We start from the raw sequence: 72,089 nt of genomic DNA, 5'->3' as shown, positions 1-72,089 counted from the left end.
GATTGGTACCTTTGCCATCAAAGCCATACGGTGTTCTAACGATCGAAAAACTACATCATAGAAACCTCTTGGACCCACATACACATCCTCAACACAATTAGGCATTATGAATGAATTCAACCACTGCTTAATCCATGATACCAAAGGAAGTTTGCTAGTGAAATACAAAATAACACCACGATCATAGAACCTGTCAAAAGTTGCTAACATAGAGTTTATCTCCATCACCACCTCGACAACATCCTCCTCCACACAATCTTTAGCATCTCTCTCATTTTTTTTCCATAAAATCGGAAAGCAAAGCCTAAACAATATCACAACGTTTGTCAATATCATAATCATCTCCAATAACATCTTTCCCACCAAGTATAATAGCATATGATGCTTTCTCATGTTTTGTAGAATCAATACACTTTTGCCTCTTATAATTTTCACAACCATCATTATTACCACATCCATCAACAATCATCAACTCGCTTCTTATTCTTGTGTCAGCCATCCTAATAGAGATTGAGAGAACTAACATGAGACGATGTCAATTTTGCTTGTATCTTCTTGTAACGATAACGAAACTTAACGTCCAAATAATCCTTGGAAAAGTCTCTGAACAAGCTTCACAACGAGCCAAAAATCATAAAAAAGGAGTTCTAAGTACAAAGTTACATCAGAAACATGTTTCAACACTATTCTTGGAACGCCATCGTTTTTTGTTTCCTATTCCAATTCTCTCTCTCTCTCTCTCTCTCTCTCTCTCTCTCTCTCTCTCTCTCTCTCTCTCTCTCTCTCTCTTACGTTGAACCCTCTTGGGAGGGGGGTGGAGTCATTCTAGGCACCACCCCCCACCCAGAAATTCTTATCAATCTCACCATCAACCCCACAATGCTAATCATCACACCTACCATTTCCATCTTCATCACTATCATAATGATCAACCCAAACCCTAAACCAACAAAAATTTTCCACCTTCCGCATGCACCTTTAGTACCTATTTTTGGGTGTCCATGAACTTGTTTCATTGAAGTCTCCGCCTCCTTTGGGAACTAGAATTGGGTGTATTGGCCTTTCATCGAAGCCTCCCATTTACATTTTAATGGATCACCATCTTGTATCCCTTTGTCATTTGTAACATCTCCTCAACCATCATCAAATACATAGATGCTCATTTAAGGTTTATTATCAAATACAGTAGTTTCATCCTTTCAATGGCCTTCTCAGTCACAAATTTTTTCAGACATTTGAAGTAAATACATAAAGTCCTAGGATCAGATTCCCATATCCATTCACCACTTAAGAATTTGTATATAAAATCCAAGATACCTTCAAAAAGTAATATATAGTCAACCACAATTTTTTTATTGTGTTTTCTACATGTAAAACCATTAGTGTTTTTTTTTTCAAAAAAAAAATCTCCTTCCATTAGTTATAAAATTCTACAAATGAGACGATTATGTACAAATAAAACCATTAGTGTTGGCCATAAAGATACAACATTTGCAATAAACATTCTGAGAGAGAGAGAGAGAGAGAGAGAGAGAGAGAGAGAGAAAGCAAGCAAGAAAGAAAGATATATTAACATCTTCTAAGGCCAAAGTTGGCCCATGAGACAATTGGTTTACAACAAAAATGAGTGTTTATCCAATCATCAAAACTAAAATAAAAGAAAATAGCTTAAGCTAAGAGAGTTCTAGTAGTGTACAAAACTTTGCTCTAAGCCTAATCTCATTTCCACCTAAGTCTCTCAAAAAGAAGTGGGAGGTCAAAAGTTTTTGGTGTGGGTGTGACCCATGGTCCTAGTGTATAGAGTGCCCTAACCATGGCTTCTAGGCGGTGTAGTTCACGTTCCCTTATTTTCTTTGTTGCTTCTACATCTCATCAAGTTGCTTTGAAACCCGACATCCAAGGGCGTTTGGTTCTTCTTTGATTTTCTACTTCATCAAGGAAAAGCCCGAGTGGTTCAGGTGTGTCGACATTCATTGTCTCCCCCTGTTCCTGAAAAACTTCATTTGTTACATGTTGGTAAACATTAGCAACATTATTGTTAATGTTTTGTAACTTATTCTCTCTATGTTGTTTCAATTCTAAGATGTATCTACCTAATTTCTTTATATCTAGTGTATCTAATAGTTTAGGGAGGGTGGGAGAGGAACCAAGTATGTCTTGGTATTTTGTCCTTATCTCGGCATAGGTGGGGCATTTGCATGTAAAATGGTACTCATCCTCTATCTCTATATGGCATAACCTACATATCCTTTCCTCCCTAGGGACTCCATTAGTACGTCCATTCTCAATCTCAAGTTGGTGAGATGATATTCTAAGTTGACCAATGGCAACCCTTAGTGCATGTGGTAAGAATACATCTAGATATCTTGGCTGCATAATAAAACCTAACTTAGAGAAGTGCATAAAGTGTTCCTTATAGTACGACATTTTAGATGGGAGTTGCTCTAGAGGGGTGATCCATTTATATCGAGTATAAATTTGTCATATTTCTTGGCATATTACTTTATTACGGTCCTCATGAGAGATTAAAGTGTTATCAGTCGTGTGGTCGTACTTAAGGGGGGGGGAGGTTATTAATGTCTAGACCGTTGGCAAGAAGCCAACTCACCGTCATGCCATACCATGAGCTAGTATAGTCGGACTCATACAGTGCTTGAGAAGCCTTAAAGGCTTGATGGGATATTCTATCAAGTGGTTGGTTATGTATCTTGTGGATAAAGACTACAAGTTGAAAAAGTGCTTCTACTAACATAGGGGGTAGAGTGAACTCAACCCTAATAATGTCATGTGGGACCGACGATTTGCTTTGGAGTTGGCGTGATAACATCATCAACAATGGTCTCTTAATTGCGTCCACATGAAAGATGGTAGTCCTGGAGCCCAAACCGTTGATGCATACATGAGAGAGGGAGTCACTAATGAGTCAAAGAGCCACCCTTTAGTTCGTGGCTCTTGGAAGTATGCTTGGCGGCATTGTCTCTCGAGGAGTGAGAGGGATGCATGTCCTCTTGTAAGTCTATCCTTCGCTGCTTGTGTCATCGAAAATTTACCTGAGCGGGCACTGAAAGTGACTCCGAGATAGACATATGATCCAACCACCTCAACTTGGCTATGGGAGATAGTTAGGTGACACTTAGCTCTAACTTGGGCCGACGTGTGGAAGATAAGGACTTTAGTTTTCCCTAGATTCACTACCAATCCTTGTTGTGTGCAAAAGTCATCTAAGGCATTAAGGTGCCTTTGTAGGTCGTGTTCAGATTCAAAGAGCAAAACTATGTCGTCTGCATAGAGCAAGATATGCACCTGCGTATCCCCAAGGACTACTCCATTGCCTCCCTTACGAGCAATAAAATTTGTGATCTCATCAATGTAGATCCCAAAAAGAGTCGAAGATAAGGGGCAACCTTGTTTTACACCAATAGTGCTAGTGAAACTATCGGATATGCCACCTGGGCATTGAACACACCCGAACACTTGTTCATATAGTGCGTAGATGGCCCAAATCATGTCATCTGGTATCCTCAAGCTCTTAAGCCTATCAAACAACCACTCTCTAGGGACCGTGTCAAAGGCTTTGCGGAAGTCCACAAAACAACAATATAGTTTCTTCTTGCGAGCCTTAGTCTGGTCAATTAAGCATCTAAGTGTGAAGATATGATCAATAGTGGAGAAGGCTCGTCTAAAGCCAGCCTGTTCAAGTGCACAAAGATTTAAGGTCTCCATATAATCGCTAAGCTTTGCCTCCATTACTGCACCATATAATTTAGCAAGGGTATGACCTATCATAATGGTCCTATAAGTATTTGTGTTACGGGCATGAACATTTAATATCTAGTGGTGAGAATTTACCGTAGTATTCTATACATGTGGATAAGTGTGAGGGTTAAACGAGAGTGTAAAGAAGGGGAGGATTACTTTTAATTCTCGGGATTGAGACAACCCATTAGGTCAAGTGTGAACTTGCCTGGGGGTCTTGGGTATCACTATAAATAAGAGGCCTAGCTACCCTCATTTGATCATCTTTTGACTACATCGAGACTCTGCTCTTGTGGTGGGTCAACTTAAGCTTACTTTAGTACCTAGATCTCTAATATTTGGTATCAGAGCTATGTACTAATGTTTCTTTGTTTGTCTTTTGTCTTTTGATTGATGGTGATCGATCAATGTGCGGTCAGCCTTGATCCAGACAACGATCAACAAAAAACTTTGGTAACTCTTTCCGTAATTTTTTTTTTTTCTATTCTCTCTTCTCCCATCTAATCATGTGTTTAGTTTATATGTCATTTTTTTTCATTAAGTCAATGATGTTGTAGTGGTCTTTAATTGATTACCTAAAATGTTTACATATGTGCACGAGGTCAATACCTCGTTTGACATATAAATAATATGTGATGAGTGTCGTATGCGTACGAGGTTAATACCTCAATTACGTATTACGTTCACGAACATATGTTACGTTTGCGTATGAGTTTAATACCTTGATTTGTTGTAAAGGATATGCATTTGGTCTCGTATGCGTAAGAGGTCAATACCTCAATTGCGTATTACGATGAGTACGCAGGGCTTGACCCACTTCAAGTGAGGTCGCTCCAATGACACACGTATCCAACATCCCTCCCTCGTTACATGGATACGATGCCACCATGAGCTCGTTCTTACGAGAGGCATTCGTAATGACGTGACCATGTGATGGGCCACGTGGGCCTACTACGAAACGAGGGCTCATTTGGCTTGACCATTAGGTTGCACTTTGGCGTATGCCATCGTAATTACGAGACTTGAGGTTAGGTAATGTACCAACATAGTTTTGGTAAATGAGGGCGAAATAAGGACCCTTGACATATATGTTCTTTTAAAAAAAAACATATATGATCAAATTCCTCGCATATCTCTTATACGCATCAAACATTAAACATTCGAGAAGAGCAACTTACTTGGTTGGCTCAAGTGTTTAATATATTTGTTCTCGAGGTCTCGAGTTCAAATATGACCAAGACCATACAACATCCTTGATACATATGACTATAACACATGTTTAGACTTAAGGTCTAAGTGCACCTCGGGGTCCTCGTAATAGGACTTAAAGAGCCGAAACCACATATGTGGGCAAAGAAACATAGTTTATTGTTAACATTTTTTTTGTGTATAAACTACTCATGACGCGAACATACATGGTTGAGCCTCGGGGAGCCGCCGTGAAAAAATCAATATAGAGATCAGGTAAAGACATTAAATTGTCACCCCCATGGTTTTTAAAACACCTTTGTGTTACCATCGTAACCTAATCTTGAACCTCATCACACACGTCTAGAGGGGTATTGAAGTGAGATCATGATATCGATTAATGTTTGCCCATGATATGTTTACATCACGACATGATGTTATGACTATCTCTCTGACCTTATCCTATTTCTTTTCCAGAAATAATCTTTAATGGCTCAAATTAACGACCCGATGTCATCCGCTCAAGCGGAAGGAACTCAAGGGAATCCTCTTGGACAAATGTCCACTGAGATGTATTTGGCACAAATAACCCAATACCTTAGTTTCACCGCTCAACAGATGACCGAACTTCGGCAATCTCAAAGTGCTCTCGAGGCACGTGTCATTAGTCTACAACGTGAGACTAATAGACCTGATGAACGACAGGGTGAACCATCGTTTGTCGTTAAGCCATTTACGGGAGACAAAAAGGAAAGAACCGAAGAAGCAATCTGCACATGGTTGGGACGATGGGAGTCTCATTTTGAGCTCTATCCCACGCCAGATAGTACGAAGATTGCATATGTCGGCCGAGAACTCGGGGGTAAGGCCGCCGCCTGGTGGCGTGGGCTCCATACAACGGGGAAATTGCCCGATACTTGGACATATTTTGTCACGGTTTTTAATGAACCTCTCTAGCAGGAAATTTTCCTCACTAGAAGACTATGTTCACCATGCTAGAACCCAAATCCAAAAATCGGGTCTAGAAGGGGACAATTGGTTGATAGCTGGTTTTGTCAATGGCATCCCCAATTCGGACTATCACTGGATAGTGCACGATAAGGATCCAAAATCCTTCGAAGAGGCTGTTGAAATAGTTCTTCGCTATTAACGCACTTCGAAGAAGGACCACAACAAACCCAACGAAGCGCCCGGGACTAAGCAGTCGCAATTTGTTGGGAAACGCAAGACACCCGACGAATTCACGGATCACGATTCTAAGCGACAACATCCTTTTTGCGTATTCTACAAAAAGAAGGGTCATACAAAAGATCAATGTCGAAAGCTCCAACGGAAAGAGCATGACAACAAAGCTAAAGCTGCAGACCATAAAGGTCAGATTCCTAATGTCCTTCAAGTCTATACACATCATTTAAGTAATTGTCAATGTTCTTTCCCTCACTATGTATTGGGTCCCAATGATTTACTATGTGCAAACGGATATATCAATGGATCTCCCGTACATTTTTTATTTGATTCGGGAAGATCACACAATTTTGTGAATGATCGTTTGGTTCAGATATGGGGAATCCAACCCACCGTAAGTGATCACACCTACACGGTGCACTTGGCTGATGGAAGAGTACAATACATCAATGGGGCGATTCATTCATTAGGAATTTCTATTGATACTTATATAGAGGAAGTAGACTTCCATGTAATGAATCTTTGTACCACCGATGTAATACTGGGTTATCCTTGGTTTTATAATAAAAACTCTTCTTTATTTATTTATTGGGTTCGCCATTCCATTTCTTTTGTACTGAACGATTGTACGCATTGTATTCAATGTGTAAAAAAACAATCCCTCTCGATTGTTTCCTCGTGTCCATCAATATCCGAGTTGTCTTGTTCTACGTTATTTTATTGTGTACTTGATCCGGACATTCACGTTTACAATATCGATAATGTCTCGGTTCAATTAACATATTTTGAACAACAACAACTTGATGAAATCTTAAATGATTTTCATGATGTTTTTCCAAGTGAACTACCTGATGGGTTACCTCCTAAACGTAATATAGACCATCGTATAGATATTGTACCCGGTGTTGCACCAATAAGTATACCTCCGTATTGCTTAAGTCGATCCGAAGAAGATGAGGTATCTAAGCAACTCAAGGACTATTTACGAATGGGTTATATACATTATAGTAAATCTCCATGGGGTGCACCAATTCTCTTGGTAAAAAAGAAAGAGGGCACATGGCGTATGTGTATTAATTACCGACGCTTGAATAAAGTGACGATCAAGAATTCGTACCCATTGCCCCGGGCTGACGATCTAATTGACCGTCTCCAGGGAGCTCGGTATTTTATGAAACTTGATCTCCGTACTGGCTACCATCAAATACGAATAAGTGAGGACGATGTTCCTAAAACGGCATTTCGTACGCGCTATGGCCATTACGAGTTTTTGGCTATGCCTTTTGGTTTGACCAATGCTCCGGCTACTTTTCAACAAGAAATGAATGACATTTTCCGAGAACAACTTGGAAAATTTGTCGTTATTTTCTTGGATGATATTTTAGTTTATAGCCGTACATTACAAGAACATGTTAAACATGTCCGCTTTGTTTTACAAACATTGTGTGACAAACAGTTTTATGCGAAGATCTCAAAATGTGAGTTCTTCAAGAAATCAATTACTTATCTAGGACATCTCATAACCGAACGAGGATTTGAAATTGATCCTTCTCGCATTGAGAAAATCAAGCTTTGGCCCACTCTTCGGAATATTCGAGAAGTTCGATCATTCCTTGGTTTTGTCGGGTTTTTGCGAAAGTCTCTTTGTAATTAGTCCCAATTGACGACGCCGTTTACTGATCTTTTAAAAGGTCAAACGCGTAAGTCTACAAAACCTATTGTGTGGAATGCTACACTAGACCTCGCCTTTAAGGAACTCAAGGACCTGGTTTGCAAGGCTCCTTCACTTCTTTTACCTGATCCTTCAAAATCTTTTGAGGTTCAAACCGATGCAAGCGATTATGCTATAGGTGTTGTCTTATATCAACATGGTAAACTAATAGCATTCGAGAGTAAGAAACTTGATTCTGCTCAATGTCGGTATACCGTACAAGAAAAAGAAATTATTTGCAGTTATACATGCGCTCAAAACATGGCACCATTATCTTTATGGAAATCGCTTTGTGGTAACTACGGACCACGAGTCCTTGAAATATTTTTGTGACCAACAAGACCTGAAAGGTCGTAAGGCACGATGGGCTGATCTCATCCAAGACTTTGATTTTTCCATACGATATCGTAAAGGTTCCATGAACACTGTCGCTGATGCACTAAGTCGCATCCGTGAAGTTAACATGCTTAGCTTCACTGAAATAACATTAGAGCTTATGATCACCTTCGAGGAAAGTATCCTAATGACAATTATTTTGCAAAATACTGGGCAAGAGTTGAGTCTGGAACAGACACCACCACATCCTCGAAGGAATACTTCCACATTGCTAATGGTTTGCTCTACCGTAATGGGAAGGTTTGTGTTCTAGATTTACCCGAGGTCAAAAAAATGATTCTTTTTGAATGCCATGATGCACCCTCAGCAGGGCACCCTGGAATACATCGTACACTCGTTCTCATCTCCACTCAATTTTATTGGCCTAAGATGCGTCCTGACATACATAGCTATGTGACTAAATGTCACCAGTGTCAGGTTAACAAAGTCGAGCGACTTAAAGCCGCAGGACTTTTACATCCCTTGGACATTCCCAATAATAAGTGGGAAAGTATATCCATGGATTTTACTGTTAGCCTTCCTCGCACCCAAAAAGGTCATGATGCCATTTGGGTTGTCGTTGATCGACTAACTAAAATGGCCAGATTTATTGCTACTAAAAGCACGATAACAGTTCCTGAATTGGCTTACCAATTCGTTGACGAATTATTTCGTTTTTATGGGTTACTGATGGATATCGTGAGTGATCGAGATCCAAAGGTTACTAGTGACTTCTAGACGCAAGTCTTTAAGAAGTTAGAAACTACGTTGAGCATGAGCTCCACGGATCGTCCTCAATCCGATGGGCAGACAGAACGAGTAAATCAAATTATTGAGGACATGCTTCGAGCATACGTTGGTGCAAAACCAAAAAAATGGGAAGGTTATCTCCCAATTTTGGAGTTTGCTTATAACAGCTCCAAGCATACGTTGACGGGATATAGTCCTTTTATGTTGATGTATGGTTTTCAGCCATGAGCCCCGATTGATGTTAATATACATCATGATGAGTTGCGAAGTACGCAAAACTTTCTTCGGGATATGCAAGATATGTTGCATATTGCACGAGATAATATAAAAACAACTCAAGATAGAGTGCGTTTTTATGCCGATCATTATAGGCAACCTCGTGTATTCAACCCTGGACAGAAGGCATTTTTACATGTACCTCACAATACGGGTAAGTGCGCTAAGTTAGCCCCATGGTTTTGTGGACCTTTTATAGTCCTCAAACGCATTGGGTCATCAGCCTATCGTCTCGCTCTTCCCGATGGTGTTGGAATTCATCCAGTCTTTCATGTGAGTCGTCTAAAAGAACTTCTAGGTTCTGGTGACAATACAATTACAACTGAAACTCTAGTTACTTTTGAAGAATTATCTTCTAAACCACATGTACTAGAAAGAATTCTCGATGTTAAAACAAAAAAATTACGTACTAAAGAAATCCGAGAATTTAAAATAAAATGGATGGATAAATCAATAAAAGATGCCACATGGGAACTCGAAAATACTCTCAAAACTAACTTCCCTAACTTTCCATTGCAAGAGTGCAATGTTTTAAAGAGGGGGAGTATGTTACGGGCATGACCATTTAATATCCCGTGGTGAGAATTTACCGTAGTATTCTATACACGTGGATAAGTGTGAGGGTTAAACGAGAGTGTAAAGAAGGGGAGGATTACTTTTAATCCTCGGGATTGAGAAAACCCATTAGGTCAAGTGTGAACTTGCCTGGGGGCCTTGGGTATTGCTATAAATAAGAGGCCTAGCTACCCTCATTTGATCATCTTTTGACTACATCGAGACTCTGCTCTTGTGGTGGGTCAACTCTTGTAGCGAGCGCGCCAGCACCAGTTACGACTCGACGCCACGGCGGTGGTATGGGACACCGATCAAGGCTAGAGTCCGTCTCGATCCCTTCGCTCGAGGGTGGTCGGGTGGATCGGCACCCTTCTTTCTCTTTCTCCTTTCTATCTATCATTAGTGTATCCTTATCTTAAGCTTACTTTAGTACCTAGATCTCTAATGATTTGGGTCCATGGGGTCCCCCCCTTTATGTATGGGGGCCACTGTGTTCATGGTCCATTGTGGTGGAAAACCCTCTACGAGGGCGCGATTGAAGATTAGAGTTAGCAAGGGAGCTAGGCACTCTCTCGCATATATGATGTGTTCTGCTCGCAATCCTGTGTGGTCCATGTACTTCCTATGTTGTAATTTCTTTATGACCTTCATGACCCTAGAGGTCGTGAAGAGTGTCTCCACAGTAGGTCGGGGTGTAGAAGGCATTGGAATGGGTGGTTGGTTTGGGATTTGGTAAAGTCTCTCTGTATAAGTGTGCCAAGTTTCGGGATCTTCGATGGGTGTTTGTTGTCCTGGTTCCCGTAATCTCTTCCATGCAATGGCACAATCGCTACTCATGAGCATATGGTAGAGTTCCCAATATTGGGATGCCTCCCATGCTCGTCTCTTACGACATGTCATCTTGCGCATTTCTTTACGAGCTTGTACTGAGGTAATACTACCATTGAGTTGTGATATTGTAAGTTGTCTATGTAAGCACCTACAATCCTCATCATACCATCTATTTTGTGGCATAGATCCTACTTTACCTTGATTGGAGTGTTTCGTGTAGGGGAAACTACTATCTGCAACATGTTCGCATTCACAAGTGGAAGGATCGCGCATAAATGGAAGGATAAGGGAAATTTTAGGGCTTTTTCAATGATTTTACAAAACACATTGATACCAGTATCATACATGTTCAAACATACTATGAAAAAGGTTAAAAATCCACTATTTTCGTGATTTAGAAGTAACTAAAAAAAGACGAATTTCAAAAAGATACATTATCAATTTATATCACAAACTTTACAACCAATGTTATTTTATAAGAAACGATTTTTTAGAAATCATAAGAATTCAAAACACATGCTTTTATATTACTCGATTTGTTAAAGCGGAATGTAGTTACACTTAATAGCCAAATATACATTCATGATCACTCCTTTACGGAGAATCACTACTATAACTAATATACAATGACGATTCCTCCTCATCATCCTCGGATGTACCAATCAGTGCATTATCTTCGTCATAAACCAAATGGTTTGACTCTAGATTATATGTAGCAGATCTCGTTTGCCTTTGACTCGAGCCACCTTGTAGACCTGGTAATTTTTCTTTTATTATATCTATTGTTGACTTCCTTAATCGTCCGGCTTTTGTAAGTGTGAAGTCGTACACGATGATATCCACATCAGAGATATCAAGGGTCGAGGTGTTACGAATGTTTCGCTTCCTCTTCCTACCTCCCCTTCTTGTTGGGCATTCAATCATCTCCAATGTATACTTACTTGTAAAAGCATTTGCACTTCTAGTGTTGTACCAATGAACATTTATAGACTTGATCGTGTTTTCTATTTCATGCATTAGCACTTCTAGAATTTTACCAACCCAAAATTGGTGGCCATGTGAGTTCTCATCAGCCGGCGTTGCAATCAACATCCCCGCGGTGAGCTCTTGCAAATTGCCTTGCCATCTAGCTTCGGTTGCTTTGGTCATCCTTGGTCCCACATAAATGTCTCTTTGTTGTGGATGGACTAAGCTGTCATTAATCGCATTTACTAGTTGCTCCGGAGTTCTATTTACGCGATCATGTTGCAGTGACCATGTGAATGGCGTTTCCAAATTCCAATTATCAACAGATACACAATTGTCTATAATTTCTTTCTGATCACTATAAAATACATCCCACCATGACGTGTCTTGTTGTGCGGCATATTTCTTGGCGGCCTCAATATGCTTTCTTTTTTCTTCTAAGGCTTGGAGCCATGACCATTTTTGTTCCGATACCAAGTCGCTCTGCAACTGTCCTTTCTTCTCAATTGGCATTTGCTTAGCTCCATGGACAATTGTACTCGGCATACATAGTAATAACTGGCAACCACCTTCAGGTTCCCATGTTGTAGAAGATGAATATTGTTTAGCATACAAAAGTGTAGAACCACTTATTCCATTTTTCTTTATCATAAAAATGTGATTGAAACTTATATTGTTTAACTGAGCAAGCACTTTAACATTCCCACCACCCCCATCTAATATATATCTCTTAAAGTCATATACCTCCTTCAAGTGTAACACTTTTGGGCGTGGTGTATATGCATCACAAATGACATCAAATAGTTTAGGTAAAGTGAAAGCATCATGCCGAGACAACTGTCTGGAGAATGTGCTAAACATCTGATCTATATGGTCATGTGTGTGGCCAACCAAAAGGAAATTGACTTTCACTTTCCTAAACAATTCTAGGTTGACCAACATACTTAGATAGCCAAATACAGTTGAATTTTTGTTCTCTCTAGCAGTATTGTCCAATTGAATATATAAAACAGGGGGGAAAGGTTGGCCCCAAGACATCAAAACTTGGTGAATCATTGTAACTGTTAGGTTAGGGTCATTGTGAACATTGGGGTAAGTAATGAAGACGTGAGGTCGAACAGACCTATTATAAGCCAAGCATCGCACCAAGTGCATTTGAACAAGGCACTCATCATTGACATCTTTGGGGAGCCTCCGCATATGCGGCAAGCATGTCTTCTTATGGTCCATGCCATCTATCATTAAGCACATGTATTGTTCGGGCCTCTTCAAACAGTTCTCTCTATGATGCATCGCCTTCTTTCGTTCTAAGGATTGTGCCTCACGATGCTCTTGTAGTAACTTCTTACTCGTATCCTTTTCCATTGATGTCTTTGCACCTTTAGCCAAACTTTTAAGATTTGCACAAATGGAGCAATACCCCATACGTACTTTACGAGGAATAATAACATTTGAAAACCGAGCTCTCCATAATCTTGTGAATTGGCTATAGGTGATAAACTTATTACTTGAGCCCAGCATATCAGATCGATAGACATCATAAACTTCCCGACGTGTATAATTATCAGAAAGATGCATCCTACCTGTAGTGGGCATTACTTCACAATTTAACTGAAAGTAAGTTTTCATCCAACCAATAGCATGTCTTCCAATTGCACCTTTCATACTTGGAACCTCTTTACAATTGAGCATCTGATCCCCGCTAAGTAGACGTTGTTGTACTCTATGTAGCCGCATGTTACTAACACATAACGCAATTTTGAATGCAACTCTACATATCTGTTGCGCATGGAAGATATAATACTCGAATGATACTTTGATCCCCGTACATTTGTCAGATACTAGTTGCATATGTGACCCGAGGTAAGTGTCTTGCTCATCACCAGTCATCGAAAAATAGTATTGCCTTAATTCTCGCAACTTTGATTTTCCAATCATAGACATACAACCACGGGCACAACATATTTTTTTGACATCAAATCCAATCTGTTTATCTGATGTCACCAAGCTAAATCTAGCCAGATGAATTCTTCATGGGATTCTTCTAATATGCATAGGGCTCCCAGATTTCTCTTCCTGCGTAGCGGTTGGTGTAACCTTGTTACAATCTAATTCTCTGTTGTGACCATCGCCAATGTTATTCAATGTTACCTTCATTCTCCGTATCTTCATTAATATCGTATTCTTCAATAGACAACTCTTCACATGTGTCATTATTTACATTCCCTATAGATGAGCTCAGACAATATTCTTCGATAGAATATGGTGAGTCTGTCGACAGACAATATTCTTCAATCGAATATGGTGACTCTGTTGACAAACAATACTCTTTAGTAGAAAACGATGAGTCTGATGACAAACAATATTCTTCAATCGAGAACGGTGAATCTTCACTCATGGCTTAAGGTCTAGATAGGGCTCTGTAAGTTATGTGCTTGAGGTAAGGAAAAAAACTAATAAGCTCCTCTCTAAACATATACTCCTCTCTAAACATAAACTTTTCTCTAAACAAAAGCCAAATCAATAGAATGTCTATATTATGTAATATTCTATTAATACAATACATAAAAAATTTATTTTTAATAAAGTAATTGTACTTAAAATATCAATTATTATATAAACTACATCTATATGAAGTTAAATCAAGTATAATATAAATCTAATCATTAACAAGCCATGAATATGTTGGATTAATGTTAAAATCATTGGCTAATTAATGGCACCCATTTTGATATAGAACCTCTCACTCATTGGTTCTTTAATGCTCACCATTTTAAATATTAGACTTCTCAATCATTGGTTAATTCATGCCCACATCTTTAATACACAGCATTTGAGAGTCATAAAAATTGTTGCTTTTAGTAATCAATCATTGGTACATTCATGAACCTCTATCATTGTCTCCTTCATGACCTTTGAAGTCATTGCAGGTTGTTATGACTATAAAAGATTGATCAATATGTTAGTTTGACTTTGTAATCATTAATGCAATCATAAGTTACTCTAGTTAATGTGACTGTGGTTACCAACTAACTATCCTCAAACTTACCAACCTTGGTTAAGGTGACTATGGTTACTTTAACCAATGTGGTCAATCCCTATAAATAGGAAGACCTCGTCATATTTCACTCATAAGAGCGTACAGAGCGTACAAAGCACACAGAACGTACAGAGCACACAAAGCACACAGAGCACAAAGCACCAAAGCGCGATCTCCGCCTCCACTGCCACACGATCAACCATGTCTTCAAAGAGAATCGAGCGCGAGGACTCCAGGTAGGCCTCTTACACTGTGGACATTTTTGTAAATATGTTTCGTCGCTCAAGAACTCGATACGCCGTATCAAGTTCCTGTATACAATACAAACTTTATACAGGAACTCGATACGGCGTATCGAGTTCATAATTTGTTTTTGCTTTTTAAACAGGAACTCGATACAGCGTATCGAGTTCCTGTTTAAAACCTACACTTTAAACACGAACTCGATACGCCGTATCGAGTTCGTGTTTAAAACCTAAACTTTAAACAGGAACTCGATACGCCGTATCGAGTTCTCGTTTAAAACCTAAACTTTAAACAGGAACTCGATAGGCCGTATCAAGTTCCTGTTTAAAAAGCAAAGAAAGCACAGGAACTCGATACGGCGTATCCTAAACTTCAAACACGAACTCGATACGCCGTATCGAGTTCCTGTATAAAAGAAGGCTCTGAAAGAGAAAATTTGTGTTTTTGGGGTAACAATTAATTATTGTGTGGAAAAGATATCAAATTGTCTGTCAAAATCAGTCTTTTTTATGTTGACTTGCCTTACTTTTAAAAAAAACATGCCATAATTATAGGTGTTTTATGACCTACTTTAGCTGAAAATAGTAGAAAATGATCCACAAATTGCCTTTACGATAGCAAATTCTCCTCAATATAGGTTTGGAATCTATATAAGTCATACCTACTCTTTAAAAGAATATATAACCCTGTCTACTTATTATGATATATATTTTCTAGTTTGAATAGCCCTGCCTAGAATAGATTTTTGAATATAGGACTACCATGTACTCTGAATGCATGATTCATATTTTCACTTCACCACTAATCGCCTGCTAGTGAGAACTGTTCTTCATCTTAATATTTATATTTTAATAAACAACCTTAATCTACGTGACCACCTAACTTATGTTTTTGCATATACTTTCTTAAATAGGTCGTTTGAGAACCTGTCGGACCGACCCGTGAAGAAAATAAAGCTTCGCATACAGGGTTCTCCAATCGAAGCCCAGACCAAGGTAGCTCCTGAGACCATGAAAAGAGGAAAAAAGCTTCTCTTCAACGAAGAGACAAAATCTCAGCCACATATTGATGTTAGCCAAAAGAAACTGGTCGCCGCTACTGGAGGTGAAGACCTTCCTGACCGTGATCTAACAGACAAGGAATGGTGTATGCAATATGTCGACTCAAAGAAAAAAGTCGTATTGTATACAGCAAAGAAGAAGGGGGAGGGGCAGCTTGGAAAGGAAACCCCATTTATGTATGGCCGTATTCTACGATTTGACTACGAAGATGCAGATTCGGCCAACATACTAGTAATGATAGAGTGCTCCAAGGGGGTACGTAAAGTGTTCCTTTCAGAAGACCTTTTAGTAAAGGAATCTTGTGGGCCAGAAGCATTCAAAAAAGATCTTGAAAGCTCACAAAACCTTATTGTTACCTTGAGGCCTTATATACAAGGCCATGTAACTCTAAGAGATGAAGTGCCCTCCCAATTGAAGGCCACAAAAAGGGTATCCAAAGTCCAGTCAAGACCACCAAAGAAGAAGACAACCAAAATGTCAGACACCGATTCAACAAGTGAAAACGAAGAGGAGGATAATAAGGGGACGCCAGGAGCTGAGCTGGCATCGGGTGTTTTGTCATCCGAGCAGAATAAGATAAGGAGAGAGTTAATGCAACGGAAACTGGTCAGGAAAGGGCAAGTGTTTAATTTGCCTATAACACACATCCATCGGCCCCCTATTGATGAAAAAATAGGTTGACAACCACTTGAGATTAGAGAGCCACACCGCATGCATGTTCAAAATCTCAAGAAAAAAATGAAAATTAATCCTCATGCCACTGTGGTGCCTTTTATTGTTATGGTAGATCCTGAAGAATGTGAAACCATTGAAGATTTTGATATTAGAAAGCATGATCAATATAATTATTTTGTCATTGGTGGATCGCATTCAGTAGAGGCACGTCGGCAACTTGTGAGAGAACATCCAACGACTTTCTTCTTCAAGTATGCCGAGTGCAAAATTTATGTTGGGCTCACAACCGAAGAGGCTAAGCTGTTGGCATGGGACCATAATAATGATAATGACTATAGGCAGAAAATGTCGTCCATTGAGCGTATACGGTTCTTCCACCACGAGTATTTAGACGTGAAACAAAAGTTTGGTGTGAAGTTACATCCAGGCCTACGACGTCATTGTCTGCATGAAGTCGGCATTGTAGTAGATGATAATGTTAAGTCTGATGGTCTTCGAAAGTATGAGTCTTGGTTTCAATTGGCGTTTAGAGATGGAGAAGTATGGGACCTACAAGATCAAATCTTCTCAATGTGGGAGAATAAGGAGGTAAAGGGTCAACGACAAAAGAAATGTAAGGTTGACCCTCAACTAGAGTTAAAGTCACAAGCCGCCAAGAAAATTGACTTGACAATTGAAGAAGCGGTAGACGACATGAAGCTGTCTCTGTGGAGAACGATGCAAGGTATTAAGGACGAGTAGCTTCTTGTGTTTGTTTTGTCAAGGGTTGTGGCGAAAGATTTAAGCCTTGAAGAAATGGTCACTGAGTTCAATAAGTAAGTCTTTCAAATACTGAAATTGTAGTCTATCTGGTGTAATTCAAAGTTCTAATCTTGATTTCTAATTTTACAGTCATAAGGTGTACATGAAGATCCAAGAAGTTATGATGAAACAACTTGGATGTATAACTTGGGAACAAGTGACCGAGGATTATCCTCTAACGTCTTCATATAAGGCGTTATCAGAGTATTTTATTGCATTCAAGGATTGGGTTAGTATTGATGGTTTTTCATTACCCTTTCATCATATGTAGAGCTTGTATAATAATACCTGATGTCCTATTGCTTCTATTAGAAACCATGTCGAGGCAAGAAACAAGGAGAAGTTAAGGATATACACGATTTCCCTACATCCTTCCTTGCACATCTCGAGCGAGCCAGAAAAGAAAAGGATCGTCGCTTAGTCAAGGCGTACAAAATGGAGCAAGATGGCTCCTTTAAAAAATTTAGCCACAAAAAAGATATTACGAGAGATCTTTACTACAATGTGGTTTGCGGTGATGTCGTCGACTTGATCCAAAAGGTGCCAAAGAAGGAATATACGCTAATGATTGCGGATATTCCTTACGGATTTCGAATGGCTGGGTCATCATACGACGATGAACCGTTTAGGTTTAAACAATTGGAGAAGATGGTCAAGGATTTCGCTGAGCTAACGATTGCATCCTTGTGGCGAATAGTTGTCTTTCATAGTATGGACCAAGGGTACTCGGTAGCTCAAGCTTTGAGATCTCGTTGCCATGGCATCGAGAACCTTGCATGGTAAGGATTATTTATAGGTGTCTTTCACTATATTGCATTTCTTAAGGTTGTTCAATCTATTCTTAACTCGATGTATTTTTTTTTTATAGGATCAAGACCAATGTAAATAGAGGGCCAACTTTTCGGTTCGTTAATGCCATTGAATACATAACGGTTGGTTACTTCGATGAAATTAAGAAACAGAGAATCAAGGAGCATTCTAATGAAGTGGGAGGTTCAAATCTGTTGATATATCCAGTAGTGACACAGAAATTATGACATGTCACCACGACAGAACGGGGACTTGTCAACCCATACCAAAAACCTCAACGACTTATGATGCGCTTGATCGAGATGTTTTTTGTCGAAGGAGACTGGATATTAGATCTCTTTTCTGGCACAGGTATTCCTCGAACTAGGGTAACGATCTTGAGATAACCAATCCCTTTTTTTTTCGTTTGACAACTAAATCTTCTTGTTACTTACATCACAGGAACAACATCTGCATGTGCATTGAAGCTTTTTAGAAATACAGTTGCATTGGAGAAGGACGAGGACCAAGTTATATTTATTAATATGCGGATTAAGGCTTTGTGGGAGTGCCCAGACCAGGATGAGGAGGTCGGTGCAAAGAACCTCGCTAATACAGAGAGGTTTCAACTTGCTTCGCGAGAGCCTATTCCTCCGTTAGCCGGCGAACCGGGGGAGCTAATAGAGCTTGATGATGAGCTTATAGAAGATATTTTGTTGGCTCGGCTAACAGGGGAAACCAATGCACGTATAGCCGAAGACAGTTCTACACAAGATGATGAAGAAAATGATGTTAATGAATTGATTGCTATGTAATAGACTCTATGAAGAAAATGACACTGACGATTTGTTAGGATTTCACATTATTAATACAAATTTTGGGTTTTACCTAGTGGATTCTATTCTTTATAATCTTCTATATGTTTCAATTTTATTTTTATATACTTGGTTAGTAGATTTATGACATTGGTTTCACCGCGTGCATAGCTGACTACCAAATTTATGGAGAAACATGAATTAGTTTAAATTGAGGCTGATTTTGGTCCAAGCTAACCTTAACAGAACATGGCCCTATAATTGTTTCCATGACTGTCCATGTTGTTATTATGGATCTTTGTCTTCTATTGTTAAAACTATTATCTTTCTATTCCATTGCTGGTTAGATGGTGTAGTGTGTTGATAATGGTTCCAGTTGCGTTATCGTTCGGAGTTTGATCCTGTGTGAATCACCTAAGCAATAGAGTAGATCAATTTTAAATACAGGTATGAAAGCCTAATAGGTTTGTTATTTCCACGACATTATCCTAAAGTTCACTGCCTTACATTGTCCACAATTATATACATATGGTTTGATCCCATATGAACAAACTAAGGAATAGATTAGATCAACTTTAAATACAAGTATTGAATACTTTAATAAGTTAGTTATTCCAATCACTTATCCTAATGTGCACTATCCTACATTTTCCACAATTACATACATGCACGTTGTCGTGAAGATCCGTCACTACGCGCGGATCGTGAGGCGGAACCGCCGGGGTTCTGGACCAGAAGGATTTAGAGTCGATACAAGCTTTGGCGAGAAAGTACTTAAGATAGATTGGAAAAGAGAGAAGTTGAGATTACACGATCAATTTGATAACGAATTTCTTCCTCTTAATTTTCATAAAAAAAACCGTCCTTTTTCTCCTCCCCCTTCCCTCTTTTATAGATGATCTCATGCATATGATGCATGTGAGGGTACAAGACATGCATAAATTGCATGTTTGCCATTTGGCGCTTAAGTATTACATGTGGTGCATGCTAACCATGTCACTCATTTTAGCTCTCATGTATGAGAATTTACATGTAAAAGTACAATGATAGAAATATAATTTCAACTAAATACCATGGCTTAATGGTAAGCCATTTGACTCCTAGCTTGGAGGTGCAAGGTTCGAATCCATACTTGCCCTCCTTGTATATGTATATATATTTATATATTTATTTTATCTAGTCGCCGGTTCGCCGAATACCGTCGCCGGATACCGCCGCCGCATACCGGTGCCGCCGGTGCCGCATGCCGCCGCCGGATTGCGGTCGGATCACCGGTTCCATCTCCGGTCCAGTTTTGGTTGGCCAAAACCCTTTTCAAGTAGCTAGCCACCTCCACTCTAAGTTCAAGTTACCTTGAACTCTCTATGCTCCACACATAGACACAAAGATAATATCTTTTGCTCCACCTTATATATGATGAGAGCCGTATTTGTCGTGCCTATGTGGGATATCTCACAATTTTCTCTTTTCTTTTCACAAACTTTATACCCTCATATCTTGACATTTAGTTGTCCATTTCTCGTGTAATAAAGTGCATTCGAAACCTCCATCATTTTGTACTTTGATATTAAAATGTTATCTTCACAATTATTGTATTACGTGATTCATACTCGATTTTGTACGTTTAATGGGATTTTCACACTATTGCCGAAAATCTTCACGACAACGTATGGGTCAAAGTATAAATTATAACTCATTTTATTAGTATGGATACAAGTACACCTGATATTTTTGCAAAACTTACCTAATTAATATAAGTCTTTAAGTTAGTGTTTCCCTTGTCGCACAGTAGTGACATATTGAGCCATAGTTGAACTTTATTATGCCTACATTAACTTATCAACGTGTCTAAACTTGCATGATTTCTAATGATCTCCACTCGTAGATCTATCATGTATTTTTATATTTGCAAATTCTCATCAAGTTGAGGAACATGTGATACTAGTGCATCCAATTTTTGTAGAGAGGGTGTATTTGCTTCGTTTTAAGAAGATTCTACAAGTGGAATGCGCAATCCTTCCACTTGTGAACGCGAACATGTTCTGCTACAGAGTGAAGGATGTGTGTGAGTTTCGTACTAAGGCTCTCTAAAGGTAGGGAGGGATCAAGGGAGGAGAGATGGGCTTGAACATGTCGAGCATATATGTCAAAGAGCTCATGTGTGAAATGTATTGTGATGTCATGGCATGGTTGACTAGAGTTGGTGACGTTAGAGATATCACATTTTAGCTCAAAGTATAAGAAACTATGGTCCACGCCAATAGGACATGGGGCCACTCGGAAGGAGTTAATCATGTGGGTGGCTTCAGGGCGTCCTATTAGATAATCAATTGTGCTTTCCCCTCCTCCATGTGGGAAACATGTGAGCTCTTCCGAACCTGGCCACTTGGCTAAACCATTATATATGACCATATGGTGTCGATTGCCAAGTTCGAGCAAATGATGGCCAAAGCTCGTGGCGTCCGCACCTTGATCCTTTGATCTACGTGTGGTGCCTATGTCTAAAGGATTGACATTTACCATTTCTAGGTTTCTATTCATTTGAAATATTGTGCATTGTCGGGATTGGGTTCTCGCATTAAAGTCTCCTACAAGGAATACTTCTCCTTGGGAAGAATATCAAATTATGTCATCCGATAGAGGTTCATATGGGGAAGGCCCATGTGGCACTCCTTCATCAACTAATCTCGCCTCGCCAGCTAGATTATAACGAGAGCCTTTCGGGGGGAAGTAACAAATGGCGAAAAATATTGCCTTGTCCTTGCTTGTGGAGACTTTCACCCACATAAAATGAGCTTCTGGGTCTATGCTCAGTATTTCTATCCTATTATGTAGCTCCCTCCGAAACAATATTGCGACACCTCCAGATCCCCTGGTAGTGCATCGACGTGAGGTTTGTCTAAAAGCCGACTCCCAACGAAATCCTTTGACTCGTGGGAGTCCCCTATTTGGGCTTTGGTGTGTTTCTAATCGGCAAACTATATCTGATTCCTTTAATATCTCCTCTAGGTGGCCGGGGTGTGTCCAAAGTGCGTCGTTACAATTCTATAAGGTCATTGTATGTGTGTTTTCTATCACATGGGCCACACGTCGTCAATTAGTAGTGCGATCATTTATGATCACTCACCCATCTCGATAAAAGGCGTGATTCCCTTCTTTACGAGCTTGCATAACCTTTGGCATACAACTCTTGCGATGCTCAATTTGCATCTTGGTGAGGTCTTCATCGAGATAGATAGGGTCCCCACCCAATCCTCGAAGAATTGGTCTCTTCTTAAAGAAAGTGATTCTAGATTCTAAGTCTTTAAATTGAAGAACTAAGGCTCTCTTCCTAGTTGTGTTGCGTCCGGCCCTCCAAGCTTTGGTGATAGGTAGGGTCGTTGAGAGAGAGAGAGAGTAGCCATTTAGTATAGTTAGTGTGTGACCATACTCCATTGTGACACCCATTGTAAGTAGAGGTTTTGAAACACATTTATTAATATAATTGCGTGTTTTCACCAAGAGAAAGACAGAGACAGAGACAAAGATTATATTATCGTCTTCGGAGGTCAAATATGACCTATGAGACCAAAAATATTACATTTCATACGTGTGAAAGTGAGTAGTGACTCTCAATATTCAAGAACTTTACCAATGAATGTTGCAATCGAGAGTGCACATTGTGGTTGTGAGAGAAATTTGTGAAAGGATTGGGCTCAGTTAAAGAGATCTTGAAAGCATGGTCGAATATGATCAAAGGTAGAGCATTGTATCAAAGTGTGATACTCAGACTCACGAACTTGTTTAGGGCAAAGTGTGCATAGCCGACCACTCTCATCAGTTGTACCCTAACACCCTGTCTCAAATCGCAATGCATGTGAGCTAAGTCGCACGGAAGCAATGGTTCGAATGGCAAATAACAGGATGGGCGCTAACATATATCGATGTGTACGGTTTGAACCCCGTCCCGCAAAGAATATGGTTTTCTAGCTAGGTGCAACATGTGTAGTATAATGTGTGAAGTGTGAGCCTCCACATTTGTCCCATGTCATGATACATTGGTGTCGCAAAAATGCCTCATTTATAGAGGATTCAAAATCAAGAAGTAAAATGCTTATATTTTCAGTTTTACACGTCTTTCCCATCTACTAAGATCCTTTTCACACTTGTCAACATTTACTGTTTCCAAAAAATGCAAAGTGAGGGTCTCTCACCAGATAGGATCACATATATTTGCATCTTGAAGGCTTGTGGAGACACTAGAGCAAGGTATGTTGAACAAGGGAAATTGCAAGCAATAATTGAAGCCCGAGAGCTTTTTGATGAACTATTGTTGGTTGGAAATGTGGTACAATGGATTGCCATGTTATTGGGTTATATTGAGCATGGTAAGAATGAGGATGCAACACAACTCTATCCTCAAATGCTTCTGCAAGGTCTCTTACCTAATATGATGACATTTTTTGGTATGTTGAAAGCAAGTGGCAACATGGGAGAATTGGTAGTAGATATTGAAATGAAATTAGATTTTGAGATGGATCTTAGTTAAACGAAGGATCCATGGCTAGCCATTGTCTTACACAAGACGAGCTTCAAAAGGATAGTTGCTTCGTTTCCAACTATTTTGTAGGTTGTAGCTAATATGCCTTTTTTGAAACTAATGGAAGGATATTTTGTTTTGAAAAAAAAAACATTGTGCTATTATCATAACGTTTCAACTTGTCTCTTTATTGTGTTGTGATGTTCAAGGCAGATAAGGGACTATTATAATTTATAACATTGTGTGGAAGAAGTTCTAACATTCTACATGGAGAGCTTCCAATCAAACATTCATTGGAAAACCACAACACCAAAGTTGGGGAATCATTTATCCACTTACTTGTTACACCAACTCACAATCCCAACTTCATATACTTCGGAAGCCGTAGTTGACAATATTGAAGTGTTGACCCAAGTGATTCCTATTACATATTGAATTGAATATCACCACATTATTCCCTTCACAAAGCTTATGATATAGTATGACATGGCATTCTCTAGCATGTCAGGCGTAGGATTTCAAGAATGCAATAGGTGTGGAAGATGGGGTAGGTGTCATAATGTTGTTGACTGCCTCTTGACTACCAATGGAGCTTTCCAAATACGCAACAAATGGAGCCTTTGTACAAACATTGTACAAAATGCCGAATCACTTGAAGTGTATAAATATGAAAATGGAGTTCTAAACTTTAGGCTTTGCAACATTAATGTTTTGGTTAGATTATTTAGTTGATTCCTTAATAGCGTCACAACATTGACTAGGGTGCATTTTCCACTAGAGAATGATAACAATTACATTGGCCTAGAAAAGCTAAACCGAAAAACTACAAAGACATCTTAGAAAGAAATTGGTAATAATTGAATCATTCATAGAAGAATTGATAGAAAAAAAGCCCTTATGTGTACCTCTCTATGTAAGGCTATCTAGTGGAGACGAGAAGGTCATGCATTCAACCATAGATTATCCAATGGAATATACTAAATTAGTACATTAAGTGACATTTTTATTGGTAAGCCCTAATACCAAAGAAAGGGACAACATAAATAAGTGATACATTTTGTTGGCATCATTTTATATCCACTACAAATTATAATCATAGATGCCAGGTTTACGCTCTAAACACTTAAGGTCATGGCTTTATACGTGAGGCAAGTTGTCTAATCTTACAGTCTTTCATGTTTGTAATTTCAGGGCTTTACACTATGACTTTTTAGCTATCAAATTAAAAACTCGACCAAAGGTAGAAAATGATAGCATTGTGTTATAATTGGCAGAAATTTGAATTTACACAAAGATTAATTAAAACTACTGAGAAACTATAAGTTTAAGTTTGATTCTCTTATTACTTGAATATATATTTCAAAATTTAAAGTATACATTATTATGATTATTAATCAATTTAATTTAGTTGAAAATTTAGTGACATACATACCATGAAGCATAGTTTATATTGCATTGTTGCATATGATCTTAATTTGCTTTTTGCATTCTTATATAGCTTCCATGCTCATAGAATGCATCATCCAAAATACATATATGTATATAAATTTCTTTTCCTTGCATATGGATACTTGTAGGGAACCTAAAAACACAAGCATAGGGTGCATGCATACACAAAAAAGTATAGACAACAAAAGATAATCTTTCGAAGTTCTTGAGTGTGTGCCAAACAATAAATCCATCATTGAACCCACCCGATCCAACACTAAGATCAATGAAGAAGTAAAAGAATTTAAGAATGTATAAACACAAGTATAGGGTGCATACATACACAGAAAAGTATAGACAACAAAAGATAAAGTTTTGAAGTTCTTGAGTGTATGCCAAATAGTAAAAATCCATCATTGCCCTCACCCAACCCAACAAGTAAAAGAATTTTAAGGATGCATATACGCATTTATATTAAATGGCCCATTAATTATATGTGTATCAATATTTTAACACATTCAAGATAGCAGCCAACAAAATGAATAATGAACTTACATTATTAGATCCTGACAAGTAAAGAGTCAAGACATGCCACACTAGGGAAGAGTCGATCAAGAGATACTATGTAGATGATTAATATGTAACCATACAAATAACAAATCATACACATTTCACACGTGCACACACCAAATAACATTTGTTCACATCATTGGTCATTGTTATTGTTGTTGTAGTAGTAGTTTCTCATTTGCTTCTACTTGTTTTAGTTCTTCCTCTATTTCTTTTAGAAATGCATAGTGTTTATGTGAGGGTCCGATGGTATCTGGCACATCAACCGGGTATTGATCGATGAACTCCATCCATGGATTTAAACCTTGCAATGGTTTAACATCTCGTAAAACTTTCCACACCACGCTATTACACTTAAATCCCGACCCTAATGCCACTTGCCAAACTTTATCACCTTTCTTCAACCTCTCTTTAGCTTCACAGTAGGCCATTACATACCACAACCCACTACTTGATGTGTTACCAAACCTATACAAAGTCATCTTGGTGGGCTCGAGGTCATAATCAGATAAGGACAAGCTCTTGCCAATGCCTTCGAGAACCGCTTTCCCGCCCGGGTGGATACAAAAATGCGTGAACGCTTTCTTGAAATCGAGCGAGTATTTCTTTTTCTTCATATTGAACACCTTCCTTTGTATGGTATTCACTACGATCTTAAGGAGCTCGGTGAAGGGCATAAAGTTAGGGATGAGTTTCATGATGCTAAGAGTTAGAGCTTCGGATGCTACATTGAGCAATTTGATGCTTAGGGATATGCCCAAGAAACCATGTTCATCCTCCCTAGAGTAGACAACATTGTAGGATGTGTCACTAGCCGCTGTGGTTGTGCGGAATGACCCTAGAAGCTCGAACTTGGACCTCTTCCGATCTTTCTTCTTGTTCGACAATAGTAATGCGTAGGACCCACATCGGAAGATGCAATTTGTCACAAGCATTGACCGATCGTTCCCACAATACATGGTCGATGTGATATTCTCAGTTCCAACAAGGACCGCGAACTTGTCTTTATTCAGTCTCAAGAGATCTTTGGCAAGATCAAGTGCTATCATCCCTGCGGCACACCCCATACCGGAGAAATTGTATGTCTTCACATCCTCCCGCATTTTGTAACGATGCACAAGGTGTGATGTGAGAGATGGGCTGGGATAAAACATGCTCACATTGACAAAGAGGTAATCAATTTGTGAAGGATCAATTCCAGTCTTAAGAAGGAGCTCATCAAGAGCACCAAACATCATGAGATCCATCTCATCGATCACGTCATTGTGGCTTGGATGTTTTTGAGTGATCGTCTCACCAGAGGTATATCTTAACATGTAAGGGGGGCCATAGACATCATCACCAAGACCAGACTTCAACAACAATTTGAGTTGAAAGACCATGTTCCTAGGGGTGCATGATTGTCGAGCTCGCGTGACTTGTGCACATAGTTTTGTGCTGAGTTTCAACGAGTCATCAGGCCGGAAGGTGTGGTTTGAGTTTGTAGTAGAGGAGGGTGATAATGGACAAGATTGAAATTATTGTAGCCCAAAGCTCAAGCGAAGAAAATAGTGTCGATATGTGGATGGAATAAGTAATGGAAAGAGAGACGAGGAGGAAGAGGAGGATGGGGAGGAGGACATACGGTGCATATGCCTTGACAAAGAGCTTCACAATCAACATGTTGAATTCATGGGAAGATTCCCTTGTTCCATTTCTTGAACTTGTTCTTTCATCTAATGTTGGTGCAGTAGTAGTAGTAGTAGTAGTAGTAGTAGTAGTAGTAGTAGTAGTAGTAGTAGTAGTAGTGGAAGTTGTTGTTGAGCTAGTGTCATGTGGATGTGTGTGAGGAAGGACATGAACGCTTGTTTCCATGGCCTAAGCTTGATTCTATGGAGAGAGTGAGTGACTAATGGAGTGAGAAGTGAGAATTAAGAAAGAGACAGATACAGAGACACAGAGAGAGAGAGAGAGAGAGAGAGAGAGAGAGTGTGTGTGTGTGTGTGTGTGTGTGTGTTTTCTAGTGAGAATGAGCAAGAGAGTGAATGAGAATGAGTAGGTTTGTGAGGGAGATCTTAACTATTATCAATCATCACTCTCCTCCTCCCAATACCTCCCTAATAAAAGTGTCACAGAAAAGAGCTCTCCTCCTCTCTCAATATCCCTATAAAAAAGATGCCATGGAATAGACAAAAAGCTACCATTAAAGCATAGGCATCAAACATTTATTTTTCGGATGACCTAACTTCCTCAACAAATTTGCTAGGTAATGTTGATATTAATGATTGTCAATTGATACACATTGGAACTCATGTGGCAGCCATGCTCATTTTGGCGTTCTAGTTCACTTTTCCTTATCCAAACCAAAGAGTGAAAAGTGACCCATGTTTTAACCTAACATCCCCCCATACTTTTATGCGAATATAACTTGTCAATTTTAACCAAAGGCGGAGTCTTTCAATAGTCTACTTAAATATTCTTGATGTTATGTCACACTTCGCTACTCCAAACCATACTACATACCACTATCGAATATGTTTGACCATATGTTACATTTTGCTAGTAAAACCTATAGTTGATGTGTTTGTGAAGTACTATTTTTTCCAGTGAAATGTACATTGACATTGAGCTTTACTACAATCAACATTTACTTAGACGCAAGCTTGCGCCTCATTTTCTATATCGGCGAAATAACAATAAAGAAGTTCCCCTATGAACGACATCTTTTCCCATCATAAGGCTTTCAATACTTTCTCCTTTCTATTGTTCTTCATTTTTACGCCATAATTTTGACTTCTTTCAAGCTTATTACTGATTGCATGTAACATAGAATAAAATAATTGTATTCATAAACTTGAAGAACTTGTAATCTCATTGTTCACGTATAATAATGTAACTTATCATAGTTAAGCGTTAGCTAGAATATTTGTTTCATATGCTAAAACCCATAATGGCCTAACTAGAAACCAACAAAATTAAGGCATGTTGAAATTGTATGTCAAAGAACATTTCATATTAATGCATCAAATTGGTATTTTATGAAGATCCACGACATTTTCGTTATTTCTATATGTAATGTTGTGTTTATATATATAAAACATATATGCAACTTAGAACATCCAAAGACCTAATATACTTTGTAAGCTAACTTTTTAAGTTTCGTCCTTTTGTTGAAGCCTATGCCTAAAGGTTCTCGCAATATGTATACTTTGTGAGAGGCAAAAAATCCACTTGACAATGTGTTAGTGCAGTTCAGTTAAAAAACCCGGGTTTATAAGGTTTAAGTGGTTCAGTTTTTTGGTTACCTTTAATTTACTTTAATAGTATATTTATTTTTCGGTTTAATTAATGTTCTTTGTTTATTGATATAAATAATTTATCTTAAATGCTCAATAAATTTAAGGGTTTAATTAATATTGTTTTGTTTATTAATTAAATTAATTTAACTTAAATACTTATTTTATTAATTTAATTTAATTTTTTTAATTAATTTGACTTAAATGGTTAAGCTTAAGTTTTTGATTAAATGGTACAGTTTGGTTTCAACTTTTCTCAAAACTGTATGGATTAAATTGTTAACTTAAATACTTATTTAATTTAATGTATTTTTGTTTATTTAATTTTTAAAATTATTCTGAGTTAAATGGTTAAGCTTAAATTTTTTATTAAATGGTACAATTTGGTCTCAACTTCTCCAAATTGTATAGGTTAAATTGTTTGGTTTACCTTTTCCTTAAATTGTTAAGCTTAAAGTTTTTATTAAATGGTATAATTTGGTCTCAACTTCTCCAAAAATTGTTTGGTTTACCTTTTCCTTAAATGGTTAGGTTCAAGTGGCTTGAGAATTCATAAAGGGTTTGGTTTAGTTTATGTTTTTTGTAAATGGGTCTCTTTGGTTTCAAGACAAAGAAACCCATTCAAACCAAAACCGAACTGGGCCCATAGCTCACATAAGGTTATTCAGACTGTATTGTGAGACAAAGCTCTTATATTTGAACCTCTCTATGTGAAAATAATACACACATACATACTCACCCTTGTTTGTGGGGATTTCAGCTTGACATTTAATTATTATTTCTGTTGAATGAGACATCATACTTCACAAACTAGAGAGTGAGCCAGTAGAGAGAGAATGTGCTCATTACTAAATTGAATGGCTAAATATGACCCAATACCTTAACATAGGTTGCACATCTTCCCAATTAAATATTTTTTGAATATCTTATAAACTTTGCCAATTTTGCTTGATAGGTTTCTTTGACAAACAAATCATGGATCATTATTTACTCATCTCACATACATCCTACATCAAACAAGCAATCATGCCTTGTAGATCATTGATATCTATCACAAGATATATTCACCAACAAATCATAACACATACATCCTACATCAAACAAGCAATCACTCCTTGAAAATCATTGATATCTATCACAACATATATTCACCAACAAATCACAAGAAGAATACGTAAAGGCTTAATCGTGCATTTTGCTACTCCATTCAATCTTTAGTCAATTTTTGAACAAATAAAGCACAAACAACCTTGTATTAATCCTTTCCTTGACTTCTTTTCAACTTTTTGTATTTTCCTAAATATGTCTCAAATACTTTATGGTAGCATATTTAATGTATTTTGGTTTATTTCCGCAAAAAAACTAAAAAGATGGAGCATCCCTAAAAGTGTGTACATTATGATATTTCAAATGTTTGTACATTGGAATCCTCGACATTGAATACAAAGGGGAAATTTTAATGTCCACTATATCACTTGTAATAGAGGTATGTTATATTATTTGTGTTCCTACATAATTAAAAGGATGTAAGCCCCTTGAAAGAGCAAGATAAGTTGCTAGTGACAACCCAACATATTAAGGGGATAGCAAAAATGAAAAGGCACATGCGTGCTAGAAAAGAGGAAGAGAATGGGATGGAGAAAAATAAAGGTATGCGTAAATGGTCAAGAGTGAAATGGAATCCTCAATACAAAGTGACCCCCCCTATTGACTATTGGGCAACAAATCAAATTGAAACTGACATGCAAAAAGTGGTTCAAGGAAATGTGTGGGGTTGAGATGAAGAAGGACAACATGTGTAGAATCAATATCTATATCAATTGTGAGGACAAAGATCAAATCGTTGGACTGTCCTATATGCTGGTCGCGGGAAATAAGGAGCCCCACAACGGAGAAGAAGCACTCGGATGGTTGGAACAACAAATGGGTGCTCATGTAGATTCAACATATGGTACCGCAATAAGTGTGAAAATGAAAAGACAATGGAAAGATGCCATGATATGGAGCTCGAGCAAGGCGAACAAGCAAAGCATATGCTATATAAATGTGAAATTTAGGAAGCTGCCTCGAATGATCACGGAATTCATGGTATACCACCTTGAAATGGTGACACTAGAAGAGGATAATCTCCAAGATATGATCTTAGCGAACCTAGTGGAAGCTGAAAATGCATTGGTTAGGCCACTAAAGAGGCACGGTATATGCTGAAATGAATCTTAGCTTGCTAACATGGAATATACAAGGAATTGGTGGTAGCCAATTCCACATGAAGAAGAATGTATTAGTTGTTGAAATTCAGCAATGTACTGAGGCAATAGTGCCTAATGTGATCATGGTGCAAGAGCATCATCTAGATGGGGATAAGATCGACAAAATTGGAAACATCTACCCTGGGAGTTGGACCAATACATGGTTGGCAGCTATGGGGGACAGACAGATTCATGGGGGACTACTCATAGCAATGAAAGCTAAGTATAATGCAACATTCATAGACAGAGGATGTTTAGTAGAGGGTCGGGTTGTCTATATAAGGATAAAACACATATATGGGCACTTGGGCATACTGAACATATATGCCCCAAATTCTGCTACTGAAAGAAAGGAATTCTGGTTGCAATTAATGGACAAGAAACCGGATGCAGATCTGTGGATCATTGGAGGAGATTTTAATATGGTGGAGCAACAAGAAGATAGAAGCGGAAATGAAAATGGCACGGTGCAAGGGGTGGAAAAAGATGCATGGGATAAGTTTTGTTTAGCATATAATGTGATAGACTCTTGGAATGCATCTAACTTTCAGATGCAAAAAGAAAAATCTCTTCTATACTCTAGAGTAGGAGGAAGCGTTCATGGGAGGACAATGTCCAGGTTGGACAGATGGTATTTGGACCCTCAACTCATAGATATGAAAGGAAAATGCATAATCTGTCCTGGAACGATGTTCTCAGACCATGCACCAGTCCTGTTCCATATAAAAGAAAACATTCGATGCAATCCACATAATGTGAAAGTGAGCGAGGAGTTGGTCATGGACAATAAATGGACTAATGATATAAGAAGACTATGGTCTAATGTCAAATGGATGTATCATGATCCCGCTCATAGGCTGGCTGGGAAAATTGAGGAATGTGCATGTTCCTTTCAGAAGAAAGCAACTGAAATTAGAAAAGAGATGAAGGAGAAACTACAGAGAATGCAATGGACACTTGCTTCTATGCAGCGACTAAGAGAACAATACCCGAATAATGTATGAATTGAGGCCCAAATAGAGGAGGCAAAATGCAAATTGGATATGTATTAGAAACTAAGGACTACTAATGCCTATCGTAGTAAAGCAGTAAATTGGATGAGGGTAGGAGACCGTGTTACGAAAGGTTTTTTTGAAGCTGTAAAATGCAAAGGCTCCGGGACCCAACCTTCATGTTTGAAAAAGACAGATGGCACAATGACCACGTGCACGGAGGAAATGCTTAAAAAGGCCACGAGCTATTATATGCAACTACTAAATGTATGCAACGAGGAACATATTGAGCAGGATGCCTTTAGAAATATAATAAACAGGATACCGAAGAGAGTTTCGGCTCAAATGATGGACCGTTTAAATACCCCTATTTGTATACAAGAATTGTGGGATGCAATTTCAGATATGAACAAACAAAATTGTGCAGCCATTGATGGACTCCCTATATATTTTTACATCAAATATTGGGATCTAATTAAGGATGACATGTTGGAAGGGATGCAATACATTATGGCTGAAGGTATAATGCCTCCGACAATGTGTCGAGGAATGATTTATTTAATTCCCAAGAATGGGAAAGGTCTAACTATGCTTGATAATTGGCGACCTTTGACGATTCTCACTAATGCCTATAAGATCATGGCTAAAGTTGTAAGTAGTCGATTGAAAACGGTCCTAGGGGACATAATACATACAACGCAAACTGGGTTCCTCGAAAACCGGAGCATTGTTGACAATGTGATAACTTTTTGGGAGTATTCAGCATGGGCAGAGGAGCAAGGAGTGGACCTAGCAGTAATGTTACTCGATTTTGAAAAAGCATATGACAGGATCTCATGGGAATTCCTGCAAGCATTGATGGATGCCCTAGGCTTCGAGCAACAATGGATCCTTGGATTGGCTGCCTTTTATAGGGATGCTTCCACCTAGGTTTTAATGGTTGGAAGCTTGGGGAAGCTTGGTTTCTTATGGCGGGGGGGGGGGGGGGGGGGGCACAGAGGAAAAACATCCTTGTGCAAAGGTTGCATGGACTACACTCATAAAAGATAAAAGTGAAGGTGGGGTGGGACTTATAGATCTTGTGGTGCAAATGAAGACCTTGCTAGGCAAATTGGTGGTCATGAGCTTGCAACCGCCTGAGGCACCTTGGAAAATTCTCTGGCGACACAAATGGAAGATGTGGTTGCCAAGACATGGTGGAAGTTGGCCAAGTAGCGCTTTTGGGGGGTTTATGCCAGAAATGCGACCCAAATACCAGGGATGTACATAGAGTATATGTGTTGTTGGAATTATGAAGGCATGGAATGGAATAAGAAAGGGAATCGTTTGTAGGTGGAGAAATGATGCATATGCTCGAATGTACATGCCTATTGTTTGGAACCCATTAATTAGAGATGTGGATGGGTTGTTGATAGGACAAAAGGCAAGCTTCAAATCGGTCAATTTAAGCAATGCCCAAGGGAATACATTGGCAGATTGGAAGAGATTTCTATGTAATGATGTGGGCACTCAAAAGGCTAGAATATGGAGGATAAACAGGGGTAAATGCACGCTAATGAGGATTACATATGCCTTTGCACGCAGCAGGCAAATCTTGGAAGATGCGGCCATAAGTCCCTTTGAAATGGAATGGACAGGACTTATTGATGCTAAAAATTATCTAATTGGAATTAAGGGAATGAAAACCGGATCTAATGAGGCATGCTACTATAAAAAAGAGCATAGAATGGTAATATGTGAGCAACCAGCCTATCAAACTAAAAGGCCGATTAGGTTGCTTGCAAAAAATGGAAAAGGATATGATAGTTGACCCCGAGCCGAGTGAGCTCAAACCAACGACAGTGTGTTAGCCGATAGAAGGGCATTCAAATAAGCTATCATGGGACCCCACGATGTATTTCTGGAAAACTCAAGGTCAAAGTGATGGTGCCAAGTTAGTGCAATTTTTCAAGTACAACACGAAAATCGGGAGGCAAATTATCCTAAAACAAGAACACAAAGATATTGCAACTCGTAATTTTTGGATACAAGAGGGCATTAGTGAAAGGATATTAGCTAAATTCTGGAAAATGATATGGCATGACATCGGTGACCGTAAGATAATGATGTGTTTATGGCTTATTGTGCATAGAGCCTTGCCAATAGGGACATGGGCTAAAGGCCCCAATGTAGACCCTAGATGTAGTGCATGTGGACAACTAGAAAGCATTTCCCATTGTCTCTAGGAATGTCATGAGGCTACGATTGTATGGAGAAGGGCATTACAATTGCTTTGCCATGCCTCTAGCTCATTTACCCTCAATTGGGGACATGCTTGTTGGAATTGTCTTGATGATGACATAGAGAAATTTGATAGCACATGTACAACTATGTACAGAGGGGAGAATGGAACTATTCGATTGATCGTTGGTAACAGTGCACCTAGAAGTAATGCCCAGAAGTAGAAAATTGAAGATCTATGAATGTTGCTAGCACCCATTATCATATGGAACATTTGGACCGCAAGATGTACCAGGGTATTTTCAGCAAACAAACGGCCTCCAGCAGAATCTATTAAGCTAATATGGCACACATTAATAACTACTTTGAGATGATGCTTCAAATTTAATGAGGTTGAATTTCAGAAAACAATGGTGTACTACACCGATGGCTGTAGAAATTGGAGTGGATATACGATGGCAGTACGTAGTACCGAGATGGTTGTTCCCCCCTCCCATTAGATGATAGAGGGGTGTGAATGATGTGACAAACATGGAGAACAAACATGTGGGCTATTTAGTGTAAAATAAATAAGTGATGTAGCCCATATGGAAGTAGGTAATGTCTAAAGTTGTGTATTTTATGTCATTTTAATTAATGGAGTATATTCTTCTTTGGAGAAAAAAAAATTGTGCAATTTTTTTGCTAAGACTGTGGTTTATGGATAAGATGGTGGCTGTCAGTTTATACCTCAAGTGGATGAGAACAAGCCCAAAGATTATTGGATAAACATCTTGTGTGTGTTGTTTATAATACATGTATGTGTTAGATGATATGAACTACAAATCACGATCAATGTAAAAGTTTTGCTTTTAACATTCGCACATTTTGAATACATTTTTTTGTACTTTGTGCATGTGTATCATTTGAAACAATGAAGTTAGTTCTGTGCACATAATGTTAGTTTTGGCCCCTTATTAGTATGTATTTGTTTGTGTCTTTCTGTAAAAATCTCTCCTAACTAATGGGAAAGTAGCTCCTTACACCATAGCATGCTCCCTAAATCCGTCCAAGAGGAACCGTCCCCCTATATCTACTCTAAGATATTTCACCTTTTTCTTTGATTGCTCGTCAATCACCCAAATCCTTTGTTCAAATGTTTTAAGCTCAACATCATAATTACTATAATCATCTATAATCAAAATGAAGTAGGAGGATTGGCCACTGTATTTGTTTTCATTTTTTCATACAAGCCAACATGTACCAATTTTACTCTATTCTTGGCCTTTTGCAAAAAAGATTACCAATGTTTGCTTTCCCATCATGCAACCTTAGACTTCTAAGGCACTTCATCTAGTTCAGAGAAGTTGTGCATGGGCCCTTCTCCTTACATCTATGATATGAGAGAGTTAGGTGGCTAACGAGCCCTTTCACAACTCTTCTCAAAGTAACATTGGTAAGTTCTCCTCGAAGGAAAGTGAGTGACTTCGCATTTGGGTGGTCAATGTTATAACCAAGACATCAAACAATTGTTGGCACACGAATACACTTTTGTTACAACACCTCTTCAAACTATGCTAACCCTACCTCAACACTCAACTAAGATTGACTTTATACATATAGTTGATTGATCTTATCACCGAAATATAATGCAAGTTACGTCTTGTAATATTTTCTCTTACTTTACTTAAAAAAATTAAACTTTAGCACCTGGCGCAATTTCAAGAGTTACTATAACCATTTACATCCTCTAATTACCTTCATTGTATGCTCAGGAAGACATTGATTCCTCCACTAGCAACTAAATTTTCTTTTTCTTGAGTTGCCTTTGTCATTTTTGGTCTATCTTGATACATTGATGTGAGAGGCACATGAGTTATTCTCTAGCTACAATTATGATAGGTTAAGTGCAAGTACATATTGTCCACAACAAGGCTTCATAAGGAAATCTTCATCCAAAAACACATACCTAATTCGCCTTTTATTTTTCGATATAAACAAAAGAGATGTGATCATTAGCCTTCTTAATAAAACCCTTGCTAGTTTTCTCAGCAACATATATGTATATTTGTCTTGCCCTCAAATCCCTTAAATATATTGTCTTTGAATATTTTAATATCCATGCACTAGCAACATGTGTAGCAATTGCTTGCTCGTCTTCCTCATACGCAATTGGCTTTTTGAACCTTGGCTTTTGGGCAACTCACAACAAAACTGATCTTCACCTTCTTGTTCTTCTTATGTGAGAATTGCGTAACCCAAGCCCGTATGCTAGTTGTCTCTATGCCTCACATTGTGATATATTATTTAAAAATCACGTGCTTTAGCTTAGTTACTCAATCGATTCATCTTCTTGTTTTAGGAAAGGGGCATCAAGCAACATGGCATGGATGTTGGGCATTAGAGGAACAATGAAATGTATAAAGAAAGCATCAAAAATCTAGAAGATGCATCAAAATAAGAGGGAAGGAACAAAAAAACTAGATTAGGTAATAAAACCCATGCACATGGACTTCTTGTTTTGCTATATAACACACAAAATCTATTATATTTTAGAAATTTATCAAATAATACAGAATATTGCAAAATGGATAGAACTAAACTACTTACACAACATATGTAAAGTTTTTACGTAGTTTCAAAAAAGGAATATATTTTCCTTATAGAAAGGTTTATATCTTGCGATGGCAATCCTTCAAGTAGGAGAAGTTAACCATTGTTTGTGATTATACCTAAACAAGTCTAGGTAGTGCAGTTAGGATTGATTATGTTAAATGTAATATATACTATTATTGTTGTTCTGTAGAGGAGATACCATTAGCAACTCCTATTGCATCATGCCCTCATTGAAAAGCCTAAACTCAATGTTTTTTAAGGAATTTGTGAGTGTAAATGGGTCCATGTCATTAGACTCCTTTAGTTCATTACAGCTTGTAGATTATGGCTAGCCTTTGCCCATTGATTCTCTTATAGTACAAATGCTCAACGTTCACTAATATCACATTGTGTAGCTCAAGCTTCGAACAACAAAAAATTGTTGAATCTTCATAAAAACATTTCTAGGAAGATTGAGTAAGTATACACACTTATCAAAACAAAATGCCTACTATTACTTTACTTATCTTCCAAAGGATATCGGTGAGGTGACATAGGTCCGAATGTATGGGATGTATTATATTTGATGAAGAGCAATGGATCATAACAAGTACTTACTTTTTTTTGAAGAGTAATCAATTGTAACAACTTTAAAAAGTGTGCATGCGACATTACAAATTTGCTTGCATTGTTGGGAATAGTAGTCTAAAGTTCATTTTTTGGTTCATTTCTATAATTCATTCAAATACTTGTCATTGAGTCATAAATTGATGTTTTCTGAAAGAATGAAAATAGGGCAAAAGAACTTTGCTTTGTTACAAAGTAAGTGGAAGAACTTTATGGTAAACACTTCCCATTCGTAATGTTTTGTTAGCCCCTTCAAATGAGTAGCCCTTGTGTAAACATTTTCCATATTAACTAGCTAACAACTATGCATCTTTCAGGATAATGCAGGAAAAGTGTTGGGCCTGAGAACTCACCTTGCCTGGGTGTGCTTCTTACTTTAAGGTCCTAGACAATCATACATTATAACCTTACACCTTAGAGTGCAGTTATCTACAACACTTGCGAAGTGCACCAGTTAGAGTCGTTGCTAAATTTGGAAAGAAATAGATGCTTGATCCTTATCCTTCAATTGCTCATACGTGTGATATGTTGTGGTTATATGCAAAAGACTCAATTGCAAGATTAACATGGGATCCGGGGGGCTGGTTTTGGTCACATTCCTTGGGAGAACAGATCATAAAGGTTCCTTTCTCTCAATACTCAGTAAAACTTGGAAGAGCACTACTGCTTTCTTGGAATGCAAGAATACCTGCAGTTCAGAAACATTGGACCACTTGGGGGGTCTCAACTTTGCATTTGAAAACCTATTGGAAATGGATTTGGTCATTCAAGGGGCCAACTAAATTTATTCTCTCTAGATGGGTATTAGTGCATATGGCCTTACCAATTGGTCACTCATTGAAAGGGAATATAACACCTAATCTTCGACAATATAACACCTAATCTTCGACAACCTTGAAAGCAAGTGCGATCTGCCCAGATATGGAAAACAATGACTACAATAACGATATGGGCATTATGGAAATGTTGATGCAACCGACGTTATGATGTGACATATTAGTGTCTCTCATATGTCTTGCGTGAGATATGGGAGAATTTGGTCGCAGTAGTCCGCGGCCAGTATGACAACATGCAAGGTTCACCAAAGACTGAACAAGAGAAAGAAGAAGCTCCTTCACTTATGGAAAATGGTACCCCTATTCTTTGAGTCAACTCAAGGGCCTCAATGGAACACTATCAACTTCCTTGGACCCTTTCTTGATTAACAGTGAAGCATGGCAGAATGCAAAAAAAAAAAAAAAAACCTTTTACAAAGTTCTAGTTGTCTTAGGATTATCGTATATCATCATTGTACATGAAAATTGTAAGCTTTTGGGCACATAAGCTTAAGTTGTAGCATTCACATGTTTTTCTTAATACTAATGAGGAAAATCTTTGAAGAAAAAAAAAAACTATGCATCTTCCAATGTTTTGTGATAGGGATGTTTCATTCCAACATTTTTGTGCTCGTTTGCTCGTTGTTAAACATGTGAGAGTCAATGAAGCTTCTTTCTACTTCGACTTTGATGATGGAATGTGAGACAAGAAAATAATTATGGTAAAGCATAATTAGATTGATTTAAACATATAGACCTATAATGTTTTGACATTAACCGCATCTTGTAATTAGATTTTTGGCAATGATTCTATTTAGTCCAATTCAAACAACATTGTAAATAATCTTATTGGTAATCATCTTAACAAACCAAATCCAAACATCATTGGAAGTCATGCTCATGAGATTCTAAAAACTTTAAGATGTTTTCTCTTGAAATTTTGTTTTCATGAAGAAACGCGTGTGAAACTTTCAACAAAGATAATATAAGATAGACGCTCCATGCATTTTTGCCTTAGTAAGTCATAAAAACTTGAATATGTTTTCTCTTGAAAGTTTATTTTCACATAAAAACTTGTGTGAAACTTTCAACAATTTTCGAATAAACATTATGCATTGTTGATTTCGTAAGTCATTAAAATTTTTAATCTGGTTTCTCTTGAAAGTTTGTTTTCATTTAGAAACTCATGTGAAACTTTCAACAAAGGTTTTGTGTAAAATAGACATTCCATGCATTATTGCTTCAATGAGTAATTTTGATCGTTTGTATTTTTTTGCAAATCCAATGTCATCAAGCAAGGTAATAATGTTGTGAATGTTCTATGTTTTAGATGTTAGCAATGGGTTGTACTCATTCAAACATGAGTGTTCTTGTTTATGTGTACGAATTCAATGACAACATACTTAAATATTTTAGATTCAAATTGTACGCTTTAAAAATCAATGAATTGTAGCTCGATAAGTTTGTGATCCTTTTGTGTCTCAAAGAGGTATCTCTCGATTAATGTGTTGATTTGTATTTTAGATTCACTTGTAAGTTAGCACTAGCAATAAATGTTACCTATTCATACCAATTTTCCATTTTTTTAAAGTCAAGATTCATCGTGGCATCAATTAAAAGATGCCCAAAGGCTACAAAGAATCCATACAATAAATTTTCCATTTGTCAAGCAATATATATCATCATGACTAAAAATTATTATACACCTTCTAATCATCATGATTTTTTTCTAAAAGGAAGCTAATTTCCCATTAGCTAGGAGAGATTATTAAAGAAAGACTATACAAGGTGGCTTGTACATAAATCAAGGAATAACCCTCCGACCAAGTTCAAGAATATGAGACTACGTACATATCCTTTCAAACTGACTATACAAGGTGGCTTCTGATAATCATGTTTGTATATACACTCTTTTTTGTTTGTATTTCTATTACGTTCACCAAGCAAGATTTCCTTATGAAGCCTTGTTGTGGACAATATGTACTTGCACTTAACCTATCATAATTGTAGCTAGAGAATAACTCATGTGCCTCTCACATCAATGTATCAAGATAGACCAAAAATGACAAAGGCAACTCAAGAAAAAGAAAATTTAGTTGCTAAAAAGGTACTATAACAGAAAATACCACCTCAGGCCTTAAATCGGTCACATTGAGAGAACTAGCTTCTGTTCAAATGAATATATAGGTTCTACATTCAACATATGTTAATCCTTGACACTAACTGTTTGCGGTTGTCTTCTGAATCAACAGAATGAAAGCTGTAACAATACTTGCATATATTCCATTAGGGATCTTCTTCACAATTTTTCCCACATGAGGTACGTCATCAGTAGCGCGTTTTGTCGCAAATGCTAAGGTGGGGGCTGCTATCAAGAATATCAGAAGATTCTTTTCCACTTTCTGTACCACTTCAGATGAAAATTTCCGAATAAATGCTGTGAATTCATCTCTGTCCAGCATATCATTATTGTTCGTATCAAATGTCTGAAACACAAAACCACATAGCGATATAAAAATGCATTTAAAGTATGTTTGAGATGTGCAGGCAAATTTGTTCCAATTAAATAAGAAGGGTAGGCAAATTTGTTCCAAGTGTTGGATTGGTTCCCAAGTTGCCTCTGAAATGGGATACCCTTTCCATAGGACCGAGTATTGAAGTTGCCGTCGATGCCAACGAGAGTCCAGAATCTTGTTCACCTCATACTCCTCACCTGTGGAAAGCTCAATTGGAGGTGGAGGTGGAGAGTGTCTTTCAGGAATAGTGGATGGATGATAAGGTTCGAGAAGAGAGGCATGGAAGACATTATGAATCCGGTAGAGGTGTCGCAGTATAGACATAGCCCATTGGTACGTCGATGGTGTCGTTCGGTTGTGGTGAGTTGGGCTTGAGCTTGATCAATTTCCATCAGCATAGGATCATTGAACGATGTCGTTGGAGAAGATCTCGCAGTCACTTGGGGTTGTACCATAGGTTTAACGTGGAGAAAGGGCAACAACTTGGAAGTCGCCCCTTCCTCTTGTCGAAGTTCAAAAAGGCGGTTGTCATAACTAACTGCTTGCGATAATGAAGTCAGCTATGGGAAGTTTAGTAGTAGATTCTTAACATCACTTCGAAGGCCCCGACGAAAATGGTCACAAAGGGCTTGGTCGTCCCACTGAACATCACATGCGCATATCTTTGGGTTTGTAGCCGAATAATAAGCTTGATCTGATTTATGAAACCCCGGAATCGCGCCCTTGTGCCATCGAACTTGTTGGGTAAACTAACATTGGGTTCTATAGTTGAAGTGGGGTGAAGAGGAATTGGAGTGAGAATTGACGAGGGGCCAAGCTCTACAGATTGGAGATTCCTTGATGTAGGAGGGCACTTGGGTTCTTCATTCTCCAATTCCATTGGAGTCCTAGCAAGAGTTTCTGGAGAGATTCCCGAAGATTCTCATTTTCAAGTTGAAGTTGATGCACGGCTGCCAATAGTTGATTTATGTTCTCGGTAGAATCTGACATGATGAGGCTTTGGAGATGGAAGGTGAACAAATTGTCATGGACAAGTAGACGAGGCTCAATACTAAGATAGTGAGAGAGAGATCATAGACAAGATAATAAGAAAGAGACAGAGAAAGTAGTCAAGAGAACAAGAACTGAATTATGATTTCGTAATTGGTGTTGTTCACCTTGACTAAGGCCAAGGTGAACCCCTATATTTACAGATGTTTATGGGCTCTAAATGTAGCCCATGCAAAGACTCATTTTCATGCACAAGCTTCTAGAATGTTCTAGCTTCTGGAGCTTTTTGGAAGCTTCTAAAATCCTACATGTAGAATAGATCATCTACAATAATCTAAAAAGGTGACATGATTATGTATCAGATGTATTGGTTAAAACATATCAATTAAATACAATAGGTCAAGAGTTCGAATCATGACATGACTTTCATGTCCATGACAATTTCCAACCATGAGGGCTTTATGGCTGCCAAGCCAGAGAAGGGATTTGCATTTTTTAGGCAAGTCAGCTACCCACAACTTTCTTCAATAAGCCTACATGCAAGTGTCATCTAAGCCCTCCTCCCTCCATTTACTACCAAGTGCAACTTTGTTAGGACTTTATGGCTGCTAAGCCAGAGAAGGGATTTGCATTTTTTAGGCAAGTCAGCTACCCACAACTTTCTCCAATAAGCCTACATGCAAGTGTCATCTAAGCTCTCCTCCCTCCATTTACTACCAAGTGCAACTTTGTGAAAACCCTGATGTTGAATGATATTTCGGCCAATTTTTTTTGTATACTGAAACAATAGTTTTTTTTACCTTTTTTTCTTGTGTCTGATAAAAATTTTGAGGGGTCCCAATTAACTTTCTCATTTTTATAGTAAGTATTTTATTTAGAGTACAAGTCATTGCCTTTTTCACATGGGTATGTTACACATGAGCATGTTATGTCTGTTACTCATTTTTATAGTAAGTATTTAGAGTACAAGGCATTGCCTTTTTCACGTGCGTACTCCTTAATGATCACAAAACTCCTCTAAGGTTGTGCTTCGGTGCAAATTGCATTTCTAACTGGGAGGATCCATGATGTACTCTTTGATTGTTATGGTTCAACTTTGTAACGTCTTATTTTTTGCCACCATATCCCACCTCCGTAAGTGTGGTGTAGTGTATACGTTCTTGAATCAATCCATCCTCCTTGTGTAGTGTGTCTAGTTTTACACATAATTATATAGCTAGGCCGCTTAGGATCATCAATATTTTTTGCCCATAGGTGGAACTGAGAATGATAGACTGTTGACCGAAGGTGGGGATTGGTTGATGCATATTGTTTGGTTGTCACGCTCACAATGATGGAAACAAGATTGCATTCATCTTCGCTCTCCCATTTCGCCTTTTGATCACACAAAAAGTATCCTATCACAATGCCAAAGGGATGCCTCCAATGTTCTTACAACCTCTCTTCTTGATCAAGACAATATTTACCACAACATGATGAGTATTTTCATAGTATAAAATTGGGGTTGAAATCTTAACATCATTTGTGACTCGTTCCTAATATCCTTGTTGGTGTGTTTGAAGTTCTTGTTAATCCAAAACGTCTTCAACATTTCTCTTATCACATTGTTGCTCTTGTTGTTGGTTGCATTTTTGTAGTCTTTCTTTCTTGCCTTCATATGATTGACACGAGGCTCTAAAGTGACCCTTTTGACTTTATATTAACTCATTTTTCATTTCACATCTATTGTTTAATATCATCGAGTCACATGTTGTCAATTGTGTATCCCCGTTTCCTTATCTTGGACATTGAATGAACTCACTTGCTTACATGTGTACCCTATATTTTCCATTAGTTTCCAACCTGGACATACTTAACATGTTGTTGGTTTGCCTATTTAGAGAAAGGAGTTTACTTTGGTATTATCTATGAGAGTCAAGAGAATGAATTGACATCCCTATTGTTTGTTCCTTTGTCACCTTCACGCTTGCACAATTAGCAATCAAATTTACTTAACTAATCTAGAGCAATGTGATTGGTTTTACAAGTTACAACTATATTAACATTGCCAAGATTTCCATCATGTGAAAATGCAAAGGCCCATGATGCTAATGGACAATAAATTGAGTTTTCTCAAGATAACACAAATAAAATTTTGACAATCTTCCATGATACATAGTAGCATACTGTTGAGATATTGTGGTGTGCATGTGTTCCTTTGTGGCACCCTTTTAGCACACCTTTTTAGGATGCATGTACCTAAGCCAACCACCCTTTTAGCACACCCTTTTTAGCTAAGCCAACCCAAATGGGTACCTTTGTATAAACTATAAACTGAGCAAGAAGTAAGAAGCTAACTAAGTTGGTTTTGATCTTTTACGTGAATTTCACATATTGATGGAGATGCGGGGTACCAGTCCCCCACATCCAAGCTTCCACCTCTTCCCCTTCACCTAGGTTGCCCACTAGCTTCTTTTCCCACGAGTTTCCCCGATCCCCGTCCTACACAATAGCCCTCTTGTCCCCCACCTCAGCCAAGTCTAGATGGCCCTCAATCCGCAGGAGGGATTGATCTCTATCCGCTAATTGATCTTTCCCTGATCCCCCTCTGACCCGATAGCCCTCATGTCCCCCACCTTAGCTCATTCCACAAGAACGATGGATCTCTATCCTCCTATAGCCCTCTTGTCCCCCACCTCAACCAAGTCTAGGTGGCCATCAGTCCACGGGAGGGATTGATCTCAATCCGCCAATTGCTAGCTCGTTTTCCGTCACTAGCCCCATCCAACAATCCTCTTATCAGGGCCGCCAGTTCCACGGGAATGTCCTCAACATTGTTACAACTCAACTAGGTGTCCAACAGGTGCCACCCTTTTAGCACACCCTTTTTAGCTAAGCCAATCCAAATGGGTACCTTTGTATAAACTATAAATTGAGTAAGAAGTAAGAAACTAACTAGGATAGTTTTGATCTCTTATGTGAATTTCACAATATCAAGTTGAACTAGATTTAGTTAGTTAGTCAACACACGTAACTAGTAGTTACCTACATAGAATCTAGTTAGTGTGTTGACCCTTAAAACCTTAAATAGGATTTTGTACTTGAGTGGGATACATTGCACATCCTCCACTCCCATGTTCATTTAATATAGGACTTACACCTTTGTACCTATATTCTACTCACACATGTGAACATTTGCACATGAGATGTACATATATATATATACCTCATTGTGGGTATTTTTGCATTTGATGATGCTTTTTAATACACTATTGTTAATCATCCCCCATTTATATTAATGTTCATAACTGTATCTTTCTCTCTCTCTTCCTCACACACACATATCACATAACCTTCCGTTGCTTAACTACTCACATAGTTATCACTAATTAACCCCAATTAATTACCTAATTATTAACACATACTTTAACTCATGTCCATAATTTGAAACAAGTTTCATATTGGCACCAATGGTGTTGAAAACGTTAGGGAAATTCTTAATCCTTACTTAGAAAATATCATGACTATTTTTATTCTAAAAATTATATCTCTTTAGACAAGATTCTTGATCACATACTCAAGATAGTCGGAAACAATATCATCAATCCTATTCCTAATTCATAATAAAAAAACTCACATCAAGTATTCCATATTTTGTGATCCCATTTATGGCGCATGATCTTTGAATCATCATAAAACTTGTTCTAGTGTGCACAATTTCAATCCCCAAAAAATATTGTAGAATTCCAAAGTTATTCATTTGAATTTAAATTTCAAATTGTTATGTGTTTTACATCATTACATGTAAGTTGTTATGTTCGTGCCATTATAATAAATCTCCAAGGTCCGCTTATGGATTGTGTTAATGTGATGTTTGGTCACACGTGGTTGTATAAACTTGTGGCATTGTACGATTTCATATGCTAATTATTGTAGAATCTCACACGATAGTAAAATAACAAACATGTGTGTGCGCCAAGTGGGATGCATGTATTAAAATTTAAGGGTAAGTGGCCAACATCATACATGCATAAAACAAGGGTACTACTATATTTAGGAAGGTTACAATGTTGTCAAACCATTATGGTTCAATGACAATTGACCGTTAACACATTTGTAATCACTCTTATACATATATAATAAGAATTGATTTTCTCACAATTTTATTTTCGGCTTCAACTTTGATAATTTGGTTCGTCACTTGATAGTTACCTTAACAATACCATGCTACCCCAATGCTTTGGTAGTTGAATCATTTTCTAGAAATCAATTACATTTTATATTGTTTATTTATATTTGTTCATGATCAAAACTTAACCCATAATGTTTGGTTAAGGAGTCCTTATTCTGTATAGTAAAGTTGATCATATGGGCAATTCGAATGTATTAATTGTGCATTATAAGGCATCTCGTGATGCAAATGTTAATCACAAATAAGCAATTTGGGAGGATTATTTGTCTATTATAAACTTACTGTACGCTAGTGCAAAATATGTATCAATGTGGTTTCACTAATTTGAGGTTTGCTTTTCAACCATGGCCAATAATCATCATATAGTTGGATAAATAAAATTCACAATGTTCGGGAGTTAGTTATAGTGCATCGAGATGGATATTGTACGTCACAATATCCAACAAACTCAACATGATTAATGTGAAAGTATGTGTATGAGAAACATAGAATTTATTGCTTCAAGGAATGTAACCACATGGATCTTGATATTCTTGAGAGTTTGAAGAGTCTTGACTCTTGACTATCAAGAACAGGAAGGTTCCAAAGTTGCCAACATGATATTTTGCATTGTTTCTAACTATGAAACAAATTGAAGTGGTTGCTTAGAAATTTGATTTTACTTTTCTTTCAATGATTTTCATTTGTTAGTCATTTGAAATAGTACCAAGAAGCTCAAAACCATCAGTTTCAAATTTTCTTGTTTGGGAAATTTCAGGTGCACACAATATGTTTCCACTTTTGTCTTATCGCAGAAGTTGAACTATTAATTAGACTCAAACGAATAACAAACATGCAAGGTCCTAATCAAGTGTTGAGATGAGGCAAGTCAACAACTACTTGGAAAGAGGAAACAACCAATTGTAATGGAATGGAGGGGGTGATAATGTGAAAAAACACGGTGGTCAATTTCTAAACTCATTGTTGAAATATAGGAATGATAAAGGGCATGGAGGGGAGATGACGATATATTGGAGAATTGGGAATATAGAATCAATATAGTGGTGTTATGTTTAATGTAACTACAATGTTGTCCCAAAACTTTTGACATAACAAATTTCATGTTCTTCTACATGCATCACAATCAATCAAAAGAAAACTTGGAGGGTACACAGAGGAGGTAAAAAAGAAGAATAAAACTTGCTTCTTTTCGCTTAATGTGAACATATGTTGAAAGCAGAGGCTCTAAGTTGAGTTTTTGACAAACCGATGACTCATCTATATTTGGTGATGCACGGTTCAATGCGTTTCCTTTTCAACATGATGGGAAAGCCCAAAAACAATGATACACTAATTGATTGACATGAAGTTTTGACCACGTTTCGAAACACGAGATGGTGAAAGCCGACACGGTGGTGACTGATTTGTTTGTTTGGCATCGGGGATCTCGAATAGGAGTTGAGAGTAGAGACATTACTTTCATGAAAAATTTGTGGCGAGTGAACTCGTGGTTTGAAGAGCACATTGTTTTAAAGGGAGGTGCCACGGGTTTGTGAGCAAAGCTTGTATGTGCACAACAATTGATCATTAAGTTTGCAAGCGGTGCAAGTGGTTTTCGAATGCAATTGTTGGGGACAGACAGATGTGACATAATGTCCATGGAAGAGGTCGCACCAATAGATCATAAACTTCTTCGAGTGCACCACATGACCATTGTTTTTCCTCACTCCCGTGACCAGCTTTTGCTTTTTGGCTTACTGCCTCTCACTTTTCATTTTTTGCTTTTTTGCTTTCGCTTTTTTCTTCTCGAGGTTTAAACGTACCAATAGATTATAAAGATCTCCGGTGAATCACACGACCGTTTATCCTTCACTCCCGTGACCGGCTTTTGCTTTTTTGTCTTTTCGGTTTTTGTGTACTGCCTCTCGCTTTTGCTTTTTTCTTCTCGAGGTTTAAACGTACCAAAAGATCTTCGGTGGATCACATGGCCGTTTATTCTTCACTCCTCACGACCGACTTTTGCTTTTTGTCTTTCCGGTTTTTGCTTACTGCCTGTCGCTTTTCATTTTTTGCCTTTTGCTTTCGCTTTTTCCTTCTCGAGGTTTAAACGTACCAAAAGATCTCTGGTGGATCACATGGCCGTTTATTCTTCACTCCCACGACCGGCTTTTGCTTTTTGTCTTTTCGGTTTTTGCGTACTGCCTCTCGCATTTCGCATTTCGCATTTTGTTTATTGTTTTTGCGTTTTGCTTTTTGCGTTTTCTTGGTCGCCTTTTCCTCCTCCTCCTCCTCCTCCTCCTCCTTGTAGTAGCATCTCGAGAGGTTTAAACGTTCCCGTCCTGCCACGATTCTGTTTACCTCACAAGCTGCTGCATCACAGTCGTCGTTGGCGAAGATTGTTAGGGTTTTCCTTTCTGTCTGCTGGTTGGAATCGGGTCCCCTCCGACGTTTGCTCCCTCAGAAGGAGCTCTCTGCTTCAATGTCCCAGGTGCAGTGCATTTCTTGACCTAAATTATCATCTGTATCAAGTCTTCTATCTTCTGAACCCCTTCGTCGCTCTATGTTGTTGAAAATTAACAAATGAAATGAATGGCTGATGGATTTACTGACTGAAAAATGAAATGGTGTGTGATTCGGAGGTTGAAATGGTAGTCTCTGATCGACCACACCGTAGTCTTTTAGCTTTTTCCACAGTTTTCTGAACCATGACTGAATGAATGAAGCTACTTCCTAATTGATAATCGTTGTGCTTCACCATTTCCATCAACTTTTTTGTCTTCTTATTTAAATTCTATTCTTCCCGTTTTTATCAACTTTAACAATGAATGAAGATATGGTTGATCTTCTTCTTCTTCTGATTAATTTGCAAGATTGAATCTGCACTTTCTAACTGATCAAGTTTCAATTTGCAGCACTTCTTTTTTCTGATTGGTCCAAGTAAACTTTTTTGTTTAGAAGTAAATGGAAGAAGAATAAGAGGAAGAAAAACCAGCGAAGTGAAAAACGGGAATTTGATTGATACTTTGAAAACTTAACCTCAAACTGATGTATTCGTGTTCTTATAAATCGTCTGGGATATGGACTTCTGAGAAGAGACAATTAAAGAAATCAAATGATCCTTTGTTGCTAAACAAAAGCAAAAACATCAAAACAAAATGATCCATGAACACATTAATGGTTTGGCTTCAGATGAGGTAACTCACCATAACAATGGCTCGGCTTCTCATGAAGTAATTTATCATGGATGCCTATCAGAAATGAAAATTCCTTCGGACCTCAAGCACCTTACATCTGACAATAACAAGCCATATCTACAAGGAACACGAAAGCCAAATGATCATCATCAGGTCCCCTTGATCTCCATTCTAGATTCTCATTCTCAAGATGCAGCTGATGGTGAGATCTGCTTCCCTACTAATATGCAAGGCCAAGCCAATTCATGCAGCTGCAAAATCCTTGTTTATGATGCTTCTTCTACACATGACGTCATGAAAGAGATCTGTTTCTCTGCAGAAGATGACTTTGACACCAAGATCATTGAGCTTCTGAGGCCCTTTTTGAGTCGCGGAGCACCGCCAGAGGATGAACAGTCAAAGGAAGAAATGGTTGCTCATGATTCTAACCCACTCCTCTGTGAAGCCGTGCTGCGTTGTGTGTATGCTCAAGGCAAATCAGTGGAATTCAGTGTCCATGAAAAGCAAAGTCTTTCTGAGAATGTGAAAAGGGCCTTTTGCTTGTCAGCATCTGCATTTCAGGAGGCCAGAGCTCGAGCAATAAAGTCAACATGGTATAGACGTGCTCGTAAGTTTCCATATCATCTTAGCCTTTAATAAGAAGTTTGTATATCATTTTACCCTTATAAGAAGTTTCTGCATCTTTCTGCACTTGTAAGATATTCCAGATGCCTTTCAGATTTTCTCTCTTTTTAAATATTTGATATTTTCTGCATCAAAAGCTCATTTTCATGTGGTGTCCCCCTGTACTTCTCTGTCTTTTGGCAGAAGTTCAGGCTCAGGTCAGTGCATTGCAAAAGGACAACGGTCAGTTGATAAATCCACAGCAGTTTGACAGCTTTTCTGTCTACGAGGAAGTTAAATCACAAGAGCTGGAACAACTTTCCAGCATCAACAGTCCCTTGCAAACACATCCTTCCTTCACAGCACATGTGCAATTATGCATTGTATCTGCGAAGAACTCAAATTACAACACTTACTGCATCAAGACAAAATCATGCTATGGGTGGTCCGAACCACCACAAGCATATTGTACAGTGGAGATTGTATCTGGTAATGAAAATCTGACTGATGTTGACAACATCAGTCCTGATCATATAACTAAGGAAGCTGTTTATCATACTGGGCATGCAGAGTGGAAGGATAAAACTCCATGGATCTATGTGACTAGGTATGCCTGAGAACTGGAGCCATCCAGTAAGGAAGATTGATTGCTTTTATTTGGAGTACACCTTCTTTTTGTTGGTGTATAGACTACTATTCTTTGTGCATTATTGATTGCCTTAACATTTTAAAACCATAAAATGCCCCATGATCGAAGAGGGAAAAACATTCTAGCAGTAATACTGTCTTCATGTGTAATTGTGCCTTATACCACTTCATTTTTTGTAAGCACTCTGGGGAAGCTATCTATTTCAAGAATAAAATAAACAACTTTTCTGGTCATTTAATTTAGGTTCTCTTATCCTTCATAGTAGTAACAATTTGGCGATCTAAATATTTTGCAAACTCTTCATTAATCAGATCTTCAATGACAACCATCTATAAAGGTCAAATTGGAGCACTGGTTTGCTCAGCAATTTAAATAAATGTCTGAGGTAGTGATGGTGTGATCTTATAGGCATTCCTATAACTCATTTTTCATAGGCTGCTAATATATGATAAGGATGGTTATGGACATATGGAGGAAGTTATACACTTTGAAAATTTCTGAGTGTAGGCATATCTACATCTAGTTCTAGGAACTGAAAGCAAAACTTTGGCTATTTGAGACATTAGTTCTCAGATATTGCCTCTTGCATGGACGTGGGACCGAGTCATAAAGCTTACATTCCATCCTCTCAGATGGAGAAATTGCTATCAGAGATGGCTGAGAGCTGCGTATGATATTTCCTATGAAGATTGAGGATAATATGTGAGCCAAGAATGATATAATTGTTGGGATATTGCTTCTGGGAAAGATTCTTTGCTTGGGCTCTCTCTTATGCTAGAGAAGACCATTTGATGGTTTTTGAGACTACCACGTGCATGCACGATGTACAGGGTATACCTTACTTTTAACAATGGAGCATCTACTGGGCGTGAACCCACTGTCAAGGCTATAAAGTCTCTGATGTACCATGTTCCAGTGATCATCCTTTTAGATACTTAATAAATATAAGTGTTGTAATTTGAAAAATGTACTGTTTATGAGCATAAAATATTGGGGAGACTGAGTTTTAGAATGATTATTTATTTTTGAAAGATCTAAGACTTTTGTGAACTTATTAAGCTATACAACCACATGAGACTCTAGTGCAGTATAGACGGACAAAGATAGGGGAGTAAGATGGTAGATGGAAGCCCTAGGAGTACTGTGGTGAACCCTTTGGGATAATATCTTTAGGATCATGGGGATGCCTCAGACACACAACATTTCTTGAGGTGCTCTATGGGCATCATTGATGATGACTGACGCCGTATTCATTCACAAGCTGTACTTGCATCCTGTACTTGCTGTACCTGCATCCCGCATTTGTTTATGTTTCCAATGAATATTGTGATTTAATAATGATGAATAATTCTGTGCATCTCTTTTATTATATTTGGTTTTGCATTTTTAAGACCTTGCCGTGTCTTTGCCAGTGCTCAGGATCAATTATATGTAAAGATGTGGAGAAAGAAATTGCACTCAAGGATATCAAACCAATCAAATGAATTGGATTTAGTTTCTCTCTGGAGAAACATGAGTGGAAAGAAAAAGGTAATAATTCCAATGCTTTTGTATATCTCAAGAGTCTTTTTTTTTGGGTTTTGACAATGTTGTGATAAGATTTGGCAACATAGAATATAATGGGGAAAACAAAATATTACAATCGTTTTGTATTTGCCAAATGTCTGCGTAATGGTTGCTGAAATGTAAATACTTTTGGGAAATATTTAAAGATGCCACACTTTTTAAGCGTATTTGCTAAATGCCACAGTTATTTATATATTTGGGTGCGCATTACTTAATTAAGGCATTGTATAACAAGAAAGACAAGTAGGGATTATAACTTTTGGTGCTCTAAGCAGTCGCATAGACGTATACAATTCCTATCACTAGAGAAGATATGCACTCCACGATTGAGTTGAGGGCTAAATATTCTTAATTTGCATTTGCATATGTTGGCTAGAAAAGCTACTTTATTGCCAAAATTTGCTGAAAAAACATTGCCTTGGGCAAGAATGCTATCTGATATGTTTGATCATTTGAAAACCAAGTCATTTGGCTCATGGGATACAAACCATGGAAAGCTTGACGGGCACATCAAAGGCTGTCCGTTTAGCTCAAAGCTTCTAAAGCACTGGAAGGAAGTATTGCACCACATAAAATGGAGATGTAGGAATTCAGAACCAGGGAACTCTTTATGCCTCGAAAGCTTACACTGAAGTGCTATATTCCCACAGTCACTAGCTGAACAAGATCCTAGGAAAGCTTATTTTTTAGCAAAGAAGGGGCTGAAATCAATTGCAGATGTGGTAAATGACCAAGGTCACTTATTGCACTTCAATGACATGACATGTCGTTATAGTCTTGGGTCACATCATCGCGTTATTTGGAATCAAGTCACAGAGTTGGTACTTTTCTTAGTACCTGTGGCACCTCTAGATGGAGATCGCAGGATTTAGGATTGGATGTTACAAATAGGGAACATTGTTATTCCAATGCATAACATTACAACACATTCAGTGTATATGTTGTTGCAACCTGTCCCATGGTTTCATGAACATGCAAATGCATTATGGAACCTACACTAAACGCATCCTGGTGGAAAAACAGGCTTATAAGCTTATGGAGCTCTGGTCTTCCACTTAAGCAACGGGTATTCCTATGGAGATGCCTATTGGGTGTGCTGCATTATGCAAGATGTGGTGGACGATTGGAAACGGTCACACACTTATTATGGACTTGCTCATTCACTACAACATTTGTTCAAAGACTAAGTGCATCTCTTTATCACAAATTGTCCGAAGGTTTGGTAAATACTTTTGGATATTTGGACAAATTACGTGTGCCCTATCCAACAATGCCTATTTTCTCCAATGGACACAATTTTGGGCACTCTGGACCATTTGGACAGCCCGCAATAATAAGGTCTTTGATCGAAACCAACTACATGAAGTTAGCTTCTTTAAGCAATCCCTCAGGCAATCTCTATTTGATTGTCTGCAACTTAGAGACATCACACCGCAAATTTACAATATTTACTTTGAGTGCTTTTAAGCTCTTTAGTGTGTAATCGACACTTGTATATTTTTCTTTATACTTTGAGGTTTCCCACTAGTAGTAAAAGTGTTACTAAAAAAAAAGGTATTATCAGCAGCTTCAACAACTTCTCCAATCAAGCAAATATTATCATAGAAAATGACCTATCTGAGAAACTAAGTATTGAATACAAAAGATTAGAGATGCCTAAACAAAATACATAAAAAAATCTGGGCTGGCTGCTCTCTAAGCTGCAACAGCATTCAAAAGAGGTAGAATACAGACATTCTGGTGCCACTGAGTACTAGAACAGTGAAAAGAGGAGAAAACTGCTGAAGATAGCCTTTAACTTTCGTATCCGGACTGAGTGTTCCTGTAATCATCCTTTGATTGTATCAAAGATCTCCCATCTTAACCAAGCAGACAAGTGGTCCCCTTCCTGGCTGTGGCGGTTAATCTACTAGTAGGTAACAAATACCCCTGGAATGTGTTCATAGTTCAGCACAAGCCCACTGTTTTTCTTCCAAGATTATGTGATCTCTTGGTCTGTTATAGACCTTGATGTGCAAGAATGTAGTTACGTATGCAGTGCATCTGAGACTTCTATTTATTCCTTGACAATTATCCTTTTATTGGCATTATATGAAAATGAACATTAAAGCAACAGTTAGTCTGAATAATATCATATTCTCAAAAACCATATCAGATGCAAAGTTTCCACAGTATCACTCTGATTCACAAATCTTAGACACAAAAGCTGGTGAGTCCATTGATGACAGCAAAATGATGGTATAATAAAAGGCAACGAACCTGAAAGGATGCTAAACTAGAAGAAAAAAGCAAATTTATCAATACATGGTCAGAACCTTAATCATTAACATCAGAAGGATGCAAACATAAGGTTATACTTGAACTGATAGTCCTAAGCTAACATATCCTCCTAAAAAATGCATATCATATACAAACCTCTTGAGATGGTAACATTGACCTTCACTCGACCCAAAATCTCAACAGATTTGCATTAGACTAACATCGTAATGACAGCAATGTGATTCTTTAGTAACAGGCCAGAAGAGATATCACTAGAAAAAAATATGAGAAAGATATCTTTAATTGTATTTAAGGAGTGCTTGATATCAACAGAATGTCAGAGTCATAATATGATGAAGTGTCATGAAAAGGAATCCAGTGTGTTTCACTGCACTGATGTTGAAAGCTTCAGCATAAGGATTCTTATGATACTTGTACTATGTTAAATAAAGTCTGATCAAGTTCTGTCTATATTCTTGTGAGAATCAATATGTATGCTGCCTTTATTTCAGGGTTATACAATTCCATACAAGATATTTGTCTATGTTTCTCTTCTTCACCTGTCATTGTACATATATTGAAACATGTATGTCACTTTGTTTGAACATGTATGACATAATTAATGGATTAGACACTTTTTAATTTTCTGAATACAGGTAACATATAATGGTGACACATTATTGGGTAAGATTATGTTACCAATGCATCTCATTAAGACACAAGCACTTTCTTCCGGAAGCATAAGTGGCAAAATTCCATTGAAATCTTACACTTTGAGAAATGCTCAAGATGGGAAGCTACCGATATCTCTTGAAATGGAGATAGAATTCTTCTGTGAACTGCTCTTAAGGTAAGTCCTGTCAACAATTTTATGATGGTACAAAGGAATATTTGTTTTTGTTCTGTGTTCGAAACCAACATAGCCCATTTAGCCAATCAGGCAAGTTGATGGGAAATATCTGTGTATACTTTGCAAATATCTATACATGTGTTTAGACTTCCTATGTATTTGCCTGTGTATGTATATGTATAAGCACATGTAACAACATTTGCACATATATATTTGCATATGAACACACATACATGATTATATATATGTGCATGTATTCGTATATGCATGTATGTATATTATAATCATTCTTAAATGCTTAATTAAAAATTCATGTCTTTCACCAAAGTGAATGGTTATTTTTTATAGAATGGAAGGCTGCATTTCTAGTTTCTTCTTATGTCCATTTACATCTTTTTCTTCTTTATACACCTTTGCTCTTTTCTGAGGACTTCTACTAATATATGTATATTCTTTTTGCCTCACTTCCATAATCCGAAATTATCACATATTATTGTACTTATGAAGGTATGCATTTAGTTGCATGATATTCTCCCTGGTAAAGCTTAATTGGCTATGTCATATTTTAAACATACCTATATTTGATGTTGCAGTGATCCAGCACCCGATGAAAAGCTTCTCAATCCCCCAATACGTGATTTGGAATTGGGATATGACGCTTTAGTACAGGTTGCATATGGAATGCATTTGGAAGGTAATAAGATCATATTTAAAGTCTAGGGTTGTTCAACATTGCACAATGGTATATTAGCCATTATGGCTTCATGCTAAACAAAAGAACATCCTTTTGTGATATTAGCCTTATTACAAACTGAAGGAAACATGTTGTCTAAAAGTGTTGAAGCACTTTCTTGACAGGAGACTTTGAGCTTGAAGCTTCATGGAAAAATATTCTGTTCTGCTATGAATCATATTACAGAATCAGAAGAGAAACATGTGGTTTGACATTCTTAAAACATCTGGCAACACTATTCCAACCCGAGTCTCAATACCTGGGTATAATGGTTCGAGAACTGCACCCCATATGCAAGTTAGCAAAAGAAAGAAAGCTGAGAAAATCAGAATATTTGTTGCTTTCAAATATCATTTCATGTAGGTGAATGCAAAAGAAAAAGAAAATGTTAACTTCATTTTATGCGTGGATAATGCCTGAAATTTGTAATATTGCATTCTCAGTACTGGTCAAGCCTTCTATTGATGCTATAGAGGACTTCCAATCAAATTCATCTCTCAAGCAGTTGAATGGAGCGTTTTCCAAACTAATCCAGCTTCTCTCTCTTTTACTTTGTTGGGATATTGATGTGAAGGGAGTCGCCCCTTGCATAAAGAGATGGATGAAGGTATACGACATGTGTATTGACTTTTAGTAGCTGTTGAGAATTTCTCATGCCTTCAATTTCATTCTTGTTGTGCAGGTTTCTTGTGTCCAAAGGTTTAATAAGCACTTGATAGAAAATAGCAATGGTGGGGAGATCACATCAAGGACTTTTAGCAAAGCTATTTCATTTCTTCAAAAAGATTTGAGTATGTTGTATACATGCTGTAAACAGGAACCTCTAGAAGACCTTGGCCTATTTCAGACTTGTGCTTCTGAATATTATGAACTGGTCAGGCTGCAACCTTTTATTCTCATTATCTTGCTCGCTAGACTCTAGAGGTGTTTAAGCATTAGTATGACTAATATATTTTTTATATGTGTATTCTTTATGTTTGTTTGTCCTATAATTTTTGTTTTTCAATATATCAATCACCTGCTCTATGATGTAATGCTCTTTTTGATAATGTCCTTTGCTCTAGGAGGATATGATATGACCACCCCATGTCAATCTTCTAGAAATAACGTTTTACCTTTATCGATGCAGTGTTTATATGCTTAACATGACCATGGGTGTCTGTCATACTCAAGCATGCCACAGCTTATTCTTTTCTTATCATTTGAGTATTTGTGAAAACAAAACATCAAAACAAATACCAGTTGCAATCTCAAGTATTTTAAGTAGCTGATGTAAATAATAGGCATTGTATGGAAGGTATCACAAGCCATAATGTAGCACGTATAAATATTTTTATCACTCTCTTTGTTAGTGTATGAATTTATTGCACAAGCTATTTATCTTCTAGAATTTATTTCCCCTCATACCTTGCTACTATTGATAGTATATCCTCTATGCCTGATGAGCTTTCTGATTGTGCTTTATTGGGCATGGCACCTGTTAAAACTTTTAAATTATTAAAAGGACTGCACACAAAATGGATGGTTATGGCATGGATACAAAGCCAGGCTTCGTAGGTATATAAAGGATAGTTGCCAAATTGTGTAGTTTCACCATGCAATAATGAAGTGGATTCTCTACCATCAAGGGTGTGGGAAAACATTGTTTCTGTATTAGGGAATATCCCACCATAATATAGTGGAATCTAAGGGTTATTTGGCTTGATGCTTCTGATGAAGCTTATGCAGAGGTTTCCCTTCTCTAATGCTACTTGCACACTGGAGATTAGAATTCTCATCCAGATTTGGATGGAACCTGAATTAGTGCCGCTAATGATACCATATACAAAATATGATATCTATGCAGTCAAAACTACATACCAAAATTGTTAGAAATGTAATTACTTTATTAGGAAAATCATACCTATAAGAAAGTATACCTAGTGATACCTGTTATAACATGTTTTCTAGGAAACACCATTTTCTTTGAGGGAAGCGACTCCTCCTGATTACAATTTTGTGGTGACTCTTCAACAACTGGGATAACGAAAATTAAGAACTCTCTCCGTAAAATAGGAGAAAACTCCTTTTACTATTTTTGGTCTACTTAATACCATGAGTTGCCACAGAACCTCTTTAGTTATGTATATTATTTTCTAGAATAGACTTTTCTTACTTTGAGTGTACTTTTTAGCTCCATTTTAGCTGTTTCTGATCTCTTCATTTCTGTATGGATGAGTTAACATATGAAGTCATGTTGAAACTTTTCATGTAGAAAGCTATCCCCAGCTATAAAATTATTATTGGGCTTGTCCAAATTTCAATTTTGTTTGGCTCAGAATCATAGGAGATGGAGGGACCGAGGCTGGAATTACTATTGTCATTAGATGTCCCAACTATCTGGAATGCCCAGGAACACATAGGGGCATCCCAGGACCTACATGTTTGGCACCTGGGTGCTATGTCATCCCCTGTTTGCAACATGGAACTGGGACTGTCATAACTCAAAACTGGACATTTTCCTGTTTGCGTGCCCATATTCTACTGCGTTTCTCCCCTTTCCTCTTTTCCAGCTCTCGCTAATCTTTGTGTCTCAACTCATTGCCTAGGCCCTAAATGAGAAATCTTCAATTAGATTTTGTTTTCATGAGGTTACATCCATCTTTTTATTATTAATAAGTGAGTATTGCATGGTGAATATAAGTGTCCACATGTGTGTGGGCTGAGTTAATTGTGTTCTTTGATAATTGAGTACTTCATTTTAGCAGGTTTCCCGATATATTATTGGAGTTGTTGGATCTGTGAAGATCTCTGCGATCGACTTTGAGGTATTTGAAATTCTAATTTAAAGATGTGGGAATAGCATTAAATTAAACTTTTCCCTGTACAATTTGGAATCATATTGTGGCAGGATTTAACAAGAGAGATGTCACTGCTCCACCACGAGCTGGAGAAGAGCAATATGAATATGGAACTATTAGATTTGCGTGGTCTTTTACATGAACATATACTTGACTTAATTACATCAGTGAAGTCTCAGATGATGGAGTATGACTCTTTGGTTTATGTTTCTTCTATCTGTACATTAATTTTTGAAAATAAGCATGCTGCCTAACTTGAAACAATGTCTACTGTACATAAAGTTGGGTTATCTCCAGCCTCAACGATGAGAAATGGGAACCTACTTCTCCTCAAACGAACGTCTTCTTTTCATGTTCTGTAGTTGGTTAGCATATTACTCCTTTCTATGTTAAGTTCTGTGTGCCTATTGATTTCCATGTCAAGATAAATGGCATGCTTCTTATGAGTTGTATGGAACTTTGACAGACCTTTACTTCATGATCAATGGGGTGATTGAAAATCTGACAACACGTCTTTCCTATTTCCCATTTGGAAAATATTATTATTTCAACATTGAGGAGTCTATATTCTCTGTTATTGAGACTTATGTCAAGATGACCGAGAAGTTCTGCTTACAGGAGCTGGCGGATAACCCTCCTGAAGAATATCACCAGTTCTTCAGCAATTTTAAGTCAGATTCTGGGGGCAAACCCATCTGCATCTCAAAGGCATTGTGTGTGAAGGTAAGATTTTTTTTACATTTATTGTTTGTGCATAAATCATTCACATACATAGGATACTTGCCCAAATTCATAGATGTTTGACATATTTCTTGAATTATTGATAATTTGTAAATGGTAAGATAGTGTCTCAAAATTATTTTATTTTTGACTGATGACCATTTATCTGAGATCTCACAACCCAGATAATTTCCCAATACTAAGATGTGGAAAAACCTGAAATATTTTTGAGCTCTAGCTTCTTTATGTGGGTGGGATCTATCAGACACTTGATAGCATACCTTTTCTGGTCTCGTAGGTCATTTTTGTCTTTCATTTTCTTAAATTGTTATGCATTACTGTCTGTTTGCAGCTAAACAATCTACATGCAGTGATGCAAGAGCAGTGTACTTTTGAGACTAATCTTATGAAGAAATGGGAGAATTATGTAGGGTCTTCAAATACAAATGGCTCGGAGGGTCTTCTTATAAAAAACAGGTCATATAATTACTTCAACTTAATGCTGATACCTCCTTGGTTCGTTCTTTTGAATAAGTATTTGCCATGTTGTATGGTGATCATATTGTATCTTCATCTGTTTATAGGGTTTCAGATATAAAAATAGAAGAACAAAGAGTTGGGCAGCTCTTCAAGAATATCTACAGTTTAGTTAAGGACTCATTGAATCATGTTACAGGGTCTATTGTTCAGTGTATGCAGGTTAGTTGGAAAATTCTAGAATGAACAATTCTCCTCTATAGTATATAAGTATATGAAATAACCCTTCAAAAGAATTAACAGAAAGAGCTAGCAAAAAGATTGCGGAAGTTCATACAGAGGTATGTACCACAAGGGACACTAGTTATTGAGGACCTACAGATACTGACTACGTACCTTGATGATCACCTCAAAGTTTTAAATGAATGGTCCGATCGACTGGTCTTTAAATCTCTTCTGCTGGTGAGAAATCCTGAATCTTATACGTGTTTCTAGTGTATAGGTATTTATTGAATGTATAATATATAGTTGAGCTTCTTCATATCCTCTGTGTTAGGAAACTGCTGCAACATTATTATTTTGCATGGAAGAGGTTGCCTTGAATAGGGTTGAAAACTCCAGCAGCAAGATAACTGAACAATGTGATTGCTTGGAACATGCATTAAATCTTCTATATGATTATTTTCATGGAGATGGTATCGGCATATCATCCGCTGAAATGGATTCCATTTGTGAGCGGTTTAGGAAAATTCTTGAATGCTCACGTCTCGACACCCACGAACTTTGTGCTTTTTATTGGAAAGCTTGGGACAAGTTAAATGATGAAGCGACATCTGCTCATGCTTCCAGCCAACCTGAAGAAAGGAAACATCTTCAAGTAGTAGATTATTTACTGCTGCTTCAGCAACGGGATGATGATGAGGCACACATCATTGTTACAAATCAGAAGCTTCTTGCAAAGAGTAAAATGACACAGGTTAATATCTGACATTTTTTCATGATGTTATTTCCATTCTGAGATGCGTCAAATACTGATCATATTGCACATGTTCAGACATCTTGGATACCAGAATATCAGTTTGAGATGCCAAAGGATGTTTTACGAGGAGTTACGGAGTATTTCAAATCCATTCAGACAACCCCTTTCAATATGTAAGGTTTTTATTTATCTATTGCATTATTGAAGATTTATTCTCAGGTTCGTTTGAGGATTTTAGCAAATTCTTCTCATACAGGTGCTACTTAGAGATTTTTTACTTGCATGATGTTTTTTATGCTTTGATACCGATCACGATTCCCTTCATCTTTTCAGAAATCTGAAGTTTTCATTCCTAATGTTCACCATTTGCTTTAATGTTTTAATGTTAATTATTACTGTTTTGTTGTATTCAGCACATTAACCAGAGTCATGTGTGTGAAATTGTTGCCGATCCGATCCATCTGTTTTGGAGTTGTTACGCTGTGTGATTACATTAGGCATTGTCAACAAAATGCATCATTCAAGAATAAAATAAAATTTGACAGTCTTTTGATATGATATTTGATTAAGTTCATGGTAAATGTAGAGAATTTATTTACTATCTATCTTACCAGCTCATATGCAACCTTTGAAAAGATGAAGAGATGGTAGCATCACAAACACCTTTGGCTGTGGCATGTTCGTTTTGGAAGTCTAGAAGCATCCTGTTTACTGAACATTTCTATGAACCGAAGCTGAACATTCAATTTGAGTTTGTTATGATTATATGCTCTTTACGTTTTGGGAACTGAAGCCAACAATAACTCCTGATTTGATAGAGATCGTTGAAATGATCTCGGCAAAGGTACAGAGTCTTATACAGTTTTAATGCAGTGATACATGAGGCTGTTTCAGCTTATGTAAATATATCTTAATCATATTTGGCTCGATATTGGTGTGTTACCTCTGTCCTCTGAGTGTTGTAAATCAGTCCCACTTCTTGGAAAGAAATTGATCGGCATAACGTGAAGCCATCCTTTTGAAGAGTCACAGTATACATATTATTGTAGAGGTATGTGTATTATAACTCCTTGGTTTGACGTTATCTAAACATATTATGACTTAGTAGCATTGAACTTACTAAATTACTAGCTTAGCAATAATTTGTTTGTTTTGCTCAGATATCCTTGGAGGCATCCTCTCCAACCATTATGTTATTTTCTGTATGAATCTGGATGTTATTTTCTGTATCCTTGAAAGCATCCTCTCCAACCATTTTGTCATTTTCTGTATGAGTCTGGATATTGCAAGTGTGGCTAATTCTGGGTGCCAGATCATCCTTGGTTTCCCACCATAGGTAAATGCTTTATTTGTTAGTGATTCTTAGAGTGTAAATGATTTATTCTGAGGTCTATATATTACTGGAGAGTTGTAAATGAAAGTATACAAATGCAATATTGTAAATGAAGATCTTGTGATTAAATTTATTCTTACAATTTGAATTGTCTCATTCTATGTGACACATGAATGGATCATGTTGATTGGATTCTTCTTTTTCCTCTGTATGATTTGTTCAGAATTTGGAATATGTGGCATTTCTTGGAATGCATTTCCCCTGGGTTATGGACATGCAATAGATGCAAAAGAAATTCTGTAGCATAGACAAATTTCATTATGCATTCGATGTTTAAGTCCATGGAAGTTTTGATAATTAAAGAAAATGTTTTAGGCATTATGCAGTATTATTCCTCTGAAATATCAGCCAGAAAATTTCGTTCTTTTTCTGGGTTATTGAGCATTGATTCTGTGTGTAGATCTGATATGCGATTGGATTTAGAACTTTTTTGGCTCTTCAAATTGATGGCGATACCTTTTGGCCACTGTTTTTCTAATCTATTACGAGATAACGAATTGTATCTTTATTTCTGACAGAAATAAGATATCTTGGGCAATTGCCTCCATGAATGGTATTCTGAATAAGACAGGCATGAAGGAGTGGTGTGTTCTACGCTCGCGACATTCTTTAATCCTCTAATTACTTATCCAAAAATATTCTTTAATCCTCTAATTACTTGTCCAATCACATGTTAGCATCCATCTAAACATGCAGTAAGTCATCAATATACAAATTGTAGAATGCCAACTCTTCAACATTGGTACATGTATGGCCCAATTGAAACAAGTATATGTCCTTGAAAGATAGATGCACATCTTCATGTAGGTATAATACCTCAGTGTAGACATGTGTACTCATGTTCATATAGGGTGGGCAACTCTTGTTTGGAAGGCATCCAATGAGAAAAGGAGCACCAAATTTCCAATTTTTATCGAAGTATCAAGGTGGTAAATTGAAATGATGAATGTATAAAAACCCTCAAATGATCTAATAAAAGAAGTTAACAATCCGTAAATCCCATTATATGGAGGGCAATTCATAAAATGGAAAGTGAAGTGTTGTGGGAAGTAAAATAAGATGGAAGAGATAAAGTGATGGGATTTAAGGCAAGGAACATATACATGGATGGAGAGGGTGTTGTAAAAGAGGGAGACACATTAAACCTATGAGGAAAGAAGGAGAAGGTTAAAGGCTAAAGATTGGGATGGGTTTTGTAATTGTTTTGGATGCATGTGTATATTAGGAGACTCTAGATATTTTGGAGTGATAGGCACAGGAAGGTGCATACTAAAATTGTTTCGGTCTTTTGGAAAGGGTATGGAATATCCAAATGAGAAATGCTTAAGACTTATCCTCAAGGGTGGCCAATGCTGGAAGAAAAGCATGCTCTACTTTAATTTCAATGATTTTGACTTTCTTTTTGTGCAAGGATCCATAAAATTCTAGTGTGCATGGATTTCCAAAGTAAACATAATATGATTTTGGGATCCTATGATAAATGTATCAATATTGAAATCTAATATAGCATAAATCACGTAATAAAACCAACACATTACAAGGAAGTTGTGGAAAAGTCATGAGCTATCAATCAAGCGGTACAAATGCTTTCTAATTGAACTTTTGAATGCTTCCCAAAGAATGAAAATCAACTAATATTAATAAGAATGCTATCACTGCCATCATAATTGTAGCTAAATATTTTTAATAGATCCCTTTAGTTTTCTAACATTGTCAAAAGCAAGAACCTCTATTATTAGAATGGTATCACCACTCCCTTTTGAGGCAATTTTATTAGAATGTTATCATCATCACAACGTATAGCAAAGTTATGTCAAAATGCCCTAATGCATACAATAATGTTTGAAATATGCTCTAAACCTAATTAATCCACACAAGGTCTTGTACTTTGAGATAGAAGAAACACATTTTTCAACTTTAATACAAATGGCTATCCATCTTATTCTTCCTGGGACTTTGAACTTGTGCGAAGATCAAGTACAATGGATAATAGCAAGTTGTTACTAACGGTAGAGAAGGTCAAGGTAAAGTTTACGAATTTGATTACACAAATTAGTTTGACACTAAAAAAGGGTCAAAGTAAAGTTTATTAATTTGATTATTCAAGTTATTTTGTATCACAACTCGATGATGCTTTCCATTGTGTATAGTACCCCTCAAAGCAAGGCTTAGATGGTGATAAGAAGCAAAATTTAAGAGGATCATGTGAGCTACAATGGGTCGACACTATTCCACATATCTACATGCTCAACATGTTATATACATGATGGGCAAGTGCTCATGATTTCTCCAATTTGAGTGGTAACAAAAGAGCCATAGAATGTATATCCTACCATATAAGTAGAGCACAAGTTGCACAAAGTGTATTTGTATTGAGACCCTACTATTTGAACATGATGTTATGCTACACTACAAGGAGAACATACAAGCTCAATCATACTCAATATAATCAAGCCCAAGCCAAGTTACCTCATAAGCTTATGGTTTTACACCCTACCAATAATATATATCTTTAACACTAAGTGTAGCTTTACAATATGGAATCTTGGATTATTGATAGGTTACATTCATGGGAGGCGTATGTTTTAGTTAAAACTAACTCTAACACTGTTACACGTATACTTCTCTATGAGACATGTCCAAATTTGTAAGCTTTTTGTTGCACACATATTTCCATTCCATTACTGAAGCCAAACAAATTTTGTGATACCTTGGTGGATTTTCTAAAAACTTAATAGATCATTCACTTTACAAGCTTTTCTAAAACCTGAAACAAAACTTGCAAGTGAACTTGCTTTACAAAGAGGAGAAATGTACACAAACAACTGTAGGTAGCTATTTATAACCAACCAAGCAACCAAAGAAGTAGAAAGGTCAATGGGGAGAGTGTGTCTATCCTAGGTCAAAGGAGTCAACGTCAAGGTCTCAAAAGAAGTCAAAGTCAAGGTGGGAGGTAGAAGAAGATTGAGGAGGTGCTTTCCTGGAGGGGAAGTCAAGCTGGAATGGCTTTGGGATTTGTGGGGGCACCATACTCCGAATAAGTGCCCAATTCACACCTTCAAAGAATGCGTGCTGCTTTATCTCAGTTGCCCCTTTCTTGTATGCTAGCCTATGTTGTGGATCCTTTACCAATAATCCTCTTATCAAATCCTTGGCTTCAAAGCTTGTACTTGGCGAATCGGGGAACTTAAGTGGCTGGCCAATGACATTGAAGAGAGTCGCTCTATTAGCGGCACCTTTGAATGGGGTCCTTCCGTAGAGCAGTTCGTAGAGGAAGATACCAAATGTCCACCAATCCACGGCGCTACCATGCCCTTCTCCTTTGATGATCTCGGGGGCTAGATACTCATGAGTACCTACAAAGGAGAGAGAGCGAGCCGATGTTGGCTCGGCGACAAGCTCGGGCAGCGGCGTTATTTGGTTCCCAACTACAATGATGCCATCGGCTCGGGGAGCCCTTTTCTTTGAAGGTTTTAACTTGAATGACGGTAGTATCCGTGGTAGAAAGCAAGTTGGTTGGATACACGATGGAATTGCACAAGAACTAGTGGTTTCGAGTAAACAAGATGATGGTTGTACGCAATAGTTCGCCCCTTTCAATCTAGAGGTAGCCATTGTGGTGGGTGCCTTGAGTAGGGTCGGATTGACGACACATTGTAACGAGAGGTCGAAATCGGAGAGCATTATGTGGCCGTCTTCTCTCACCAACACATTCTCGGGTTTCAAGTCCCTATAGATCACCCCCATCATGTGGAGATACTCGAGAGCGAGGAGCACCTCCGCGGCATAGAACCTACTCAACATGAACATTTGCACAAATCAAAATCAAAAATCAAAATCAAATCAACCTATCAATACAAATGCATTTCGTGGAAAGTTCCGACAACAATCGCAAGTTCTTGTTTATGTGAAGGCGGGGTTTCTAAATTATAGAGTGTTCATTAGCACCCCAAGTTCTTCACCAGAAAAGAAACAGGACCTGGATATATATATAGCATACCAGGGAAAAAAACAAGAGAAAAGAAGAAGAAGAAGAAGAAGAAGAAGAAGAAGAAAAGACAGACAGACTTACTTTGCAGCTCCTTCACTGAACCTTTTGCCATGTTGTCTCTGCCTCAGCATGTGAAGATCCCCTCCAGAACAGAACTCCATGACTACACAGGAGAATTTGTCTGTCTCGAAATGAGTATACAGTGAGGGCAAGAAAGGGTGATCTAGGCATTGCAAGATCTCTCTCTCGGTCTGAGCCCGGAGCAGCTTCTTTCTGCTTGCCAAGGAGCCCTTGTCCATGACTTTCATGGCGAAATAGCTACATGGATTGCTCCCCCTGAGCTCTGCGAGGTAAACGCTTCCGATATCCCCACTCCCCAGTTGCTTGAGGAGGCGGAAGCTATCCAGGCTCAGAGTTTTGCCTTCTCGACTGTGTGCGGCTTGGATCGCCTCCCACCTGGAGTCGTTGTTAGCCTTGTGAGGCTTGCTTATGGCGGTGACGAAGCTCCTGTACATACTCTCATTGCTCAGGTCGCTCTCCTCAGAGCTAGTGCTAGACTTGCTGTGGTTGCTACTCTTGCTACTCTCGCTGCGAAGCTGCTGCTTGGTGGTAGCTACATTTAGGGCCGATTTAGTGCAGCTGCTAATAGTAGTAGTAGTAGCCATGGCAGCTAATGCTTGAGTCTGAATAATGTCTTCATTGGTCATCATGCCATCTTGTTCGCCTCCTAATGAGGTGCTTATACTGCTGCTGCTGCTGCTGCTGCTGCTGCTATAACTGCTACTGTTACTACCGGATTTGTGAATGTGAAGAAGGTCCTTCAGGCTCCTCTCCATACTTAGCGATGGCTAACTAAATAAGGAAGAGAAATAGAGCAGTAATGGAGATCATGGCACACAGTGAGTGAGAGAGAGAGAGAGAGAGAGAGAGAGAGAGAGAGAGAGGGAGGGAGTGAGTGTGATTATGTGAAAAAGGAAGAAGAGGGAAAATCAATGAAAGAAAGAGATGATGGAGGAACAGAGGATCTCTCTCTCTCTATCCCTCTCTCTCTCTCTCTCTCTATCTCTATCCCTCTATCTCTCTCTCTCTCACTCTCACTCTTCAATCTCACTCTCACTCTCTCACACACACACACACTCTCTATCTATCTATCTCTCTCTCCCTCCCTCCCTCTCTCTCTTTCTCTCTCTCTCTCTCACTCTCACTCTTCAATCTCACTCTCACACACTCAATTGAGTCTCTCTCTCTCTCTCTCTCTCTCTCTATTCTTTTCCTCCCATTGTGTATGCTTACTATTGCCTAGAGTGAGAAGAGCGAGGGACACACATACACACAAACACAATGCAATGTGTGTTGTCGGATGCAAGGTGCGACCAAATGTACCACGAGACAGGATTGTATATATGTACATACTACGGTAGGCCGTAATGTAAACTAGACCCTCCCTCGCTCTGTCTCTCTCCCACCCTAACCCCCCCCCCCCCCCCCAGAATGCACACTGGCATACTTCACCCATCGCTCTTGCTTGAGTCGCCTTGACCAACGTCGGGCGTCATCACGCCCCCCTCGCTACTGCTCATCGCATTCACATATCTAGTTCTTCACTTCTTTTTCCTTACTAAAACCCTCCCACAAGAAAGCCATTCCCAGAATTGCATGACACTAGGGTTGTCATGAATAGAGATTTCATTTTTAATTGCTCTGGTATGGATATCCTGCCTAGCCGTAAATTATCCGTAACTTTTCTAATCATGCTTGTCTCGTAGGCCGATTTCAGCCTCCAGTAGACGTTAATATAGATATTACTCTTTTTTGTGTGACACATAGTGGGAGTAAAAAACAATTGTGAGTAATGATTTTATGTTGCAGAGCATGCTCTCTTTGAGCCATGATGGGAATTCCATCTTTAGTTGAATGAAGAGAGAGAGTGAGTGTATGTGTGAAAGACACAGGAGGCACAGTGAAAGCACTGATACTACAACAACTACTACTGACACACACGGAAGCACATGGGTGCTCTCGAGTCTTGTTATCATAAGTTAATATATACGCATACATTGATTTTATTTACTAGGAACAAGAAGGAAATAGACACTAGACGATAAACAAAGAGAGCGTTTGTTTTGTTTCTTGAGATTTGAGTATATATTGTATATACACTTGGTCCAAGAAGAGGTTGAAAAGTGTGTTCTTAATTACTTTTAGTCACTAGACAACTTGACATGAATGGAGTGAGTGTACATTGATGAAGATGTGATGATTTTTATCACATCTTCTTCTTGCCTTTTTCAGTCATTTTCTTCTTCTTGATTTTTTTTTTTGACCATAGGTTTGCAAAACAAAAAGAACATTAGAGTTTTTTGAAGTGTCCCAATATCTAGTGTCTTGATGAGGTTCTATCCCTTTGTAATTTATTGAGAAGGTACTAAATGCCACCAAGGTACAAAGTTCAAAGTTGGAACCCACTCACGACTCCATGCCGATAAGTTTTTCATCTCCTCGTTGTTATTTCTCTTTTGAACCTCCCTTCCTCACAATGTCACAGTTTTAGACCTTGATAGTGTGCAAAAGATATTCTAGGACTTTAATGTCGTAGGTTCAAGACTTCGTTGTTCCTGCATCATGGCACATACCCATGCATTAAATGGGTTGTCTAGTAACATTGAGGCATGAAAATAATCTTGTTTTGCTCTACACAACTGGTATTAGGTGTTGATGCCTATTTGGCGAACATGTCCAAGCATTTCGATGAAAATGCCATGTATTCACGTTACAATAAACCCATTTAAAATAAGAGTTTAATTGATGTCTATCTCGTTAAGAGAGAGTTACATAAGCAAGGTGCTTGTATGATTCCAATATCCAACATAATTGCCTCCTATTCACACTTTTTTCCTATGACTTGAGATGTAGGGTTGTATATATTTCTAATCGATGATGGAGACACTGTTAGATGCATCCATGGGATAGCTAGATATAATGATCGCGCTATAAATTTTACAAAAATGGGTCCAAAGATGGGAGAGTGGTTCTAGCCACAATGTTGGAGTACTTTACTCGATACAAGAGCTTAGTGTGGATGATGCTTGGATAAAGTTCTGTCCCTTAGTGTGGTATAGAGTAGGTCACGTTGAGGAGTATTATCAATATAGTACTCTATGGACCACAAAGAATGCAATACAAGAATGGTGAAGATGAGAAAATGCTCAATTCTAAAGCAGGGGGTTGTCATGACCATGGTCATTAGCAATATAAATATGGTTTTGAAGATGGCATAGTGGTCCTACTTCTCCAATGGTGGAAGCAGAAAAAGAGATAGTAAAGTCAAGCCCCGATAAGGACTCCAACTTTGACTATGGATTCATCAAACTCTTTTAGAAATATGCCACTTGCTATGAGGTCCAAGAGCATGTACATATAAACACATGTTCAAATATGTGTAGTTTAAAGGGATGTAGCATGTGGAGGGAAAATCTCATTTGGGCGATGGTTTGAAATCTTCTTAGTTTTTGAAATCCAAAAGACAAAAAAAACAAACAAATACATTGCAATGCAAATGTTGTAATGGTTGTAACTTGTAATTGTAACATTATGGCCTCATGCGGGATGTGGGGAATCCAATGTTGATGTGCAAGCTTGACCTCACTATATACAACAATTGTAATGCAACTAACCTTAAACACATTCAAACTTATTTTCAAGTTCTTTCCTTTGTCAATGCACTTTTCTTTTATCACTTTAAAATCTGAATAAATCCTCAATGCATCCCTTGGTTTTGTTATATCCGTCAAAGTATTCGCATATGAGTTTCTTTGAAAGCCTAGACTTGTTGAGTTTCTCCATTTTTACTAAGCAATGTCCACATCATGCTTTGGACATCCTCACAACGTTTTTTCTCTTCATGTATGCTCTTTTAAATAATAAGCAACAAAATAAATTGTAGTCTTGACTCTTCACTCTTAAGTGGGGATGTAGTTATTCTATCCCCCCCCCCCCCATTATAAGCGCCAATGTACTTGACCAATAGAATGCGTTCATACTTTATCCATTGATGTGGCGGATTATCAAAATGTTCATTGGTGTACATTCATTTCAGAACACATGTACCATGACACATAATCTAATATAAGAAAAATGAGGATGTGCCACCATAAAGCTTTTCATTTTATTATTTTCATGTTTGTTTGTGTCTCAATGTCTTCAAAGTCAGTAGGTTGTGTATAAACATAAACAATCTCTATTGTGCTTTTGTTACTATTATATGTTGTTATTCAACATGAATCATGGCATAATAATCTCTTTACATTGTTCGAGGAAAATGAAAATATAAATGTACCTCATATAATCTCCAATTTTATGCCTCACTAAATCTAGTCCATTTGTTGTTAAAACATGGCTTTCTTATACATAATGCACAACCGTACAATTTGAGTCATGTTAGCAATATCCCCGAGAGAAGAAGTGAACGTGTAAATGATATATTATGGAATTGATTTCCATGCAAATGGCCTTAATGATTGATTCCATTCTATTGGATTTCTTAGGACGCTTCTCATAGTGTTGACTAGTTGTTCTGAATTATGTGTCCATGTACATTGTCCTTAGGGCCCAAGGGAGTTATGTCTGTGGTTGGATGCATTTGAAATGAGGTCAATGTTTAGGTTAGCAAAGGATGTTGGGGTTAGTGTTGATATTATAAAAAGCTAATAACAACAATTCCATTTCCATGTGTTATATGGATAGGTAAGTTATTAGCCATTTACACCCTTCCAACTATTGAAGTGAGAACCTAGTTCTATATCCATAGCTCAAGTTGGGCCTTTTATTTCCTCCACACCTATAAAGTCTATTCATGAGCTTGTTTGTGAATATGATGAGTTCTCTGATGTTTTTAACAAAGTCAAGTCTAACAACATTCCAAACCATTGTTTGTTTGATTGTAATTTAATTACAACCTAGGATAGAGCAACCATGTGGTTCCATACATGGTTTATCACTTGATATGGACTTGGAGGTTTTGCAAGGTTAAATTGAGGAAATTTTAATCACTAGTTTCACTTAACACTATCAATCACTAGATGGAATGCATTACCTCCTTTGTAAAAAAGAAGAATGGTTCTCTTGGACTTGGTTGTTGCTTATCATGGGCTCCACAAACTTATGTGAGCTCTACAAGTATTAGGTCTAGGACAAGGTTAAAGGGATAAACAAAGACTTACAAGTTTGTTTATAAGGGAAATCCACTTCAAAGGTTTTATGGTGTCTAATAGAAGGTGTGATTTATTCCTTGAGAATGGAGATGTAGGGATTTCTAAGGACAAGGGTGTAGGCTTGGACTCGAACGAGGTCTCCATAGGACGTGATTAGCTTGAGGTTCCACCCTGCACATTAAAGTGAGACAAAAGCTAAGTTATTGGAAGATTGCAACATGGCCGCTCCATGTCAGGTTGAGGATAGTGCAATCTATATTCATGGCTTACATGGAGTATTACTTAATTATGATTGATTGGCCGAAACACATGATATACAAGATTAACTTAGAAATCATAAGCAAATTTTGGTGCTCTAAGCAGTTGTGTAGAGGTGTATGACTCTTATCACTAGAGAAGATATGCACTCCACGATTGTGTGGATGGCAAAATATTCTTAATTTGTTGTTACATATGTTGCCAAAAGTTTCCAAACAAACATTGCCTTGGGCAAGAATGCTATCATATCTGTTTGATCATTTGAATACCAAGTCATTTGGCTCATGGGATACTAATCATCGGGATGTAGTGTTTGGAAAGCTTGATAGGCACATCAAAGGTTGTTCGTTTAGCTCAAAGCTTCTAAAGCATTGGAAGTAAGTATTGCATCACATACAATGGAGAGGCAAGAATTCAAAATC

The 72,089-nt window shown here is 37.8% G+C and overlaps 2 protein-coding genes and 1 pseudogene across 5 annotated transcripts; 1 reads left to right on the top strand and 2 right to left on the bottom strand.

The window, feature by feature from the left end:
* Positions 1 to 25,563: 25,563 nt before the first annotated feature.
* Positions 25,564 to 26,999, bottom strand: LOC147862646 (3-ketoacyl-CoA synthase 1 pseudogene; annotated as a pseudogene).
* Positions 27,000 to 48,258: 21,259 nt separating this feature from the next.
* Positions 48,259 to 62,609, top strand: LOC147862645 (uncharacterized). Of its 4 annotated transcripts, none has more exons than XM_087321180.1 (21): positions 48,259 to 48,433; positions 48,901 to 49,746; positions 49,947 to 50,349; positions 51,804 to 51,921; positions 54,873 to 55,066; positions 55,660 to 55,760; positions 55,925 to 56,158; positions 56,243 to 56,406; positions 56,482 to 56,673; positions 58,547 to 58,606; positions 58,690 to 58,826; positions 58,922 to 59,004; positions 59,106 to 59,362; positions 59,712 to 59,836; positions 59,944 to 60,058; positions 60,140 to 60,298; positions 60,393 to 60,812; positions 60,891 to 60,988; positions 61,430 to 61,866; positions 61,976 to 62,151; positions 62,372 to 62,609. In XM_087321180.1, exons 2-19 carry the CDS (start codon positions 49,101 to 49,103, stop codon positions 61,464 to 61,466), a joined length of 3,543 nt encoding a protein of 1,180 aa, XP_087177306.1. In that variant the 5' UTR covers positions 48,259 to 48,433; positions 48,901 to 49,100; the 3' UTR covers positions 61,467 to 61,866; positions 61,976 to 62,151; positions 62,372 to 62,609. The 4 variants fall into 4 exon arrangements, with proteins under 4 accessions (XP_087177306.1, XP_087177307.1, XP_087177308.1 ...); XM_087321181.1 differs by lacking the exon at positions 62,372 to 62,609 and having other exon boundaries at positions 61,430 to 61,659; positions 61,786 to 61,866; positions 61,976 to 62,296; XM_087321182.1 differs by lacking the exon at positions 62,372 to 62,609 and having other exon boundaries at positions 49,950 to 50,349; positions 61,976 to 62,296.
* Positions 62,610 to 64,976: 2,367 nt separating this feature from the next.
* Positions 64,977 to 67,128, bottom strand: LOC147862644 (serine/threonine-protein kinase D6PK-like). The gene is made up of 2 exons (XM_087320868.1): positions 66,281 to 67,128; positions 64,977 to 66,001 (listed from the first exon to the last, which is right to left on the bottom strand). The coding sequence occupies exons 1-2, from the start codon at positions 67,033 to 67,035 to the stop codon at positions 65,134 to 65,136; spliced, it is 1,623 nt and encodes a 540-aa protein (XP_087176994.1). The 5' UTR covers positions 67,036 to 67,128; the 3' UTR covers positions 64,977 to 65,133.
* Positions 67,129 to 72,089: the final 4,961 nt, after the last annotated feature.

This window comes from Azolla caroliniana, unplaced genomic scaffold, assembly GCF_043228905.1.
Source record: "Azolla caroliniana isolate FFs.n. ecotype wild unplaced genomic scaffold, voAzoCaro1.0.p SCAF_6, whole genome shotgun sequence".
Lineage (NCBI taxonomy): Eukaryota > Viridiplantae > Streptophyta > Polypodiopsida > Salviniales > Salviniaceae > Azolla > Azolla caroliniana.
This window is presented reverse-complemented; position numbering and strand designations above follow the sequence as displayed.

Bases quoted from the DNA above. Each gene is read 5' to 3' on its own strand.
- LOC147862645 (XM_087321180.1), top strand. From the start codon at position 49,101: ATGATCCATGAACACATTAATGGTTTGGCTTCAGATGAGGTAACTCAC. The intron at 51,922-54,872 runs GTAATAATTCCA...TTCTGAATACAG, and splicing joins ACATGAGTGGAAAGAAAAAG to GTAACATATAATGGTGACAC. The intron at 56,407-56,481 runs GTATACGACATG...CTTGTTGTGCAG, and splicing joins GCATAAAGAGATGGATGAAG to GTTTCTTGTGTCCAAAGGTT.
- LOC147862644 (XM_087320868.1), bottom strand. From the start codon at position 67,035: ATGGAGAGGAGCCTGAAGGACCTTCTTCACATTCACAAATCCGGTAGT. The intron at 66,002-66,280 runs GTAAGTCTGTCT...CATGTTGAGTAG, and splicing joins TTCAGTGAAGGAGCTGCAAA to GTTCTATGCCGCGGAGGTGC.